The following is a 72,089-nucleotide window of genomic DNA, read 5'->3' on the forward strand; positions in this document are numbered from 1 at the left end:
ATACCGTAATGTATATATAGTACATATATAAATCCTAATAATGTATAACCTAGCATCATTACAAGTGAGAGTTCTCGAGGTTAGGGTAGGGTACAGGCCCATACACCGTACAATCCCTCCGCCTGGTACTCAAACATGTGACTTTGCCCAGTAAAGCATTTAAATCGTGTATATGCATATTTAGAACACTGTCCAGCTCGAAACTATCATAACTATGCCAGTAAATCCTCGTGGCAAGGGTTGTGCTATAAGAAAGCACTGATCAAGCCCTGTTTGTGCAGGCATTGTCAGGCATCATAACATACTACAGTCCAACTTGGCCATCACCACCCTTATCCCTTTTGACCAATGGCTCTTCTTACCAAGCCTACTACTAGGTAACCACACTGAAAAATAACTACGTGTTGTTGCACTGCACCTCTGTTTTGGCAATGGTACCGAGCCTACATAATATAAGCTTTTTAAGGCTTCATAGATTATTGAGACAAGCTGCGGTCCTAATATTATATATATAATTTACATTAAAACATAATAACTTGTGATATTCTAGTATTTTCACAATCTTATTCATACATACTTTCATTCATACTGTGATAAAAATCGGCTCGTAACCTCTCGGTTTTACCCTTTTCTCATACTTGGCACTGTATCTAATCGGTACCTATTTTTCTGCATTTTCTAATATTCACTTGGAACCTTAGTCCCCATAGTTCATATACATACATTTCAAATCAGTAAAGATTCAATTCATATCATACGTCACACTTATTTCGTAAATTATACATTTCATATAAACTAGTTCGTAAAATATCATTTATGCTACTATTAAGAGTTTCAAGTATCTCCTACTTTAGTTTTAGTGCAAATAAAGTAGTTTAAGAAATTTGGAGATCATATGCCAAAAACCCCATTTTTTCCAAAACCGTAACATTGTGAAAATCATAAGAATCAACATTTATACCTGGTAAAAATTTGCAAATAAGTAGTCAACAAGTACATATAAACATAAGCTACATATCCTATGGTTTTGTTTTTTTAAAAATACTAATGTAAACAAATCCCCTTACGTTTATCCCGAAAATAGAAATATGAGCTTATTGATTAAAAACTACGACACGAAATCCTCAAAACCTAAAAACTGAAGAACAATATTTCAATATACTACAGATCTACCGAAACAAAAATGAATTTGGGTCCTTACCTCGATTTTAGGGAAAATCCTGAAAATCCTCAAAATGACGATCTGATCTACTAAATTGTAGAGTTTCCTCCCCTAATCCACGCAGAAACTTCCGATCGTAGAAACAGATGACGAACGGCGAAGGATCGTAGAGAGTGAAAGAGAACTCAATGGTTCTAGAGAGAGAGAGAGAGAGCTTTGAGGTTTTCTTACCCCTTAAGCAACCAAAAATGATATTTATAAAGCCTTTGATCAAGTCAAATTCGTTGACGAAGCGGCGCCTTTGTCGATGAACCACTTGGACTGTTTGTGGATGAAGCTCTTCCCTCATCAATGAATTCCATTCGGATATTTTCTTGGTTTGTTCGATATTTCTTCGTCGATGACGCTCTGAATTTTGGCAACGAAGAACTGAAGGGACTTCGTTGATGAATATACTGGCTTCGTCTACGAACCCTGCTAGAATTCCCCTTTTTACCTTTTTCTTATTTATTTTCCTTATTTGCGGTCTCGGGTATCTACAAACTCCCCTCCTTATAAGAATTTTGTCCTCGAAATTCGCTAATCAATACTACGTATATTCTACACTTACGGCTAAGTCCTACCGAAGAGTCGGTAGCCACCCACATAGCGGCTCCGACCCAAGTTTATTACATGCCCTCACATATGGCGGAGGAATACCGTGGTTACAACATAATACTTCGGGAGATTACAATATACATACAAACTCCCCCAAAGTCATACATACTTTACTAAAGATACATACATTTACTTACATATCCTTCTGCTTACCTATATAACTCTAACTAACTCTGAATAAGTGTGGGTACTTCTGGAGTATCTCGGACTCTAACTCCCATGAAGCTTCCTCCACTACATGGTTATTCCATAATACCTTCACTGGTGGCATTTCCTTAGTTCGTAACCATTGAACTTTCCGATTGAATATCTGTACTGGTACTTCCTCATACGATAAAGCATCATCGATCTCTAGAGGTTCGTAACTCAGCACGTGTGATGGATCTGACATGTACTTCCTCAGCACTAACACATGGAACACGTCATGAACTCTGGATAGTGTTGGGGGTAAAGCCACTCGATAAGCAATTGAACATATCCTTTCTAGGATCTCAGAAGGCCCAATATACTGAGGAATTAGCTTCTCCTTCTTCCTGAACCTCATTACCCCTTTCATCGGAGTGATCTTCGGAAACACCATATCTCCTACCTCAAACTCTAGCTCTCATCGGCGAGTATTAGTATAACTCTTCTACCGACTCTGAGTTGCCTTAATTCTCTTTCTGATCAACTTGACCTTTGCACAGACCTGCTGAATCAGTTTCGGACCCAGTATCTGCCGCTCACCTACCTAATCCCAGTATAACGAAGATTGACACTGACGACAATACAATGCCTCGTAAAGTGCCATCTCTACGCTAGCCTGGTAGCTGTTGTTATACACAAACTCAACAAGCGGTAGATACCGTATTCAAATATCACCAAAGTCCAGTACGCAAGCCCGTAACATATCCTCTAACGTCTCAATAGTCCTCTTAGTCTGCCCATCTGTCTACGAGTGGAAATACATACTGAATGTGAGCTGCAATCCCAAGGCATCCTGTGGACTCTTCTAGAAATGAGACGTAAAACGTGGATCTCGATCTGAAACAATTGAAACAGGGACACCATGGAGTCATACAATCTCCTGCACATACAAATCTGCCAGTCGATTCAGAGCATAGCTGACCGTGATTGGAATGAAATGTGTAGTCTTTGTCAGTCGATCAACTACAACCTATATAGCATTCTGCTCATGCACCGTCGTAGGTAACCCCGTCATAAAATCCATCAAGATGTGCTCCCACTTACACTTGGGGATGTCAAGTGGCTGAAGTGATCCTGCTGGCCTCTAATGCTTTGCCTTGACCTACTGACACGGCAGGCACTGCTTTACTAATCAAGCAATCTCTCTTTTCATGTTCGACCACTAGAAAGATTCCCTTAGATTCCAGTACATCTTTGTACTGTCAGGATGTACGGTATAGAGCGAACGATGTGCCTCCTATAGAACGACCCGTTTGATCCCGACATCATCTGGTACACATACCCTATTATGGAATCTCAAAATCTCATCACCAAAAATACTGAAATTCGGCTTTAAACCACTATAAAATCCTTCCATAACCTGAACCAGCTCTAGATCCTCCTTCAGTGCTGCTAGGATCCTCTTCTATAAGGTCGGCTGTACCACCAAGCTAGTAAGAACAGCCTGGTGATTTCCTTCCACCACTTCTAAGCACAACCTTTCCAGGTCTATACAAATCTGATGCTGAACTCCCACTATAGAGACTGACGCATCAACTGACTTCCGACTCAAAGCGTCGGCTACTACATTTGCTTGTCTTGGGTGATAGCTGATGGTACAATCGTACGTCGGCTACTACATTTGCTTGTCTCATATTCAGTTCTTTCTGGGTGAAAATGTACTTAAAACTTTTGTAATTAGTAAAAATATCGCACCTTTCACCAAGTAGTGCCTCCAGATTTTCAATGCAAACACTATAGCTGCCAATTCCATATCATGTGTCAGGTAGTTCTTCTCATACTCTTTGAGTTGACGAGAAGTGTATGCAACCACTTTTCCTTGCTGCATAAGAACACTGCCGAGACCTTTCTTAGAGGTGTCACTGTAGATAACAAATCCACCATCTCCAGATGGAATGGTCAGAACTAGAGCAGTAACCAGTCGCTGTTTTAGCTCTTGAAAACTTAGTTCGCACTCATCAGTCCAATCATACCTCACATTCTTCCTCGTGAGTCACGTCAATGGACCTGCTAAACCGGAGAACCCTTTTACAAAATTGCAATAGTAATCTGCAAGACCTAGAAAACTTATGACCTCCTAAACATTATTCGGTCTCACCCAGTCCACTATTGCCTCTATCTTACTCGGATCCACTAATACTCCTTCTTTGGACACTACGTGCCCTAGAAATGCAATCTATTCCAGCCAGAACTCGCACTTCTTCAGTTTAGCAAATAACTTCTTCTCCTTAAGCATTTGCAATACCAGTCTCAGATGAACTTCATGTTCGGCAGCACTCCTAGAATATACTAGGATGTCATCAATGAATATCACGACGAATTGATCTAAGTATTTGTGGAAAACTCGGTTCATCAAATCCATAAATGTTGCAGGTGTATTTATTAGACCTAATGGCATAACCATGAATTTGTAATGGTTGTACCGAGTTCGGAAAGCTGTTTTCAGAACATCCTCTGTTTTCACCTTCAGCTGGTGATACCCAGACCATAGATCGATCTTAAAGAAGATCTGCATGCCCCGAAGCTGGTCAAACAAATCATTGATCTTGGGTAATGAGTATTTGTTCTTTATCATCACCCTATTAAGTTCTCTGTAGTTGATGCACATCTTTATCAACCCGTCTTTCTTCTTTACAAATAGTACCAGCGCTCCCTAGGGCAAAACACTTGGCTGAATGTACCTATTATCTAGCAGCTCCTGAAGCTGTTCTTTTAACTCTCTCAATTCAGATGGAGCCACACAATACAAAGCTTTTGATATTGGTGTCGTACCAGGAACCAAATCTATACCAAACTCCACCTCACTATCCAGAGGTAATCCTAGCAAGTCCTCTGGGAACACATCTAGTAACTCGCACACAACAGGATTCTTCTCTAGTTCACGTTCACCTACCGGCATATATTTGACAAATGTAAGGTACCCTTGGCATCCCTCCAAAAGTAATCTCCTAACCTGCAAGGCTGAGAGGATCCGTGGTGCGAAACGCACACACGACCCTAAGAATTTGAATTCCTGCTTCCCCGGAGGTCTAAACACCGCTTCTCTCCCATAGCAATCAATACTGGCATAACTGGCAGACAACCAATCCATACCTAGAATAATATCGAAGCCATGCATATCAAACACAATAAGACTAACTGGTAGCACTCTCTCTTGAATTTCTACTGGAAAGTCACGAATTACCTTACTACATACGACTATCAACCCTGAAGGCGTAGCCACCACCAGTTCATAATCCTACTATTGAGCTCAAAGCCACATAGTTTAACAAATCCTCGGGAGATAAAGGAACGTGTTGTCCCCGAGTTGAATAGTATAACATCTTTATTAGGAAGCATGTAAATGGTACCTGTGGCAACATTTCTAATATTCTCTGCATCACCAGGAGTTAGGGAGTACACCCTAGCCTGGGCTGAACCCCCTGGTTGACCACCCCATTGTGCCTGAGAACCTCCTCCATACAGCTGTAGTGGAGCTCCGCTCTTCATCAGCATATGACAATCCTTCTTCTGATGTCCCATCCTACCACAACGAAAACAAGCTCCAGAACCCAACAAACATTTCTCTGAGTGAGGTCTCCCACACTTGGAACAAGTCGAAGTAGTTGCGGTACTTTGAGAAGCACCGCCACTGTTCTTCTTCCAGTTGCCCTGTAAGAACTGGAAGGCGCAGGTGTCTTCTTCGGAACCTAAACCTCAGGTGTCTTGCATCTGCCAGATCGCAGTCTGCTTCCTGATCTCCTTCTTCAGCCCCCTCTGAAACTTCCAAGCCTTCTTTGCCTCGTTCGTAATCATGAATGGAGCAAAACGGGATGGCTCCTGGAATCTGGCAGCATACTTCCGAACTGACAGCTGCCCTTGCTCCAAACTTATGAATTCCTCCATCTTGACATTTCTGACCATGGCTAGAAAATACCGTTCCAAGAATAAATTTTTGAATCAAGCCCACGTTACAACTACAGGAATAAGTCAATGTTCTTCAAGCATCTTAACTAACTTCCACCACCTTTCTACTTCGCCTGTCAGCTTAAACGTTGCAAAGGCTACCTTCTGCTTCTCAGTATAGTTAAGGACATCCAAGATTTTCTTGATCTCCCCAATCCAATTCTCAGCTCAAATCGAATATGCACTCCCTACGAAGACAAGAGGTTTCAATAGTGTGAATTGGTCATGGAGCATCCCAACTTAGCAAGAGGATGATCCTTACCCTTATTTGTCCAGACAACCTCTGCCATAAGCTGTTGAGCGAAATCCTACAGAACACTTGTGGAGTCGTTGCCAGCCTTATGGCCAACTCCTTCACTACTACTACCTCCAACGTTGGCAATAATATCCTTGATTCCATCCTGAAGAAGCAATTGAGGAAATCAATTAGAAGCTTAACTAACTAAAACTGCAATACTATAAACTCACTTCCCATAATAACATTCCTAGTACTGTCGTACTTTAATGACTCACATTCTCATTCCTACTCAAGTTCCGCCCTTCCACTTAGAAACAACACCATTAATAGATTGTCGTGATTTTCTAAACCCTTCGAATGATCCAGAAAAGCACAAAAGTCTATCAATAGATTTATGTCCTCATGTATACTAAGCTAAACTCGAAAATCATAATCACATCCTAAACTCTGGTATAGTCTAATCTACAGAACCTAGCAACCTAAGCTCTGAGCATATCCATACCAGGCAGTGCAATTCACATCACACTTCCGACAGGCTATGGGCTCTGATACCAAATTGTAATGCCCCGACCCTTAATACAATCCTAGAGTGCTACTATACATACATATTGTAACAACCCGACCCTTTACACGGACCCAAGTGTCACTCACTTATACAAAATACCTGTACATGTTCAAGATACATAGACAACCCGCCCTAAGTAGGGACATACGGGTGTAACTCATACATAACAGGAATGTAAATGTTGTGAAAAAACATAAACATTCATCGAGATTTCTAATAGACATATACTAGAGTTTACTGTTGTATCCTCAAATACATTTATACAGATTTAGAACATATCCTATTAATACAACCCCAAAAGGATATTCCAACTAAGTTCAATATACACATAAACTACTTACGTATGCTACAACCAAAAACAATTCTCCCAGTCCCTTAAGCAACTAGGACCGACATCCTGATAAACTTGAAAGCAAAGGTTATACGATAGGGTGAGACACTTCTTAGTAAGGAAGAAGGTGTTACAACAATGTGCGACCACATATGCATATTTGAATAAAAACCTATATATATGTACGTAAAACATTTCTTTACAATACTGTAATATACATAAGATTTATTTGCACATTCTAGTATTTAAATCATGCATATGAATATTAGAACAACTACCAGCTTATTATAACATGTTTTGCCTATTTACCCCATGGCACGGGTTATGCACTAATATCTCTAACAATGCCCTGTTCGTGCAGACATTTGTCAAGCATCAAATATATAGTCCAACCACCCCCATCTGGTCTATTATTTCACCAATGGTTTCATTACTCCTGCAAGCTGACTATCTATGTACCCACACTGATTTACATGTGTGGTTGCACTATACCCTTCTAGCTGAAGAATTCCATGCCATTGGGAGTATCTTTCAACTCCATTACTGAAGCTTTTTCAACTTCTCATATTGGAGTATCTTTCAACCCCTTTTACTAGAGTATCTTTCAACTCCTTTGGTGGCAAGCTGTGGTTCCATTTATCATATATATAATTTATGATGAAAACATAATAATCTGTGCAATTTCAGTATTTTCACAACTCATTCAATAACATCGGGTATAAATCGGCATACACCCTCTCGGTTTACCCTTTTTAGGTATAAAGCTCGGTATATAATCGGCACTTGTTTTCCACATTTCAGTATAGTAAGTTGGAACTCCAATTCCCATATCTCATATATATAGTATAGAATGTTCATACATTTTCATTTCAATATATATCACACAAGTTTAATATAAAACCCGCTAAATGATAAAAATCCAGTAAACATTATTTAAATGAAAAAGAAAAGGATTCGAGCATCTCCTAATACAGTATAAAAGCAAATAGGTGATTTTCGTAAAATTTGGAAATCGTACGCCAAAATCCTCGTTTTTACCAAAAATTGTAAAATCATAAACCAGCATTTCTACTCGGTAGAATTTAGCAAATAAGTAGTTAAATCATACATATAAGTATAAACTAACTTTTTAGCGGTTTAGTTTTCCAAAAAAAAAAAAATGATGTTGTAATCAAATTCCCCTTACCTTAAACTCGAAACGAAACTATGTACGAAAATGCTCCAAACCAACAACCCGGGATCCTCGAAACCTAAAACCACAGAACATAACCTTACTATAATTTCAACTACTATCCAAATATCAAATCAAAATTGAAATCAGATCCTTACCTCGATTTTTGGGAAAACCCAAAAATCCTCAAAACAACGATCCGATCCGCTAAAGTTGTAGAACTTCCTCCTCTAATCACCACAAGAACCTCCATTTTTAGAAATGGACGTCGAACGGTGAAGAATCTTAGAGAGAGAGAGAGAAAAAATCGCAGGTTAGAGAGAGAGCTTTTGGGAGCATACTTAGCCCTTAAGCAACCAAAATGGATATTTATAGGACTTTTGACTGAGTCAAACTCGTCGACGAGGTGGTACCTTCGTCGATGAATCCACCACACAGCTCATCGACGAGGCCATACCTTCGTCGCCGAGCCCAGTCTGAATATTTTTTACTGACCCGCTCGGTATTTCCTCATCGACGAGGCTCTGAATTTCGTCGACGAGGCTTTGAAGGACTTCGTCGACGAACATGACTCCTTCGTCGAAGAATCCATCTTATTACGGGTTTGGGTCTCTACACATATCTTGTACAAATCCTGAATCATACATAACTACCCACCCTAAACAGGGACATATGGGTATTTCATAATTCATAATGATATGTACTCACATATATTGCGGAAAACATAAACATTCATATGGATTCTAATAGACATACCAGAGTATCTAACGATTCCTTCTCTACATTCATCCGTACATAAACATAAATTGTATTACATTCCCAAAAACAAAACCCATCTTGGCTAAACAACCCATAACTCATACAAAACTTATGTCAGCTAACTAGACACTACGCTCCAAAGTCTTTCTAGAAGACTAGGACCGATTTCCTGTAACTCCTGAAACAAAGCTTGTAAGATTGGGGTGAGACACTTCTCAGTAAGGAGGAAGATATTACATCAGTGTGTGACTGTACAGTTATATTCTTAGTTGAAAACGGTTACATAGATCGCACATTCTCAATACCGTAATGTATATATAGTACATATGTAAATCTTGATAATGTATAACCTAGCATCATTACAAGTGAGAGTTCCCGAGATTAGGGTAGGGTATAGGCCCATACACTGTACAATCCCTCTGCTCGGTACTCAAATCTGTGACTCTGCCCAATAAAGCTTTTAAATAATGTATATGCATATTTAGAACACCGTCCAGCTCGAAACTATAATAACTATGTCAATAACTCCCCGTGGCAAGGGTTGTGCGATAAGAAAGCACTGATCAAGCGTTGTTCGTGCAGGCATTGTCAGGCATCATAACATACTACAGTCCAACTTGGCTATCACCACCCTAATCCCTTCTAACTAGTGGCTCTTCTTACCAAGCCTATTAGTAGGTACCCACACTAAAACATAACTACGTGTGGTTGCACTGTACCTTTGTTTTGGCAACGGTACCGAGCCTACATAACATAAGCTTTTTAAGGCTTCATATACTATTGAAATAAGCTGCGGTCCTAATATCATATATATAATTTACATTAAAACATAATAACCTATGCAATTCTAGTATTTTCACAATCTCATTCATGCATACTTTCATTCATACTGTGGTTAAAACCAGCTCTTAACCTCTCGATTTTATCCTTTTCTCATACTTGGCATGGTATCTAATCGGCACATATTTTCCTGCATTTTTTGATAATCACTTGGAACCTTAGTCCCCCTAGTTCATATACATACATCTCAAATCAATATAGATTCAATTCATATCATATGTCAAACTTATTTGGTAAATTATACATTTCATATAAACTGGTTCGTAAAATATCATTTCTGATGCTATTAAGAGTTTCAAGCATCTCCTACTTTAGTTTTAGTGCAAATAAAGTAGTTTAAGAAATTTGGAGATCATATGCCAAAAACCTCATTTTTGCCAAAACCATAACATTGTGGAAATCATAAGAATTGACATTTATACCCAGTAAAACTTTGCAAATAAGCAGTCAATAAGTACATATAAACATAAGCTACATATCTTGTGGTTTCATTTTTCTAAAAATATTGATGTAAACAAATCCTCTTGCCTTTATCCCGAAAACTGAAACACAAGCTTATTGATTTAAAACTACGACATAAAATCCTCAAAACCTAAAAACCGAAGAACAATATTTCAATACTATTCAATCTACTACAGATCTACCAAAATGAAAATGAATTAAGGTGCTTACCTCGATTTTGGGAAAAATCTCGAAAATCCTCAAAACGACGATTTGATTCACTATAACTGTAGAGTTTCCTCCCCTAATCCACGCAGAAACTTCCGATCGTAGAAACATATGACGAATAATGAAGGATCGTAGAGAGAGAGAGAACTCGCTGGTTCTAAAGAGAGAGAGAGAGAGAGAACTCGCTGGTTCTAAAGAGAGAGAGAGAGAGAGAGAGAGAGAGAGAGAGAGAAGAGAGAGAGAGAGAGAGAGAGAGAGAGAGAGAGAGAGAGGGAGAGAGAGAGGAGAGAGCTTTTGGGTTTTATTACCCTTTAAGCAACCAAAAATTATATTTATAGAGCCTTTGACTGAGTCAAATTTGTTGACGCAGCGGCACCTTCATCAACGAACTCCATCCGGATATTTTCTTGGTTTGCTCGGTATTTCTTCGTTGATGATGCTCTGAATTTTGGTGATGAAAAACTGAAAGGACTTCATCAACGAATATACTAGCTTCGTCCCTGCTGTAATTCCCCTTTTTACCATTTTCTTATTTATTTTCCTTATTTACGGGTTCGGGTCTCTACAACGGTAATTTATTTATTAAAATAAAAATAAAATATTGCTTACTATATATCTTAAAATATTACATCATTATTTTCATCTTGATTCACAAGGAAATCAGCAACATCAAAATAAATAGAGTTGGATGGTCCAATACTAAGATCTGTTGGAACAACATTATTAGCAAAATTTGTTTCTACTTCTTTAGTCTTTTCCTTTTCTTTTATAGATGCTTGGTGTAGATATACCAAGTGTCTGGGCATACGATAGGTGCGCAACCAATGACATTTTCCTCCGCATCTATAATATTCAGTTTCATGCTATCTGGGTCGCTAATTTTGATTATTAACCCGCTTATGGGGGTCATCCCTCTTCTGGGGGTTATCCCTCTTATGGGGGATTGTAGTCTCATGTTGATGTCAGTGATTATTTTGACCACAACCAAAACCATGCCTACGACCTCGTCCTCGACCACGAGATGTATTCATATTCACTTCAGGGAATGGGGTCGAACTAGTTGGACGAGTTTGGTGATTTTTCATTAAAAACTCGTTATTTTACTCAACGATAAAAAGACATGATATAAGTTCAGAAAATTTAGTAAATTTCCTCTCTCTATGTTGCTGCTGCAAGAGCACATTAGTGGGATGGAAAGTAGTAAAAGTTTTTTCTAGCATGTCTTCATCAGTAATATTTTCACCATATAATTTTAGTATCGAGCTAACTTATGCAGAACTGAGTCATATTCACCGACTGTTTTAAAGTCTTGCAATCTGAGATAATAATATAATATTATTTTCACCCTTCTGGGGTACTTAAATATGTTTATTCAAGAACATTATTTTATTTTTCTCAATTTGTACTCTTCAGGAGTATGATTCCAATTTACAATATTAAATTGGGTAATAATTTACCGCCTCTTCTAGAGGTTAAATATACTACCTCATTTGAAAAATAAACGTTTCACCTTTTTAGGAGGTTAATTTTAACATTTTTTCGGTAGGTTAAAAATATACCCTCTTCAGGAGGTTTATCTCTTTGAGAGATTAAATATGTAGACGAAAAATTTAAATATATTGCCCTTCAAGAGGACTATCTTACCATCTCTTATGGATATTAGTAGTTTTTAAACTTTAAAAGACATATTCTCTTGTGAAGAATATTATATTCTTGTAGAGTAAGACTTACGAAAAGTAAATAAATTAAATAAAAATTTTAAAAAATAACTCAATTGGTTAAAGTCTCGTGCTAACAACGTGTTATAAAAGATGCATAAAAATAAGTAGGAAAATAAATAAATAGAGACGAGACAGAAATCTACGTGTTTTGACTATGCCTGCTTCATGAACAGATGGGATCAAAATTTCACTATTTCGGGAGGAATTACAATATGACATGGAATCGACCATGTACAAAATATCGGAACCGACCTTGTACATGATATCTCTATCTTCTCTTTATCTCTCCTCTTCTTTATATATTACCTACTTACTTCAAGCATGCAAGTGAGTATTCCAGCATGCAAAGATATGTGTCCCAAATGAGAGGGGTAGGATGCCATTTTATAGGGCAAGATGGATAACATGATATTTATTGGGGTGGAAATACCGAAGCCGTGGAAGATGAGGTGGTGGAAGATGGAGTGACATTCACATTTTCCATAAACTATTTTTCATAACAATATTATATTTATATATAATTTTAACTAAATTTTCTAGACTACTGAAAAAACTAACTTTGATTCTTGTGGAAGAAGCGTAAAGTATATTTCCACATGAATAACAAGATTATTCCACTCTCCATGCTTCGAAAACAAAATAATTATTTTTTAAATTTCCTCTATACAAAATATTGAGTGTAAAAGCTCAAATGACATGAAATTACTGTTTGGTTCAATTTATTTAAGGGTTTAGGATAATTAAATGATGACATTAGAGAATATGAGATGAGAGATGATTATGGAAAAGTTGTGAAAAATAAGTTAATTAATTAGAAAAAGGGTTAGGTATGTTGCCACAAGATAGTTATGTTATTTAGGTATGTTGCGACAAGATAGTTATGTTATGTATGACTTAAAGTCGCAATTTTTTAAAGATCTCTTGAAAAATGATGATTTTAGTTCAATTCTATTCTATATTACCTTCTTAATAATTGTAATTATTGATCTTTTAAAATAGATTTGCAAATTGGTTTAGGCATTAATTTGTTGACAATTTTTGTTTATTATTATTGTATGAACTAATAATTTGTATATCTATCTTTAAAATGAAATCTCACATTTTAATATAGTAATGATGTCTCATGGACTTTACTTAATTCTTCAACTTGGTTACACAAAAAAAAAAAAAAACTTTGGCATTGTTTAATGTAAAATAATTTGTCTTTTATTAATTGTTGTTTGTTATTTTCTAAAAATTATATTAAAAAATTTAACTGCAACAAACAATGAGAGAAGAAGATAAAAAGAGTGGCAAAAATAAAATAAAAAATACTATGCTAGAAAAATAAATTAGGAGAAGGCTTGTGATTTATTTGGGGAAATAGTTCTTTAAAATGTATTTTCCAAAATTTTGGTATACAGATATTTAAATTTTGAAAAATAATATGATATTTTTGCAATTTATAAAAAAAATAAAAAGTAGAAACGCGAAAACCGCTTTCCAAAAGAAACTCGCCCTTACTATTTTGCCGACGGTCTGTGTAAAACTGGGAGAGAGAGAGAGAGAGAGAGAGAGAGAGAGATGGAGCCAGAGGGTGTGGCAGGTCCGAAGGTCGCCCGTCTGCTCTACTTCGTTGGCGCCGGATGTAACGCTTTTCTTCTTTTTCATTTCTTATTACTAACTTTCATCCTTCATTATCATCTGTTTACTAAATTTCTGCCGTTTCATTCAATTTTTGGCTGATAATCTATTAATCTCTGCGCAATTTTTTCAGTCATATGCACGGTTGCAATCAACAAGTGGAGAGATCTCCAACGCAAGCGGTTGATTCAGCATCAGACGGATCAGTTGTCCCCAAATATTGCAAGTCCGACAAACAAAGCTTCTGTCGAATAGTCTCCAGCTTCCAGAAAAAAAGTGATGATTATCTCAATATTCATAATCCAGCGCCTCTGAGTGGTATGCCTTTTTTCATTTCGAGAGAAAATATGTCGCAAACCTTTTTTATTGACGGGAAGTAAACAGTGTACTTACTGGTTATAGACATTTTGTTCATCTCTGTAGATTTTTAATGAGTTCTCGAGTATTGCTTTGTAATTTGAAATCACAGGGTCGTAGCACAACATATGGGAAGATTAACTAATAATTGGCGGATCTTTCCTCTTTGGAATGATGGGATATTAGTTGGATGTGATATGTTCAATTGAGGAAAATGAGAACTATGAAACCATACGAGTTATATTCATATTTGTTTTTATTTGGTCCTTATTTTTTTTTCTATTTCTTGTGATCGTCATAAATGAATCAATAAGAAACCATTGGGCTTATGTGTTTTTGAGATCTTTATAACTCTAGCATGCTTTAAAAAAGGTGTAGACATGTTTTATGAAATTGAAATTAAGTGAAGTGAGATAAATTTTAGGAAAGTACGACAATAGAAAGGATTGTATGATTTTGGTGGCATTGCCTTGGTTTTGGTAAGTGTTTCTGTGGATGGTAGTAATATGTTATTGTTGTTGGTACTTTAGTTGGCGAACTTGTTCTATAATATTGTTGAAAAACTAGATATATGCCCAATGTAGGGTGCTTTGAGGTGTAGAGTTCAACAGTGATGGTGATATCAAATTTATGGAAAATCAAGTGCTTTCATGAAATTAGTTTAGTTTTTGTTGGTGGATCATGGATGCTCCATTATATTTTTCAGTGATTGATGTAAAGTTTGAGAGAGGAATATAACCTTCATCCTGTGTTTATTGGGCATGGACTTGGACAAAAGATGTGATAAGAGCCATGGAGATAGAACAATAGGCTATGAAAAAGATGTATTTAGTTTGCTGGAAATGAGTTTTCATCTAAATAAAGTAGAAGTTCATTAAGAGACTTGTGGTAGTTATCAAGTTAAAATGAATATTTTCACTATGACTATATGGCTGGTGTTACTTATGGTGCATATCAGTTGACAGCACTCTAAAAACAGCATGTTCAAACCATGACCATAATTGTAATAAGGAGGTTGAGAGGGATTAATGGTAGTGGTAGATACCAGAGAATGAGAATGAATGTACTTTGGAGAACATGTAGGACCATTTAAGGACAAATATTAGGGTAGTTCATTTGAGATGGTTTAATTATGTGTGGTGAAGATATGTGAATTTACATTAGAACAAAGAAGTAATTTTGTTCAAGTTAAGTTGCTGCCAGACTAGAATTAAAGAGCATTATTCAAGGTGCTTAATGTTGCTTAAAAATATGACACCATAATGTAACTGAGAATGTAATCCTTGACAGAATTGAGTGAGCATAACAAGTTTTACTGCTCACCCTATGTAAATGGGACTTATATTAATTGGGGGATTTATTAATTCCAGGGCTAATATAGAGAAAATCAAATTCTAATTATTGAACTTAATATTAACTATCCTACGCAATTTTCCTTGTGGAGACTTATAAATGGGCCACTTGCATCTCATATATGCCAGGCTAGCTTGTAGTTGGTTATTATTTAGAAGGGCGTGCTGCCAGCTTTATCTCCCCACCCCATCCCCATGAAAGGGCTAGCATCTTTTCCAGAGTATTCAGATAGATGGAATTAGAGCTACTTTCTTGAGGAACTTAGTGCTAGCTCTTTCTTACGAGAGGGAAGCGACTCTCTCTCTTCATAGCCCTGTTCCCGCAGTCTCATAAAGGCATAGGGGATGGGGCATAGTAAGAGAGAAAGGTGCTTGCCTCCCCAAGAAGTGTTTTCTCTTCTTAACTTGAAGAAAAGGTTTTGTGAATTTATTTATATCTTAAAATATTTCCCGATAATTTCCTTGCGAAAGTTGTAGATTTAGTGATTGTTATGTATATATGTTCATAGTTTTAAATTATTTGGGAGAGTTTATATGAATCTATAACTGTTACTGTTTTGAATTTTGGCTTAGATATGTTGTGATTCTTTGGCAGTTAGACTTTTTTATTCAACCAAGATCTTTTTAGGGGTGTGTATAAAGCAATCTGATCAAAGTTGGCTAGCTTTGGATTCTCCAGTTTGTTTCAAGTGACCTTTATGTGGTTTACCCTCTTGTGATTAGTGTTTGACACACTAAAGCCTCTTAAAACAATTTATTTTTGTGGGAACCATCTTGATTCATGTTCTATAATTAATTTTCTCCAAATTTACTAACTGAGAATATGCTTTGGCAAAAGGTTCAGTTTGAAAATAGATCTCACAAAATTTATTTTAGAAGCATATCTATATGTCATTTTGTATTATTGTGTCAGTATGAAATGTGTTCTTCAAAAAAAGAAAAATAAAAAGGCACACTCATGACACCCATATATATATATATATATATATATGTTTGTGTCTGCGTGTGTTCATATACTCAATGAGTGCTGATGTGCATGTATTAATAATTTTTTGAACATAGTAACATTATAAAATGATGTAGTTCCACCTTAACTATTGATGGCTGTAGGACAATCCTTGGTGGGTTACATATCAATGTTGACGATGCTTTCTCAGGAAGCATAAACCTTCACTTCATTAACTTGGATAAAATTTCAGTTTTAAGATGCAAACTTCTTGCTTTTTACCAGTGCCCTCAAAGCACATTCCTCGAGTAAGCACGTGTGCCACTAAATATCCTTAGGACAAAATCCTCCACAGAGTGGCACATACATGGCCCTAGAAAGGCATCTGAAGATCCAAGTGGCTTATGATAGCCCAATTGGTACAAGGCAGTACCCAACAGTGATAATCCAAGGGATGTAGCGGGTGCATGAGTTATCCTCTCACTTGGGAATGATGTGCAAGATACCTTGAAACAACTCACAGTATTAGAAAGAATAGCCTGAGAACTGATTTAAGGCATATCTGCTCACTAGCTTTTGATATGAGGTTCTCCTTCTAGCCTTGTAACCACCCCGAAATACCTTTGTCTTTGATATTCCCATGAAAGAGGTGGAACCTAGATGTTTTCCCCTCATCGAAGACCATGGTATTTCAAGAATGGAAGTGATGACCACTTATAGGTTCTCCTGCATATACCTGCTTAAGTCATGCCCAACTTGACGACTCTACACATTTGACTTAAGCTTTCTCATAGTCCTGAACCACCCCTGCCAGTGGTTAGTAGTTGCTGAGGCAAGCAAGAGACGCATCCGCACGAGAAATTGCATCTCTGGAGCAATTCTGCAAATCTTGTTTCCATTGATACTACCTATAACTTTCTTTCAATGGAATAGGTAGGAAAATTCCCCCTCCCCATAAGATAAAGAGGTAGTAGGGTTTCTATTTTCAAAGTAGTGTCTTTGATCACCATTTAACATGACCCGAATACGAGACTGTAGAAACACGCATCATAATAAGATTGCAGTTTTTAGCCTTATTCGTATAGAATTTTAGTATCATAGCCCCATTCTAACCCTGCCTTTTAGGATCGAGGAAGTTCGTAGTCTTGTAGGCAGCAAGCACATATTGGTATGGGCTTACTAAGAACAAAGGGATTTTGATTATTTGAGGTGATACTGGGAAACACCCAATTCAGCCTATTGTCTAGTACTTTTGCAGTGATTTTATGCAGAAATAGGTCAAAACTAAATCATATTAGTTATCGGCTGTAAGACATGTCTATTTTTTTTTTTGGTAAAAAGTTAGCGGGCATACCATCCTGGCTTGTGGATTTAGTTGGGAACATTTGGAAGAGGGCTTTGTTTTACCTCCTCCAAAAGAAATGTATATTGAGAGTTAAGGTCATTTTCGGTTTGTGGATAAAATGGGAGTAAGAAAAGAATGAAACGAAATTTGAACAGAATACGTGACAAAATTAAATAATAAATTCAATTATATTCCTCTCGACTTCATACCATTCTTACATATCAAATGTGCAATAAGTTCCTTTTTATCGAAGTGGTTGTAAAAGTTATTTAATAAAAAGCTTTTTAAAAGAATTAACTTGAGATAACAATTGGAAAGGTACTCTTAAACATAAGTGTTTGGTAAATAATTGTAAATTGTAACATGTTAAAAAAATAATATTTAAAATGATAAAAATAAAAATATTAATTGAAAAAACCTATTTATAAATGCTTAGATAGATGAGTAATATAACACTGAAACGGACGTGTGATATCAAAAAAAAATCAATCACTTCCACGCTGACGGTCGTAATGCAGTCCCCACTCGTGGACCCCAATCTGCAACTCAGCCGCTGCAATCAAGAACTCCGCAGCCTGTTGTGGGGTCAACAGCTCCACCACTCCTCGGATCGTTCTCAGCCGTAGATCCTCCGCCTTCTCCACCACGCTCGCCAGCCGTTGGATCCTCCCCTCCAGCTCCTCCTCCTCCCTCATCATCGAACGCCCCACCTCGCTCGCGCTCTCCTGCCACTCCGACAGCTCGTCCGTGATCGCGTTCTCCTCCCGCACAGTCTCGCACTGCAGCTCGCTCACGCGGCTGAGTTGACTCGGCGACAGGTCCCCGAGGTCCCCCGCCGCGCGGCGGCCGCTGAGGATGTCCACGATGTGGGACTCGGACAGGATGCTGGACTCGGAGTAGATAAGGTGGAAGACAGTGGTGGGGTGCCACCCCCCGATCCAGTGGAGGCTCCGCTCCAGGGCGGAGGTCCAGCGGGCAGTGAACACAGCGAGGACGTCGCTCTCTGCGGCGACTGACTTGACTCGGCAGTACTCGGAGTGGTGAGTGACGACGTTGTGGACGAGTTGGAGGAGGCGGCGGTTCTCGTCTTGGGTGGCCGGGGGTTTGGGCGCCCGGCGGAGCTGCTGTATCAGGTGGCGGAGCTGCTCCAACCACGTCTCATAGAATCGCTGGAAACACATGGTGCAAGAAGAGAGAGAGAGAGAGTCACCATGTGTGTTCAGGAGACCATGTATTCATTATATGGTGAGGTGAAACGGTGAGCAAGGGCGGGGGAGCCACTGGATGGGTGGCGCGTGCACACCTACGTGGTCGAAGGTGATGGGTGTTCAGGCTGCTTACGGTTATTTTTTTATAAATATATATATATATATATATATATATATATATATATATATATATAAATGCCTGTAGATTTATCAATATTGAAATAAAGAAATATAAGGATATAATCATTTTGAAAAAATAAAAATATAAATCATGGGCAAAGTCTGTTTTCACATGGAGGCTAAGATAGGCGTGATGATGGATGCTGGATGCCTAGCAAGTTCATTGCTTTTGGGTATTATGCTATTTATTATGTTATTTATTTATTTATTCTGCATGATATCATTATTATTTTATATTATTGCATTGTTTTATTTATATATAATTGCTAATTCGTCAATAAAATGACTGTTTGGATTATTATTCATGGAGTTAGTGTTTGAAAAATAATGAATAAGCTAAATAATATTGTTTAATAAATTAATATTTAAATAATTTAATCATCATGAATAGTGATATTTAGTAATGAGTTTATTCAACCCCTTGTGAGATCTTTGAATATCCTTAGTTAATTCTTATAGAACTTTAGTCTCATCAATATCTCTGAGGTACTTTGCACCTCTTCTACTTCATAGTCTTTAACAGTATATTTTCCTGATATACTACTTTGGGCGTGAGATGGACTTCTCCTTCTTGGTTAAGTTTTGTTATTCTATCATCATAACTTTGTGTTATTTCTTTTGTTTTTTCTATAATAGATCTTTTATCACCTCACATAATTATCTATTGAAAGAAATAAGATCTTGACCGGCAAGTTTTTTACCTAAAGTTTTGTGGAATTGTTCTAACAGCTATTAGATGTTGGATCAAAATTTAATTATGGGCATATAAGTGAAATAATTATGTGTTATGGACGGTCTAATAAGGAAAGATCTTATTTAAAAGTGATCGGTTATTTTGTATTATAATGGGCTTTAATATATCCGAAACGGTTGTGAACCTTTAATGTGTAGATATTTTAATGATTATTTTTGTTTATTATGATGGGCAAAAATGAAAATACACATATATGGCCAACGATTATATATATACTGGTTACGGTCCTCGGATCACATGGATGGTTTTATAATTTCTCTTTTGTCATCCCTTCGCCAAAAGAGAATACAAAGAATACAGAAGGAATTCTCTGGATATTACGTGTTGATCTAGAAGGTCATCTGCATGACTCGACACATCTTAGAACGCTATGGATTCAGGTACGCTTCCTCATTCAGTTTAATGTTCTTGATGATTTGACATGACTGATTCTGGTATGATGATGGTTCTCGTCAATTAAAGAAATATTTTTTAAGTTTTTACAAGTGGTATCATAGCGGCTTCATGTTGAATCATTGAGAAATAATTTCTCAATTTTGTGTTGATTTGAATAAATCTTTTTTTTTATATGAAAATTCGGATAAATAATAATAATAATAATAATAATAATAATAATAATAATAACTATTTTGGAAATTTTGTTCTTTGCGAGGATCGTTAAATTTAGTTATTATATTTTTGAGATGAAGATTTGGTTTGAATTTTTATTTTATCTTTTAATAAATTCGAATCAAATTAAAATTATGCCCAACAGCTTTTAAAGGGAGGATGGTCAAAGGATGGAAGTTATAAAATAAATTCAAATATGAGTATTTTTAAGGACAATATATATATATATATGTTTTGAAACGAAGTTGATTAAAACAGTAAGTCGTCAAAGTGACAACTCCTGTGGCAATCAATTTTGTTTTAAAATATAAACAACTTGTGTGCGTGTAACGTATGTAAAAATTGATCGGCCCAAATGAAGATAAATTTTTTGATAGAATTGCACGTGCACCTATGGCAATAAATGCGTGATAATTTTTCGGTTTATTTAACACGTGAATAATAATTCAGCCCAAAGGAAGATTTATTATTCGACATATTCTTATTATCAACATTTGATTACTGCACCAAGATATCGCTTACAAATTAATATATTTTTCCAAAGATAAAATATTAACGGAATACACGATATCTTGATATGAGAATTACCTGTTTTTGAATTTAATTTTAGTTCAAGATTTATGTGAACTTGTTTTAATTTTTATGATTGTTTGTTATTCTCTGTTCAGCAGCTATGACTCCTACTAATATTACATCCAACATCAAATTTATTCCTATGCTAATGGCTCGAACTTTAAGTCATGGAAAGAGAACCTTTTAATTGCTCTCGGAGTCATGGATCTCAACCTTGCGTTAAGGGTTGATTCTTCCCCACCTATTACGTACAAAACTACATCTGATGAGAAAAGGGACTTTGAAAGGTGGGAGAAATCAAATCGCATGTGTATGATGATCATGAAGAGAGTCATTTCAGAAGCATTTAGGGGCACTATGTTAGATAAAATAATTATAGTAAAGGATTTCCTTGCTGATATTGAAAGGAGGTTTGTCAAGAATGAAAAGTTTGAAATTAGTACATTCTTGATAAGCCTAATTTCAATGTGGTATAAGGGTAAGGGTAACATTAGGGAGTACATTTTAGAATTGTCTCATCTTGCTTCTAAGTTGAAAGCACTTAAGCTTGAACTCTCTGAGGACTTGTTAGTGCATTTGGTATTATTATCCCTTTCGGCACAGTTTAGCCAGTTTAAGATGAGCTATAACTGTTAGAAAGAGACCTGGTCTCTAAATAAGCTCATCTTACACTGTGTACAGGAAGAAGAAAAACTTAAGCAAGATAAGGCAGAGTGTGCTCACCTAGCCTAGACCTTCAAAGAAAAAGGGAAGAAGAGGAAGAAGGATGAGACTGCTGCAGATACAACACCTCAAAAGAAATAACAAAAAAATGTACGGAACAAGAAGGTACAAATTATTTCTTCTGTGAAGCTGACGGGCATAGGAAGAAGCAATGCATCAACTATCTCGCCTGGCGTGCTAAGAAAGGTATGCTTCTTAATTTGGTTTGTTCTAAGGTTAATTTAATTTTGGTACCTAAACACACTTGGTGGATAGATTCTAGTGCATGCACTTACATCAGTGTGTCTATGCGGGGTTGCCTGAATTGCTGAAAGCCAAATGATGCTGAAAGATACATCTATGTGGGCGATGGCAAAACAGTGCAAGTTGAGGCAATAGGACTATTTAGATTATTGTTAAAAACTAGATTTTATTTGGATCTTGTTGAAACATTTATTGTACCATCTTTTAGACGAAACTTGATTTCTATTTCTACTTTGGACAAGTCTGGTTATTGTTGTTCATTTGGGAATGGAAAATTTAGTTTGTTTCATGATTCAAAATTGGTTGGTTCTGGTTCTTTATCAGGTTATGATAATCTTTATATGATATGTTAACACGCAACAATTTTAATCTTCCGATCAACACAATAAATCACACAAAGAACATTCACAGAAAAATGGAGACGAGAGATTTTACGTGGTTCGGCAAGGTTGCCTACGTCCATGGAGCGTGCACTTGGAGAAAAATCAACTATGAAACGATGGCAGTACAAGATCTGATCAGTCTCTCCTCGATTCGAGATCCCCTGTACACCCCTTCACTACTAAACCCATTGAAGAAAAGTTCTTCCTAGAGAGAACTCCTTCTAGCTCTCCTCGCACAAAATGACAAGCAATCCCCATATTTTCCCATGACTTACAAACATATATATAACACCACACAACCGTTGGATTTAAAGATGATCCAACGGTTGTGATAAAAACCACAATAAATAAATAAAAATAAACTTATTTTTTAACAATCTCCACGTTGGCTTTTAATCACAGCCAAGCACAACATTCCATCCCCATGCTCTGGGATGCTCTATCAACAATAAACAAGAGATTACATTAACTAAGTCCAGACAACACTTGAACTTAGCTAATGTAACAGGTTTCGTGAGCATATCTGCGGCATTTCCATCTGTGTGGATCTTCAATAACTGAAACTTACAACTTTCAACCTAGTCTCTAACTGCTTGGTATTGCACGTCAATATGCTTCGTGCGAGGGTGGTATACCTGATTCCTTGCCAAGTGGATTGCACTCTAACTATCACAGAATACGTGTAACCTATCCTGCATAACACCAAGTTCTTGAATCAGTCCAGTTAACCACAAAGCCTCCTTACTTGCCTCTACTAAAGTTATGTATTCAACTTTTGTAGTAGACAAAGTTGTACTAGGTTGCAACATAGCCTTCCAACTAATGGAACCACCAGTCATGGTAAAAATAAAGCCAAAAGTATACCTCCTTTTATCCAAATCACCTGCATAATTGGAGTCCACATAACCCTGAACATTACCATCATCAGTACTTTCAAACAAGATACCATAATCAGAAGTGCCACACAAATATATGGAAATCCATTTCACCGCATTCCAATGCATTCTACCTGGATTAGCCATATATTTGCTTACCAAACTAACTACATATGACAAGTCTAGTCTACTACATATCATAGCATACATCATACTCTATACTGCACTGGCATAAGGCACACTAGCCATATCCAACTTATCCTCATCAGTAGAAGGACACAGTTTAGCAGACAACTGAAAATGAGCAACTAGAGGTGTACTTACCAGTTTAGCCTTATTCATGTTAAACCTTTCCAACACCTTCTCAATATACTTACCCTGTGACAACCACAGCTTCTTCTGTTGTCTGTCCCTCCTGATTTCCATGCCAAGGATCTTTTTAGTTGCACCAAGATCTTTCATCTCAAACTCATCCTGTAACCTGGCTTTTAACACATTCAATGCATCAGTACTATTAGAGGCAATCAACATATCATCCACATATAGCATAAGGATCACATATACACCACTGTTAAGCAATCTAAAGTAAACACAACTGTCATAACTGCTTCTAACATACCCAAACCTCAACATATAAGAATCAAACCTCTTATACCATTGCCTAGGGGATTGCTTTAAACCATAAAGATACATATTCAACTTACATACCAGGTGCTCTTTACCTTGTTCCACAAACCCCTCTAGTTGCTCCATAATGTTATCTTCCTCTAACTCACCATGAAGGAAAGTTGTCTTTACATCCATCTATTCCAAATCTAAATCATGCATGACAACCAATGCTAACAATGATCTAATAGAAGCATGCTTAACAATGGGAGAAAAGATTTCATTATAATCTATACCTTCTTCCTGTTTGTATCCTTTTGCTACTAACCTGACCTTATATTTTATCCCTTCTAATTCTGAAGTAAGTTTTTTCTTTCTGAAAACTCACTTACAACCAATCAGCTTCCTGTCCTTGGGCTTCTGAACCAACACCCAAGTGTCATTCTTATGAAGAGACTCCATCTTCTCAACCATGGCTCCAACCCAACTATCTCGTTCAAAACTTTGATCTGCTTCCTAAAAATCAGAAGGATCTCCACTACTAGTAATCAAAGCAAATGCAACTAAGTCCTCAAACCCATACCTGACCGGAGGCTTAACATTCCTCTTTTCTCTGCCGGTGGTTAGCCCTGTAGGCTTATGTCTATCACCTGTCTGAGGAATTTCCTGAGGAATTGTAGTCTGTCTCACTGTATCCTATACAACAGAATCAACAATAGTAGTCTGAGTATTATCCATACCTGAATTCTGAATACTATCTAGCACTACCTAAATAGGTACTCTCACTGAATCAGATTCCACCTTCTTACCAGCGTTCTCCTTCAACATGGCTTCCTTATCGAAGACCACATCCCTGCTAAAGACCACCTTCCGTGTTATAGGGTCCCACAACCGTTATCCCTTCACTCCTTCTTGGAAACCAAGAAATACGCACGGTTTGGACTTAAAGTCCAACTTTGATATGTCATGTTCCTGCACATGCACATACGATGGACAACCAAATATTCTCAACATAGAGTAATCTACTGGCTTACCCGTTCATACCTCCTCAAGAACCTTTGCGTTAATAGCTGCAGAAGGAGACCTATTAACCATGTAGCATGCCATACTCACTGCTCATGCCCAGAATGACTTAGGCAAATTATCCTGAATCCTTATACACCTTGCCCTCTCTAGTAATGTTTTGTTCATCCTTTCAGTCACCCCATTCTGTTGTGGGCCATGTGGAATTGTATAGTGCCTAGTGATCCCCTCTTCCTTATAGAAGTCAATGAACTGACTGTTTTTGTACTCCAGTCTATTGTCAAATCTTAGAAATTTCACCTGTTTCCTTGTTTTATTCTCTACCTGAGCTTTCCATTCCCTGAACTTACTGAATACCTCACTCCTGTGCTTTAGATTATACACTCAGACTTTCTTGGAAAAGTCATCAATAAATGAGATAAAATAAATAGCACCACTGTGAGACTATACCTGTACTGGACCCCATACATCTGAATGAATATACTTCAGCAGATCCTTGCTCGTATGCTTTCCTGTTTTGAAACTCACTATGCGTTGTTTACCAAACAAATAGTATTTACATAACTTAAGCTTACAACAAGAATTACCTCCCAATAAGTTCCGCCCATGCAACTCATACAAACTACGCTCACTCATGTGACCCAGCCTCATATGCCACAGAGTAGTATCATCTGTATCTGTATCTAAAGAGGTACTAGCTGCAGCTCCACTTGTCATTGTGCTACCCACCAGAGTGTACAAATTGTTCCTCAGATGACCCTTCATTACTGCTAGTGAACCTCTAGCCACTTTCAGCACACCATCCCTAATTGAAAAAGAGAAACCATTACTATCTAAAGAGCCCAAGGAAATCAAATTTATTTTTCAGATCTGGAACATGCCTCACATCCCTGATGGTTCTAACCACACCATCAAACATTCTGATTTTGACTGTTCCAATACCAAGAATACCACAGGAAGCATCATTACCCATCAACACCGTCCCTTTAGAGATTGGTTCATAGGAGTCAAATCAGTCCTTGTATGGGACACATAAGATATGAGCACGCCGAATCCAAAGTCCAAGTATCAGCTAAGTAACTAGAACCTGTAGTAACAGCCAAAAGATCCCCATCAAAAATTGATGAACTGCTCTCCATTACAGTAGCCTGCTTAGTCTTCTTCCTGTTCTTTTCCTCTAAATCTCTTTTCGTTTTTAGACAGTCCTTCTTCATATGCCCTTCTTTCCCACAATAAAAACAACCACTCCTCCAACTCCCACTCCTACCCATGGACTTGGATCGAGATTTTCCTCAATTCCAATTATCCTTGCTAGAACTCTTGCCCACTGTTGGTTAGACTTACCCTTAGCCAACAACCCTTCTTAATGTCCTGGATGATCTGGTTTGTAAAAATTCTCACTCTCTAGAATGGCAGTAGTCACCTCATCAACTGTAAGAGTCTCCTTACCTAGCAATAGTGTGGTTTTCAAAGTATCAAGTGAATTGTGAAACGAATACAACAAAATTAGTGTTTTATCTTCCTCCTCAATTTTTACTTCAATACTTAGGAACTGCGTGATTATCTTATTGAAATAATTGAGGTGGTCTCTGACTTTTGTGCCCTTAGTCATCCTCAACTGATACAACTGTTTCTTCAAATACAGTCTATTAACTAGGGATTTTGACATATAAATATTCTCTAATTTTTTTCAAAACTCAACTGGCGATGTTTCATTCAACAAACTGTATTTAATTTTTGGAGTTAAATTTAAGCGAATGGTACTTATCGCTTTCATTTCCAGCTCCTCCCACTGATCATCTAACATGGTCTCTAGCTTATTGTCTTTCCCATACAGTGCCTTAATCAGTCCCTGTTGGATCAACACATCCTTCACAGTGCTCTACCACAGACTAAAATTATTTTTTCCATTAAAGGGCTCCACCTCGAACTTGGTCGTTGAAGTACTCGCCATTAAGTTTTTTTTTCTTTTTTTTTTCTTCTCCTCTGACGTTAGCACCTATCAGGATGACGTCAGCAACGACGCATACGTCAGTTTCTGCGTCAACATGACGTCAGCGCTCCACGGGGAGGATCCGTGCCTCAACCTGTGCTCCAACCTGATTCTGAATCCGGGTCTGTCACCCGATTTTGGCACCATTCATTATGTTCTTCATTTGTAAAAAAAATTTTTTCTTTCCGAATTTTTTTTCACATCTTCAATCGAAAAATGATCCTCCTTCAATTGAAAAATTCTAGAATAATTTTTCGGCACTTGATCTGAATCTTCGCGTACCTCAGTCTGATTTGAACGAACCACTCTGATCTTGAGCACTCCCGCAGAATAACTTCAGATCCAAAAAATTTCTTTTGATCTAATCTAATTTATCAAATCTGCATCCAATCGAAACCGTGCTCTAATACCACTTGTTGACGCGCAGTGATTTTAATTTTTCGATCAACAAAATAAATCACACAAAGAACGTTCACAAAAAAATGGAGACGAGATTTTACGTGGTTCGGCAAGGTTGCCTACGTCCATGGAGCGTGCACCGAGAGAAAAATCCACTATGAAATGATGGCAGTATACGATCTGATCAGTCTCTCCCCGATCCTAGATCCCCTGTACACCCTTTCACCACTAAACCCGTTGAAGAAAAGTTCTTCCTAGAGAGAACCCCTTTTAGCTCTCCTCGCACAAAATGACAAGCAATCCCCATATTTTTCCATGACTTACAAACATATATATGACACCACACAAGCGTTGGATTTAGAGACAATACAACGGTTGTGATAAAAGTCACAATAAATAAATAAAAATAAACATATTTTTTAACATGATAGATACAATTGCTTCATTTAATGAATCCCTGCATTTAAGTACACGTGGCACCAAGAGAAAATTAACCGGTGAGAATTTAGCTACGTTATGGCACAAGAGATTATGTCATATCTCCAAACGGAGAATAGAGAGACTTATGTTAGACGAAATCCTAGACCCCTTAGATTTCACAGATTTTAATGTTTGTGTTAATTGTATTAAAGAAAAACAAACCAATAAAAGGAGATTTGAAGTTGTTGACCCCATGGGTCATTTCAAGTTTTGATAATGACAAATACTTTTGTATTTAATGGTTGCTAAGTTTGTGTGCATGTTCTTATTGGTAAGTTCATATAATGGCATGCGGCAACCTGAAAAGAAGTGAAGACCCATCATATTTATTGTTGTATTTTTTATCATTGGGTCTGTAATAATTTCATTTCAAAAATGTATGTAATAATCTGCATATCATGCATGTAAGACTATAAGCTCAAGACCTTAGAGAGACCTTAGAGATCACCCTTTGGTCGATCGACGTTAGGTTTTTTGGCATACTTAAAAAGGCCTTAGAAAAGACTTTAGGTCCCTAAACAAATGCACAAATAGTCCCCATATCACTTACATAATCAAGGGAGTTAAATGAAGCAAAAATTCAAACCGTGGACAAGTCAACATGTTGACTTGGATTCAAGTGGCTGGACATTTTTGACCGCATTGTCCACGGGCGACCGAATCCCTGACCTGACACCTCTTCACCAATATGGGCGCCCGAACCTTTGCGTTCAAAATACCCTCGGGCGACCGAATTGGCAAGTTCGGGCTAACGAACTTATCTCCAGGCACCCGAACCACCTGCAAAATGTTTCTGACTTTAGTTTAGCCACCCGGCCCCAAACTCGAGCACTCGAACCATTTTTTCTAAATTTCTCTGATGAGTTTGTTCGGGCGACCGAACTAAAGTTCAGCCACCCGAATCCTCTCGAGTTGATTAATATTTTTACCAACGTTAAAGGGTTAAATAAGGTTAATTTTGCTAAACTTTTTTTTAACAAATTTAAGAATGCCCTTTGTGTCCCCCAACGGTTATAATTTTGTCATTCTCTATTTATAGAGGCTCATTTGCAAAATTAAAGTGAGATTAACAATATAATTAGTGAAAAATCCTCTCAATCTCAAAAAAACCTATTTTTTCCTATTCCACTCCAAATACTCTCATATATTCATTCCCTTGATACATCTTAGCATTGTGAGAGTTTAGAAATTGTGCTAGTGCTTATTAGGTATTGCTAATACTCCCATTGTCTTGCTTGAATATTTGATATTGATTTTGGGGAGTTTAGCATAGTTTATCCCACAGATTTTTATTGATAAAATCTTGTGTTGGGAAAAACTCATAAGTTTAAGGATCTTTGCATTGTCATTGCAAGATTCCTATGGCTTTATTTTTGTGTGCAAAATATTTTACAAAACTAGATTTCAAACAACTCTTGTGCTAGATACATTGGAGAAAATATTTTTTGAGTTCGGTTTGAATATCATTGCTAGTATCTTTGAAACATTAATCTGATATTGAGATTTAATATACTTTGATTTCAAGATTAGCTCATTAGAACACTCTGCGCATATTTGAGATTATGCATCCTTGAGTATTGATTGCACACGTAGAGCACCGTGCTCACAGTTCTTACATCATTGAGATACATTGATTATATTGTGCGTAGTGGTACATATTTGCTTGTATAAGAAGTGTTTATTTGTACGAAAATTTTATATTGATTGTATTCCAGGCGTGGACCTGAATAGGGAGACTAGCTCTGTTGAATAGTTCTAGACTGACTTAGACCCGGTTAAGAAAGTTAGGTGCGCCATCCTGATAAGGCGTGTTGGTTGAGGTCAGCTCCGTTAATTGACCTGATTGTAACCAGTGCCACTCCACCCGTTAAGTAAGCATTAGTGGAATCATTAGGCTTGCGAATTAGAGGCGGGGATGTAGGCAGTATTGGCCAAACCCCGATAACATATCATGTGTCTATTTATATTTCCACACTTTATATTTACCGTATGTGTATATTATATTATGAATGCTGCGCATGATTTAATTTGCGCATATCATTATCTGCGCAATTGGTGTATGATTAGAAAGACCCCAGGCTGTGTTATACGACTATCTCGTTTAACTTAGGAGATAAATTTTAAAATTCCAATTCACTCCCCTTCTTGGGAATATACCAAAGCCAACAGAAGCCAATAGGACCTTGGGCGTCTTAGAACTTATACATATGGATATTTGTGGGCCATTCCCTACGGTTGCTTGGAATGGTCAACAATATTTTATAACGTAGATGATTTTTTCAGATTTGGTTATATATATCTCATTTATGAAAAGTCACAGTCACTGGAAGTGTTTAAAAATTTTAAAGCTGAAGTTGAAAATGAACTCAATAAAAGGATTAAAACCATCAGATTTGATCGTGGTGGTGAATACTATGGTAGATATGATGGTTCAAGTGAACAACATCCAAAGTCGTTTGCTAAATTCCTAGAGGAATGTGGTATTGTCCCTCAGTACACTATGTCGGGTTCACCCACTATGATTGGTGTTGCTAAGAGACGAAATAGGACGGTCAAGGATATGGTGAGGAGTATGATTAGTCATTCCACCTTGCCAGAAACATTCTAGGGAGAAGCACCTAAGACTGCAACATATATACTTAACAGAGTCCCAACTAAAGCAACTGCCAAAACCCCTTATGAACTTTGGACAAGTAAAAAACCTAGTCTAAACCACTTTCATATTTGGGGATGTCTAGTTGAGGCAAGACCTTATAGGCCTAATGAAAAGAAATTGGATTCAAGGAAGGTGAGTTGTTATTTTATTGGGTACTTTGAAAGATCCAGGGGGTACAAATTTTATGATCTCAGAACTAAGTTGTTTCTTTAGTCAGGAAATGCCCGATTCTTTGAGGATGTCGAGTTTGCGGGGGGAGATAAAATTAGGGACTTTGTTTTTGAAGAGGAATATGTAGATATTCCCACGAGTGTTGTTGGCATTGATCATGATTTTATTCTTGACCCTATTTAAGACACATTAATTCAAGACAATGTTGTAGAACCTCCCACCCAAGAAATTATTCCAGGAGAACAAACTCTTACACCTCAAGAACCTATGCTATTAAAAAGATCCACTGGAGAGAGAAGAAGTGTAGTGCCAGATGATTACATTGTATTTCTTTAAGAACATGAGGTAGACATTGGAGTGATGGTAGATGATCCTATTGACTTCTATCAAGCCATGGAAAGTTCTAATTCTCAGAATTGGATTGATGCCATGAATGAGGAAATTAAGTCCACGAAGGACAATTACGTGTGGGACCTTGTCCCATTGCTAGAAGGTACGAAACCCATTGGTTGTAAATGGATATTTAAGACCAAGAGAGATTCAAAAGGCAATGTGGAAAGGTACAAGGCTCGTCTTGTTGCGAAGGGCTTTACACAAAAAGAAGGCATTAATTATAAAGAGACTTTCTCTTCGGTTTCTTCAAAAGACTCTTAGGATTATAATGGCATTAGTGGCACATTTCAATCTTGAGTTGCATCAGATGGATGTAAAGACAACATTTCTCAATGGTAACATTAATGAGACAATCTATATGGTGCAGCTAGAAAACTTTGTGTTAGGAGACTCAAAGAATATGGTTTGCAAACTAAAGAAATCCATCCATGGACTCAAACAGGCATCTCGACAATGGTATATTAAGTTTCATCAGGTAATTATCTCGTTTGCTTGTGAGATGAATTCAGTTGATGATTGTGTATATCATAAGTTCAGTGGGAGCAAGTATATTTTTCTGGTTTTGTACATTGATGACATCTTGCTTGCCAGCAATGATATAGGCTTATTGCACGAAACCAAGAGATTTCTAGTTAAGAATTTTGAGATGAAAGATCTTAGTGAAGCCTCTTTTGTGTTAGGGATACAAATACACCAGGATCGTTCTCGGGGTACTTTAGGACTATCTCAAAAGAGCTATATTGAAGGTTCTTAAAAAATATGACATGCAAGATTGTAAACTAGGTGATACCCCTGTGGCTAAGGGAGACAAATTTAGTCTCAATCAGTGCCCTAAGAATGATTTTGAGGTAAAGGAAATACAGAAGATTCCTTATGCTTCGACTATAGATAGTCTAATGTATGCTCAGGTTTGTACACGTCTGGATATTGCGCACGTTACTGGGATGTTGGGCAGGTATTTAAGTAATCTAGAAGCAGACCATTGGAAAGCAGCTAAATGGGTCTTGCAGTACTTACAGAGAACAAAAGAATGCATGCTCACGTATTGGAAGTCTAATCAGCTTGAGATCATCGAGTATACTGACTCTGATTTTGCGGGATGCCGAGATAGTATGAATATTTTTCTGCTTGCTGAACGTGCCATCTCTTGGAAGAGTGCTAAACAATATCTTATAGCCTCTTCCACCATGGCAGCAGAGTATATAGCATGTTATGAGGCGTCTAATCATGGAGTATGGCTGTGGGATTTTGTCACAGGGCTGCACATAGTGGATAGTATTGATAGACCACTTAAATTATTTTGTGACAATAAATCTGCAGTTTTATATTCCAACAACAACAAGAGCTCGACGAAGTCGAAGAATATAGACATCAAGTTCCTAGTTGTTAAAGAAAGAGTTCAGAGTGGTCAGTTGTCTATAGAGCACATTGGTACAAACTCCTTGGTTGTGGATCCACTTACTAAGAGATTGCCACCCAGACAATTTCATGAGCACACTACTCAGATGGGTGTCATATTTGTAATTTATGAATGTTTTTTTTTTTTCAATATAGACATATTTTTTAGTTATTTCAGTTTATGGATTATTTTGAAGTTATTTTCTATAGAAATAAAGTTTGGTTTTCACACTTTGATTTATGTTATGGTTTGATCTCACTAAAATTTAAGGTGGACCAATTGGAAATAGGCATGTTAAGATCACATTGCATGAAATTTCTATGCTACACATCCGCATCATAATCCATGTCATTCAGTTGTATTGACATATGTGACTATTGGTGGGTCGAGTTATGAATATTGTAACAAAGGCCACTTTGATCCTATGTTAGTATAATTGATGGACTGAATTGGTTATAGATACATTTCGGTATGGCGGCAAAGTTGAACTCATTTGGTTATTTTTGCAATACATAATTATGAGGTTACACATATAGCCCAAGTGGGAGATTGTTGGATCAAAATTCAATTATGGGCATATATGTGAAACAATTATGTGTTGTGGACTGTCTAATAAGGAAATACCCTATTTAAAAGTGATCGGTTATTTTGGATTATAATGAGCTTTAATGAATCCGAAACGGTTGTAAACCTTTAATGTGTAGATACTTTAATGGTTATTTTTCTTTTTTGCTTATGATAAGCAAAAACGAAAATACACATATATGGCCAACGGTTATATGTATAGTGGTTATAGTCCTCGGATCACATAGACGGTTTTGAATTTCTTTTTTGTCATCCCATCACCAAAAGATAATACAGAGAACGCAAAAGGAATTTTCTGGACATTAGATGTTGATTTGGAAGGCCATCCGCACGACTCGACACATCTTAGAACGCTATGGATTCAGGTACACTTCCACAATTAGTTTAATATTTTTGATGATTTGACATAACTGATTCTGGCATGATGATGGTTCTCATCAATTAAAGAAATACTCTTTAAGTTCTTAAACTAGATTCTTTACCTAGTTATCTATTTTGTTTGTATTGTTTAGAAAGGAATGTCGTGCTATTATTATATTTGCACTATTATTATATTTGCATTGTTAAAGGAAGATTTTAGGTCTACTCACTTGGTTGGTAGTACCAAATTCTACTTTTTGTATAACGAACGTTCATATTACTTTTCTTGAGATTCATTTATTAGGATTCCACCCTCTATATTCAAACATTTTTTCTGGTGTTTCTTAATAATTTTGAGAAACTTAACCTACATGTAAAGTCAAACAAACCAAAGTAATATGAACTTGGTAGTGCATCAATGAACTTCACCAAATTTAGCCATAAATTATAATTGAAAGTTTATAAGAATTAGTTTAAATTAAAAAAAAAAAAAGGCAAAATACATCTGATTTTTCTAAAGTTATCAAGAAAAATGTGAACCCATTTTGACATTTGAAGAATTATCCTGGCCACCCTCTTATGTTTTATTTTTGCCATATTTACCCTTATGTTTTATTTGTGGTACTAACCTCTTTTCTTCTCTTAAAATTTTAAAAATCTCATAAAACTCTACATTTTAGGGAAAAAAACATGGGGTGTCAAAAATTGCACAATCTTTTTTTGATATTTCATTTTTGAGACATTTATATTCTATCTTTTGTACTTAATTATAAGAAGAGATCTGCATCTTTATTTATTTATATATTTATTTATTTATCAAATTTCAAGTAAGGTCTATAAAATTTTTGAAATTTTGAGGGAAATTTTTGACATTTCGAGGGAGGTTTGTCTGTCTCTCAAGTATAACTAGAGGTTCAAATCTTTTTGACAAATTTCAAACAAGGTTTATAAAATTTTTGAAATTTTATTTATGCTGGTATTGAGTATACGAAAAGGCTCTAATCTTTTTTGTCAAATTTTAATGAAGGTTTATAAAATTTTTAAAATTTTAAGAGAAATTTGTGAAATTTTAAATATTTCAAAGGAGATTCGTATCCTTCCCCCATGCCTCATGGGAGGAGTGTCTTTTATCCAAATTAAGATGAAAAAGATTTGTTAATCTTAAAAATTTTGCTTCTTCAACACATATGTGTTAATGTGTTCAAGGGAAGCCTATGTATGTTTGCTAACCTAACATATTTTACTTTAAAAAGGGAACAACTTTTTTTTTTGAATCTTAAGGAAGACCAATGAATTATAATTGTTTGGAGATCGATCTTCTTCTAATTGCAAAAGCAAATTGGGTTTAGTATAAACCTATCTTTTTAAGTGTTAGCTTATTATGTAAAACATAAGTTCAAAAAGAATTAAAAGAAGCACATTAAACTGTAATAATTAAGAAAATGCGAAAAATTAAATTCATGAGAAAAAAAAAATCATTGCTGACAAGTAGTAGAACATTTTTAATCGTGTAATTGCTGATAGATCTACATACATCCAATTGAGGGTTACGTAAAATTTACTTAATACATCTTTATACACACACACACACACACACACACACACACACACACACACACATATATATATATATATATATATATAATTTTTCTATATTTAGAGATGACTTGGATTTGAATGAGATGTAATATAAAAATATATTGATCTATGTCCAAATTTATTTAAATTCAAATTCAAAATTCATACTTTCAAACACATAATGTTTGTGTAAGTAAATATTGATAAATGAAGTAGAATTGCCTAACATGATTCTCTAACACAATGCCTTGGTAGGTGAGAAATGGGATGGTCAAGATTGTACTCCTTCAAACAAGGAAATAAAAGTTTATTCAATGGTATTGAAAATTTTGAGTTGACCAAATCACAACTCCAAAGAATGAAATCCATCAAATACATTTGCAAAATGTTTCTATTAGTTTTAAAATTTTGTAGTGAAAATATTTCATTCAATAATTTTGATTTAAAATATATATAGTCTATAGATATCATTTTTATTTTACTTACTCTATTATTGTAGCTAACTTAGATAGAAAATCTATAATAACAAATGCTTTTGAAAATTCAATCTTATAAAAATTATTGATTTGAAAAAGTTACCAAAATTTAAAACATAAAATTTACAAAGAAAAAAATTGACTCTTAATTTGCTAGGTTAAATATGGACAAGACCCAAAAAATGAAACTAAATGGGTGGAATGTCTACATTATGTAAGTTGAAAAACTAAATTGAGGTATAAAAATAAAATGGTTTGATTTTGAAAAAAAAAAGTATTATGTTATGAAAAATTATACTATAAGGGTGACTCTTAAGACTTAGTATTCAATAGGTATAATTAATTTGATATTTTAACTAAATTAAATAAAATTGTACTTAGCACGAAGTCAAACATTTAATCAATAGTCAATTAATTTGATTATCTTAATTTAATCAAAGTTCTTGTAGAATAAATTGAAAATGGGACAATTGGGGCTTTATAAAATTGTAATTGCTTTTTTTGTAATCTCGTATTTGTCAGGATCGGAGGAGCCCATAGGTGAGCTTGATACACATGGATAAACCCTAATTTGACCCAAAAGCTTAAGCCTATTAGGTCTTGGGTCTAACCATGTATATAAGCACCCATCATTCACTATAATTTTTCAATGTGGGATAAGCTCATAAGTGGAATTCTCAACAATCTTCCCCTCCCTTGTGAGTTCCAACAGCTCTCCCTTGAACGAAAATCGTCTTCCTTTTGGGAGTAAGCCCAATTTTCCAACAGCTACTCAAGTGAGCCTTATCACTCGCGCCTTATGTGCTTCAAATTGCATTCCACTTACCTCCAAACCAATCCTACCTCTCACGTCTTGATCCTATTCGGATCCATTCGCAGCCTAGATAATCCTTATTAGCCTCAGCCACACACTTGGTCCTCCAACTGTTAGCACGTCAGGAAAATTAGTTTCACGTCTTGACTTTTACAATGTCGCTCACCCAGAGTTACGAACCGTCAGCTTTGATACCACTTGTTAGTACTGGAGAAGTCCATAGGTGTGTTTGATACACATGAGTGAGCACCAACTTGACCCGAAAGCTTAAGCCTATTGGGTCTTGGACCCAACCATGTATATAAGCACTCATCATCCACTCTAATTTTTCAATGTGAGACAAGCTCACCAGTAAAATTCTCAACAGTGCTATGTTTGGACTAATTGAATCACTAAAGAAAGTCTCGACCCTCAAATTCATTATAGTCTAAAGTCCAGCAACATCTCCTCACGTTTTAGAAAATGACAATCCACTCCCTGAGTTTTTGAAATTACTACAAAACCTTTTAAATTTAATTAACATAAGCCTTCCAGTTGATTGTTAGTTAGCCGTTAATTTTAATAAAAAAATTAAACTTAATAAATGACAATGTTACCCTTTTGCTCAATTATGATAAGATAAATTTTAAAAAATGACATTTATTTAATAAGTTAAGTTGGAAAAGTTGATAAATTAATTACAATATATTCTAAAAATTAAACTTGTAAGTAACTTGAACACCTAACAATTAAATCGGCGCAATCAATTGACATAAGCATGACAACGTAACTAAATTATTATTTTAAAAAATTAAAATTGTGAAAAATAAATAAATAATACAAATAATTTTGAAACAAATATTTAAATAATTATATTCTTAAAAAATATTTGCTACATATGAAAATTAAATGACTAAATATATCTTTGACAAATAAATATAGTTTTAAAAAATAGATCTGGGTAGACGCCTGGTTGAATTGTGACTTGCTTTTTGAGTTTGATTGAATATCATATTTAATAACATAACAAGCTGAATAAAATCAAGAAAAGTCAGGTGAATTATCTCAAACATTAGTTAACCAATTAATATAAAATTAAGATTTTTTTTTATCCATTTAGCATTAATATTTTACACACATAAAACAACATCCCATTTTATAATTTTAATTTATAAATAATAAATATTGAAATTTTATTTTATTTTTTCCTTTTTTTAACATATGTTTGATAAGTTCTTGAGTTTAAAGATATTGAACTATGTTTTATTTGTTTCATGATGTGTTTAGTCATTAAATTTTAATGGAAATTATATCTAATAAACATTTTGTAGGACTATAATTACTAGGTATTTTTATGATTTATTATTAATTTTTATTTTTTATATACATATTTTAAAATAATTTAAATAATAATGTTTTTTTTCATTATGATGATATCAATTGGTTGATCTAAAGTGATTGGATTGGATAAATTAATTAATGTAAGAATCAATTAGATTTTCGAGTCATTTAGTTAGTTTGCAAAATATTATGTTGATTAATTTTTTAAATTTAATTTATTAAATAGGTATCATTTTAAAAATATTATTTTATTATGACAAAAATTAAAATTTTTTTTCTCACATATACATAACCATTGGCTAACGGTCAACTGATGAAAGATTTATTTTGTCAATAATATTAAATCTCGGGAGGTTTTTTGATAGTTTATGAAAATACAGAGAGTGAAATGTCATTTTTAAGAAACACAAAGAGGTATTATTGAATTTTACCTAATTTAAAAAAATTATATTAATTTATAAATTACAATATAGGTAAATTGAATCACACTTTTACTTAGAAATGACATCTTCTAAAGTGTCACCAAACAAAAATAAGCCAATAGTAGATCAAAAACCTAAGTCAAGTTTATATTTTGTTTTATCTTCTATAAAAATATTTTTCAGGGGACAATGACTAAAAATATTAATGTTTTTCTTAAAAAAAAATCAATCCCTAATTATTTAAATTTTAATTTCGAATAATGTTGAAATCTAAGTTGTTTTTTAAAATTATAACGTTTTGAATGAGAAAAAAAAATCATTTTTTTTTTTACAAAACTTCAATAACAAAATAAAATGCAAAAGTTCTAACATGAGGGAGGGCAAAAAAGTAAATAAAAATCTAGTCAACGTTCAACACCAAAATTTTTTAGTTGTCTTAATTGCTCGGACCCAGTCACCCCAACCTGAGAGCAGAAGCAACTAGAGTTACAGCGCTGTCAAACTGAAAAAATAACTGCTCGCCACCTCTGCCTGCCATTATCAGCTATAGCACAATCTGAACTTCTCATTGGTCCGTCTCCAAATCGATAACAGCTCCGTCACCCAATCAGTCCTTCCTTCAATCTCACTCGTCTCCTGTAATCCTCCCTACTCTCTCTCTCTCTCTCTCGCGTTCCTATCTCTTCACTTTCTCTCTCTCTCTCTCTCTCTCTCTCTCCATGAGAGCAGAGAGCGGACGATGTCGCTGAGAAGATCGCTGTTTCGGAGCCGAACCAGCCGGTCCTTCTTCCTCTCGAAGTCGTTGAAGGAATTCAAGGCCCTTGAAGTTGCGGACGCCGGATCCGTGCCGAGAATTGGTGTCGGGAGCGACGACGAAGACGTTGACGGCGATGGCGACGCCGCGCGCGGTGGCTCTTGGTCCACTATGCTCCCGGAGCTTCTGGGAGAGATCATACAGCGAGTGGAGTCGAGTGAGGATCGGTGGCCGCTTCGCAGAAACGTCGTGGCTTGCGCCTGCGTGTGCAAGCGGTGGAGAGACATCACTAGGGAGATCGTTAGGTCCCCTCTGCACAGTGGCAAAATCACTTTCTCATCTTGCCTCAAACAGGTGTTTTAAATTTTAATATTCGTGATTCTTTTATTGGATTTTGTTAAATTGGGTTTTAAAATCTGGACCGGTAGTTAATTGGTCGCCCCAGATGGGTTTATTCTTGATTTTTTCTTTTGCGAAGTTTGTTAGAGGCTTTTTTTTTGGATCTTGTGAAATTAGGGGTTTGATTGATGTTCTTGGTTTTTGGATCTTTATTGTACTGTTTACATGATTTTGTAATTTTCCATGTCTTGGTTCAAAATGCGTCACTTAGTATAGGTGTTGGCAATATCAGCTTTAATTCTCACGTTATTCATTTTATCACATTATGGAAAATTTATCATCCTTCGGATGCCAAGACTACTGACGAGGGACGCTGAAATGAATGAAATTTTGAAACTGGGGAGAAGGTGCTAAGGTTTTCAATTTTGTGTTCCTTTAAGCAGACGAAGAAATTGAATGGAGACTTTGATTGCTCGGAGATATGTAATAAAAATTTTACGAACTATGATTCTAGTTCCTCTTTACTCCTGCATTCCCTTCACAATGACTTTTTTGAGGAAAGGAATACCAAGGAATTTTTTCCCTATATCAAATACTATTAAGAATGAAAATTTGTTTAATGTGATTAATTTTTTATTTAAAAAATCAAATGTTGATGATTTGTGAAGTCAATTTTTCATTGATTTGCTATTTATTTTATTCTAACTTTTCCATTGATTTGCTATTTATTTTATTTTTTTTCTTACTTCCCTTGATACTCTAAAACAAATGTGGATTCCTTAACATTTTCTTTCCTTTTCCTAATATTTTTCACAAAGTTAAGGTCAAATTTTCTAAAGCTAGAAACAACAACTCCTCCCTTTGCCTCAAATTTGGAATACAATTCAATGCAGTTAGTTTTAAGGGCAACAGAAGAAATTTCCTACGATACAACTTCTAGCTTTGGAAACATGGTACATAGAAACAGCCCAAGGTATCGTGCATATGGCAGCATGTGGGTTATTCCTCAAGGAAGAAAGCCAGTGCAACTCTACTTACCAGTCAGAAAAGCACAAGGAATAATTGAAGGCAATGGTGACCTTTTGATAAGGCTCTTTTGTGACCTCACATTCAAAGAAGAAGTTATTTCTGTCGTCCAAGGGATGATGGCAGAAAAGGCATAGAGTATAATTAATTCTTCCCTGCTGTGCAGCCTATCAAGAGTCTAAAGCCTATTTCAAATAGCAGGCTGGAAGACAAAAGCATGACTAGGAATGTTAGGCATAAACCAAAATGCATGGGACCAAGTAACTACAGGATGTTTATCGCTTTAAGTTCCCAAGAAGAATATTTAAAGTGAAGAACCCCGTAGGAGAAGGTTTCCAAACAACTGAATCCTAGTTGTAGGGACCTGCATTTTCCTTGTTAATTCAACAATTTTGGTAGATTTTTTGGAATTATTATTACTTTCAGTATATGAAAAATGAAGTTTTTAACTTTTTTTTGATGCTGTTGTTGGTTTGATGTTAAATGCAGCCAGGACCACGTGACTTTCCGCTTCAATGTCTTATAAAACGGGACAAGAAGAATGCAACATTTTACCTATATCTCGCTCTAAATACATGTAAGTAAAATGTTAGTAAAATGTGTTTTTCATGTTCTCCACATGGTTCATTTGCTATGCTAAAATTGTTTGAAATGAATCATATTTCAACATTTATGAAGTGAAATGATGTATTTGAGTGCTCTCTCTCCCTCCTCCTCCTCCTCTATCTCACTCACGGTTCTTAAAATTGCGATCCAGATTGTAGGATCATACGATTGTATGATTCTATTTTACTGTATAATCCTACTTTAGTAAAGTGATCCTGATCCTACATAGAATGATAAAATCTCAAATTAGTAAGATTGCAGTAGGATCATAGTAGCATAGTAGGATTCTTGTGGGATCGCAAGATCCAACTTTCTTTCATATTTTTAAAATCTTTACTAAAATATTTTTCACATAGGCTTGGTTTTTGTCCTGCACAACTTATACATGAAATGGACAACTTAGTAAGTGATTTGGTTTATTTTATGTTAACAATATTATGACTCGGAAATATGTATTTTTGTTCATTGGTGATTATTAAGTGGTGCAAACTTTAGACATTAAGAGTGAAGATAGATAAATAATTGATGCAGGACAGCATCGAGAGTCTGCTGCCAAGAGAGAATTTAAAAGAAATTGAGGAGAGTGGTGAAAGGGGGAGAGGGGGTGTGGGAAGAAGAAAAAGGAAGAAGAGAGGGGGAAGAAGGAGATACACTTTGGGGGAAAGAGCACACCTTGATCTCAATATAAATTCAACAATAACAGCCTCCTACATGTCTTTCACACACTATTTATAAGAAATCCTGGACATGAAATTACGCGTGTACCCTTAAAACTACATGAAATTACACCCCTCCCCCCCCTAAAATACACAAACATTACAATCTAGCCCTGAAATATACATCCCCTATGCTAATTAACTAAACAAAATAATCTATTAACTCAACCCAACAATTCCTTTATCCAATTCTTCTAAATTAGTCTCCAATGAGGGTTTCCTACGACCTGGCATCTTGTTTGACATCAAATCTCCTCTAGTTAGAAAAAATTCAGCCCTCAAATTCTGAAATGTTAAGAGGATCAGAATTAAAAAGTGAAAACTTGGACTCCTTGAAAGCTAGTGCTTGAGTGATGAAAGAATCCATGTTCCTCTGGCAGCACAACTGAATTGAATCAAGGATTGGCATAAATGAACACGTCGGGAATGACAAACTCAACAATAGGAGTGTTTGAAAGATTTTGGATGTCTTCAAACATATGCATTTCCTTGCTTGTTGTGTCTTGAAGTTGAATAACTTTGACATGATCCATAAAGTCAGATTCTTTGTCTTGGTTGGTTGGTAGAGTGGTGATGTAGGACAACATCAAGGATCTGCAACCAAGGGAGAATTTAGAAGAAATTGAAGAGAGAGGGGAGAGAGGGAGATACACTTTGTGGGGAAAAGAACACAGAATAATCTCAATCCAAATTCATCAATAACCTACTCCTACGTGGCTTTCACACATTATTTATAAGAAAGTCAATAACACAAGAAAATGCACATATACCCCTAAAACTACATGAAATTACAAACACATTCCTAAAATACACAAATATTACTAGCCCCTTAATACACAAAATCCTATACTAATTAAACGAAATGCTCAACAAACTATCAACTAAACCCAACAATCTTTGACCCAATTTTTCTGAATTATTCTCCAACAAGGGTTTACCCGTGGCTTGGCTTCTTATCCTACGTCAAGCGGGCTTCAAAATAATCTTCTTATCATTGTAGTGAAAGAGATGCATTTTTATGTCCTTGAGTTACACCCAAATCGTCCAACCAAGGAGTAGATGACCAATATTCTTGGTACGATATTACACTGAACATTATCAAAATAGTCACTTGATAGGAACCAAACATCTTTCACAAACTTGTAAAGTAGTTTTATCAATCCAAGGTATCTCATAGGCTTTGAGTGAGCTTGTAGATGGAGTTGCTTACAAGTGATCCCATTTTTATAGAAACCACATTCATGGGGCATCTTCTATCAATATGACTAAGTGAGGTTCCGGATGGAGTTGCTTATGAGTGACCCCATTTATAGAAACCACATTCATGGGCATCTTCCATCAATATAATTTTGTGAACATTTTCTCCACATGTTAAAAAGCTTGAAATTGTACCCAACGTTTGACAAATGGAAATCCTTTTTCCAATGAATTGTCACCATGTTGCTGGATCTATCTATGCATATATATACTGCAACTATATATCATCAGAAGTCCTTAACACAATTTGTCCACAATTCTGAATCTACTCATGTAAAATCATAGATATGACTCCTAGTTTTCAAGAAATGATAACTTTAATCTCAAGTAGCATGCAGAAATGAAATAAATTCACTTAGAAAATTCACAAAATGCAGCAATAACCTGATTCTTGATGCTGGCAGTGACAATTTCTAGCTTTTTGTTTCAAATTGTTACGCTTGTTTGCAGTATATCATGTCCGCATTCAAAATATGATGCTGCATATCAAAATATTATTGAAAAAAATCCAAACTCTCGCAGCTGGAGCAATTCCTTGTAAAGCTGGAGAATACAGGAGAGACTGGTTTGTGCATTGCTGGTGTGTGAGGCGCGTGCACTGCTGGCGAGGTCCTCCATTGTTGAAACTTATATTGTGCTACTAGATTGAGGGTGGTGAGTCCAGTAGTGGTGGTGATGTAAAGAGAAAATGCCAGGAAGTAAGTGATTTTGAAGGGTCAGCTGGGATATTTTCAGGTGGCACCTGGCGTGTGGGGCCACACTGCTTATCAGATGGAGGACAAAGTTTAGGGGCGGGGCTTTTTGGAAGTGTCTGTTTCGAATGATTGTGGTGGTGTTGCAAAACAACTCTTGGAAAGTAGTGCTCAAAGTTTGAGGGCATGATTTTAATTTGGTTTGAAGTAATAGGTTTTTTTTTAGGGCTGGTAATGGATGTAGGGCAGGGATAGAAAGTCAGAGAGAGAGAGAGAGAGAGAGATAGAGAGAGAGGTAAATAATGGAGGAGAAGATGGAAGAAGGGAGAAAAGAACAAAACAGCAAAAGATTTATAGACAGAACAGAGGGAAAAGAAAGAGAATAAAGGGAGAAAATTAGAAATCAGAGAGAGAGAGAGAGAGAGGGTTTTGGGAGAGAAATTAGAAATAAGCAGAGAAGGGAAGAGAAGGGGAAGGGGAACAAAGAAGAAGAAGAGGAAAGGATGCTACAGGGCGGCCGAGAACAGAACAATACTGAAGAGAAGGGGAGAAGGAGAAGAATGGAGAAAGGAGGAAGAAGAAGAATGATTGGAAGGAAAATGAGGGTCTGAAAATTGAAGAATGGAGATTGTGGTTGGGCTCTGTTACCAAATGAAATTGGAGATCAAGGATCTGCTCCCAAGGAAGAATTTGGAAGAGTTTGGGGAGAGGGGGGAAGGGGACAAGGAAGAAAGAAAAAGAGAGGGTGAAGATACACTTGGGGGGAAAGAGCGCATGTTAATCTCAATTCAAAATCAATAATAACCAACTCCCACATAGCTTTCACACACTTTATAAGAAAGCCTCTAACACAAGAAAATAACCCCAAAAACTACCTGAAATTACAGACACACCCCTAAAATACACAAATATTACAAACAAGCCCCCAAATACACATAATCCTGTACTAATTAAACTAAACACACAATTAACTATTAACTAAACCCAACAATTCCTTGACCCAATTCTTCTGAATTAGTCATCAACAAGGGTTTTCCCATGGTCTGGCTTTTTGTCCTACATCAATAATACATTGATGCATTAAACAATATATTGATAATGATAGTGATAATTTTAATGATGGCCTTGATTAAGTCAATGATAATAGTTTTAGTGATACTAATGAGATCACTGGTGGCTCAGATGCTAACATTTAAGACAGAAGCTGGCCTGTGCTTTTGTTTGCTAAGACTTTTTTTTTAAGAAGAAAAGTGGATGTTCATGTTGTATAGTTGTTTGTTGACTTATTCATGTTAAAAATTATGCTCTTGGTTCTTTATTTGTTAGTATGCCATTTTCGTTATAAGTTGGTTTGATTAAGTTAGGAATGCAACAATTTAAACATTTTTTTTTTTTTAGAAAAAAAAAAGGTAATAAGAGGGCACTGCCGTGCATATACCAAATGTGCGGTCTTGGGCCTAATTCCAGTGAGGTATTGTCCGCTTTGGACTGCTTGCCTCACATTTTTGTCCTGTAAAAGGCGCCTCACATAGTTGGAGCCTGGACCATCCTTATAAGCACAAGATTTCCCTAGTACTTATCCAATGTGGGACTGTGGCATGATAGTTTTTGAGTCTTCATCACTTATTAGCCATTTTTGTTGTTTTATTTCATAAAAAATTATGAAAAACAACTTATGGATGCATTTTTTCATATTTATTTACATATTTAGTAGAATCTTACTATCTTTTATCCAATTCTACGATCTGATCCTGCAAATCATCCAAATGATCCTCTGTATGATCCCGATTTTAACAGCCTTGATCTCACTAAATGGCATAATGAGAAAAACCTCTATTCTCTTCCCTTTCACATTGTAAATCTGGTACAATTCTCAAAAATCTCTACTATATATAAGAAGGATGAGTGTTGGGAAAAAAATTGACACCATTCCGTCTGTTTTTTTTTTCGTAACCAGCATAGTCCTCCTCTGTTTCACCTTTTGCCTTCATTGTCGCATGGGTTCTCCTAATTTACTTCAATTGTTGTGTCATCATCTCCCAACTATCAATGGACTTGTTGGTGATGGGCCGATGGCTTGTTAACTTTGTCATTTAATTTTTATAACTACCTATCATTCTTAAAGCAGTATAATTCTATTAGCATTCATATATACTGTGGTTGATTTGTCATTTGTTCCATATATTGTTTTCTGATTGTTTCTCCAATAGCGAGAGCTGCCCCACCTTATGTGTGCCCAATATCTATATATAACTTTTATTTCAGTTTTAATTTTTTTTTTTGTAACCTTAATAATTGTTTTCTTTGTTGTCATACTTCATATATGATTTTATGCTCCTTCAGGTTTGTCAAGAGGTTTCTTGTTTTCTTGAGGCTGTATCTTTCTTCCCTTTCTTGTATGGCTCACATTTTCCAATGCAGCTTGTCCTTTTACTATAAAAGAAAAAAATGATTGTTTTGCTTCATAATCAAGAGATTCAAATTTGGTCCTTTGATTGCTGGTTTAGTTATGGAGTAGCCGGAGGATATTAAAAAAAAAAAATGGAGAAGACTAAAACATTTGAAATTTTGTTCTCTTGGCTTTTTCTTCTGAAGAAAAAAAATGTATATTGAATTAAGTTTTTTGGGCTCTTGATTCCCTAATTATTGGTACAATATTTGGGCTGCTGCTGCTACAAAAGCCCCATTGTCTGGGTCAAATGAAAATTTTATTTTTGGTGGTCAGTGGAATGGTCAATTGAAATTACGATTGATATTAGTACGACTAAACGAAGAAAAAAATTGTAGTTCCATAAAACAATGCTACTCATTTGAGTTAGTATTGAAATTCATTACAGATGATCTCAGAATGCTGCCACATAGAATCAGCATCACTAATAATTGAATCCCGTAAAACAATTCTGAATGTTGTTGAGGTTTTCATTCTCATAAGCAAGGGTTTGAACCCGTCCATACTTAAACTTGTGCCAGAATTTCAATTGAAAATAATGCAGTTAGTAATTACTGATACAGAATTTTGGAGTTTTAGAAGTTCTTATATATAAAAAGGTGTTCTTTCGGGTACAAAGTTAAGGGAATTAATCACTTATATCAAAATTTTTTGACAATTGTCAAATTACTTGAGAATCAATATTTAGATGCCACCCATTTACAAAAAAGACAACAAAAAATACAAGTAACAATCCTCGCTTTAGGGTGTCACGGAAATCAAGGATTACATTAATATCCCTCCAAACCAGCCCAATATGCCAATTAGAAATCATAGTTATCCAATGATCCTTGACAACATGAAGGGGGGAAATCGATCCTTCAAAAGCCTTCTTGTTCCTTTCCCTCCACACTGCCCAAAAAATGGCAAAGGGGATGAGGGAAAAAGCCTTCCTTTTATCCTTGCTGTAGTGGATCCCTTTCCAAGCTCATAACTAGCCCTCCACCATTCCTTCTATCTTTACATTTTCTTCCTCGATTGTGGTGCTTCCTTCGCACCACCAATAAGGAGCGATACCTTCTGGAAATCGTCAAACATCTTGATATACTTAAACATGTCAGTGCCCTATATTGCTGGCCAGTAAATCACAGGAGCAGAGTGTGCTTGTTGGCGAGGTTCCACTTGAAAAGACCCTTTTAGGTGCCTGTTGATGAGCAGAATGTCACCGGTGGGATGAGCGAGCATGTGCCCTCCCTCTCCCTCATGGTGTCTTGGTTGGTGACCGCATTCTGCCGCAGCTCTGAAGCGCTCACAAGAAGATGCCACCCCCCTTGCCCCCAACACACACACGCACACACACACACACAATGTTCTCGAATTGTTATATTATTGTTATTATTAATAATAAAAAAATCAAAAAAGAAAATAAAAAAGAGAGGCATCAATGGGTCCCAGAGCTGCCATGTAAGCAATTCTAGAAAGGCATTTTCCTTAGATGGGATGATGGACATTGAAGTTCACTGACCTAATTGAAACAATTGAAAGTTGAGTGACCTTAAGTGACCATTGATGGTATTTGTCCACATAAAAATGCAACCATTAGTTTTCAATTTGTGTGCAAAGGAAAATTATTATTATTTTTTCTATTACTCAGCTAAGCCTAAAAATCACAATTAAAATTTTTTTTTTCCAAACATGGAAAGTCAGAAACTGTAGGGTAGAGCAAAATGATTCGGATCCTCTTTTTAATTTTCTGCAGCTGTGATATTCCAATTTCTATAAATTCCCTTGAGTGTTTGACATGGATAGAGATAGGGAAATAATGTGATTAATTAATTGTTAAAATTTTTACTATTCAGAAATAATATATGAAATCAGGTTAAGTCATTGGAACAAAATTTGTAACGGCAATTAATTAAAATGGGTCTAAGATGCTCAATTATTTTGATCCTTCTTTCTAATCTACTTTATCCAGCTTACAGGATATGCAATTCATTAAATTGTGTAACTTATATTTATAAGATAATAAATCAAGCATGGCTGGAAATATGAATAATTACCTCAGCAGTGGTGCAAGTGGCATTGTGTACTTGTATTTAACCTCAATTTTATAAAATGATTGAAGAATGAATACCATGAAAAAATTAAACAAAGGTTCGAAATCAGCTTGTGTTTCCACCTACTATGAATGAACAATAACATTATGAAGCACCTTCACAATTCTTGTTGTTCTGGTCCTTTTTTGGGATGTGACAGCTTGAGAAAGGAGGCTAACATTCTGCAGCTGAGGTTGGATTTTCTCTCAAAATTATTTAGCTATTGTTGGTACTTTTACAGTCCATTTGTTGGAGAGAAGTGAAAAAGAAACTTATAAGGGAGAAGAAAAGAGAAGATTAACTTGACATTGTTTGGTTTAATATGAGAGAAAGTGCAGACTCACACGAGGAAAGAAAACAAAAGTTAATTGTCATTTATGAGAATACCTACCACAGGACTTATTTTAGAAATATCTAAAGGTGTTTTAGCCGTTTTGAGTAGTTTCCCTCCATTTCTATCCAATTTGGAGGAGAGGAAAAAGTCTCATTTTCATATATATATTTTTTCTTTCAACTTCTCTTGACATTTTTCTCTTTTCACCATTTTATGTGAACCAATCAAGAGAAGTGGGAGAAATTCTTTTCTTTTCTCCTCTTCTCTCCACTTCTCTTCATTCAAACAGATTGATAGTGGTTCTATGTGTTTTTGTACCTTGTATTTCTTGTACACCTGTCTTTTGTGTATCTATAAATTGGGTTTTCTTCATTATAACATGTCATAATTAATGTTTATTTTTATTTATCTGGTGATGACAATGATGTCATGTTGTTTAGTGTCATTTACTTTATTAAATTATTTAATAATAAAGGAGGATACATGCCCGCACACACAAAAGAAAACACCATGGGACTGTTATTCTGTTTTCTTTTAGTAATAAATTAAGGAGTAACATATTCTACAGATGTTGGGCCAAATTTTAACACCTATGCTTGTATATATATTTATTTATTTATTTTCCTTTTCCTTGTTTTATTTTATTTTATTTTTTTGGGGGGCCCGGGGGGGGGGGGGGTGGGGGGTTGTAGGGAGGGGGAGGGGGAATATGCTTTGTCAATGTCAAGGCCTGATACACATTATTGACCCACAACCTAACAGCTTAAGCTTTTAGGTAAACTGGTTGTCTAACATGGTACCAAAGCTGGTTATTAGGAGATCCTGGTTATAGTCTCGTTACCTGCATTTATTGTGTGGTGTTTAAAAAGTTAATAGTATTCCCTGTAATAGGTGTTGTTTATTGTGTGTTTATCTCCCCACATGCTGTCAGGGTGCACATGCAGGGGAGTGTTAAGGCTTGATATACATTATTGGCCCACAACCTAACAACTTAAGCTTTTAGGGAAAGTGGTTGTCTAACAGTCAACTTGCTTGAAGTTTCTTTTAGTTGGACTTCAATGCATAGCAATAGGTCCTCAGTAGATCCATTATTTTCCAAAATTAGGAATTTTTTTTCTGTAATGTCAGAGAATCTGATTGTGCCATCCCCTAAAATATATCAAATCTTTATAAGAGAATCTCATGTTTGTCAAGGATTTTTTCTTTTCTTTTCTTTTTATTTTCTCTCTTTTTTTGCTAGAAAAGACTCTGGATGGAGACATTAGGAGATCACATATCTGCCTAGCTGAATAGAGGTGCTGAAGGAGGATATAAGATTCATAGGCACCCTGCCCTCGAAAAGCCTAGGTGGACGTGCCTTTGATCTCATACTATAGTGGAAAATATATTTACTAAAAAGGACTAAAGGAGGTACTTGGATTCATCTTGAAGGGTTCTTATCTACGTAAAGCACAGAACTGATAGAAAGTTGTTCATTTCATTCCCGTTAGTCACCGAATCTGGTCAGATTAATTCAGTGTCCCATTAACATCTTAACAACTTCACTATCTTTTAAATTAGATACTTCGCGAACACTTCTTTGATGCTTTAATCCGATGCATTTTGGACACATGAATGACAAAACAAGTCGAGTGACAACCTGGTCCTGTCCTTATCTTGTTCACAGCTATACAGTTATTATCTTGTTCACAGCTATATGGTTAAGTGCTGTACCCTTTTTTATAAAATTGTCAGTAAGATTTGAATCCTGGATCTCTTTTACTGTATTTTGTGATTTGGGGATTTTTGGTCTGACAATTTTAGTCATTTTTAATAATTCTAAGTTGGAAACTTGCTTGATCTGCTGATGTTGGATGGTATTTGGTGATCCACCATCCATTCTTCAATTTTGAAATATATTGATAGATTTCAATAGGAAATAATGCGGAAGTTGTTTGCTCCCAATATTTGGTGATCCACTTTGCTTGTGTTGGTCATAGTTGGGATTGCTTAAATGACTTGAATGGTAGTTTTTACCAAGTACAATTCCATCTGAACAGAATTCCCCCTCCTTATTCCTTTTGCATGCACATAGTTGTCTCAATGTCACCTCTCTTTCCCCTGCCTGTTTCTGTGAGCACATGATGAGTGCACTTGTGATTTGATCTTTTACAGTGAAGCTATTGGAAGAACAATATACAGGCCTTCCAAGTTTTTACCTGGTCTCTCTTAAGTTGAATAGCTGGAGGTGTAGTTAGCAGTTGTGAAAAAGATTTATTGAACAAAGTATTTTTTTTTAGGGGATAGATAAAATATTTATCTATTAATAAGAAAGCAAGAAATACGGGTCAAATTTTAAAGTTATACTTTTTGCTTTTGTGCTGAGAATATGCTCCATTAAATCTGATATGAATTTGCACTCCATATACAGAATCCAACCCCCCGCCCCATCCCCAAAATAAATAAATAAATAGACATGTGAATTGCAGCTACCATTATTTGGGGTTGGCATGGCTTGAATTATCTTAACAGGTTAACCTTTGGCATGGTTGCAGCTTCATTTTCTGACACGGGAAAGTTTCTATTGGCTGCACGAAGATATAGGCATGGTGCACACATAGAGTATGTAATTTCCCTCGATGCAGATGATCTGTCTCAAGGAAGTAATGCTTATGTTGGAAAGTTAAGGTAAGTCATTTATTTGCAATAATTAAATTGAGATGGCTTCAGAATCTGATGCTTCTTGTCATATTCTCACATCCCTTATTAATTTAAAGAATTTCCATTTGTGAAACCTTTCGTTTGTTATTTGTATGCATTTTTATGCAAGCACATATTTAGGCTTTTGGGGCACAAATCTATTAGTTTTACTTATAGTTGTTGAATCACATATCATATATACATTTTTCAAGTTTTTGTTTTGTGTATCATGTTTTTTGAAAATTTTTTTGGTAAGATTTTTGTTTTTTTCCAAGTGTACTTACACTTGGAAAAATAATCTAATGTAGCAGCATTATCATGGAGTACAGTGTAACAAAATAAGCCATTTCATGGTTACTATAAAGCTTAAAGAGTTAAATGGGAGACAAAAGGACTATAGAAGTGTTTGACCGAAACATGGTTTTGTATTTCATTGCAGAATCATATACTAGTGTTGTCTAGTTTATCCAAATATTAAAAGAAACAAGCTATTGCCAACCAATTATCCACTTTAAAATGTTGATTTGCAATGTGGGTCGGTCACTTTCTAAGCTCTCCTTTTGCTACATAATTATATAATTAAGAAAAGAGATATAAATAAAGGTGATAGAATTCTTGAACTTACTTTTATTTGCCTAAATGACAATTTTCGCAAGCTCCTTAAATTCTACAAAGTTGTTTATGATAGACTCCCACTTTCAAGAACATGTATAAATTAAATGCATTAGTTATTTAGAAATGAACCTAATCTATGTGGTACTCAAAAAAGTTGCCACAAACACAACTATGGCCTCAACATCCAATATCATACATCTTTAAGCTCCCAGAATTAGCCTTTTGAAGTTCATTCCTGGGAAAAAAAGGGACAAAGCATTAGTAGCCATACAAATCAATTTGCTCCAAAATGAAGTTTTAACATAGTATTTCATTAGTTTTTTGACAACCGACAACAACAACTATTGGCTTAGGGTTCATTTCTTCTGAAATGACCTCTACTTCATGTGCCTTGTGTATGGCATGGTTCTATTTTGCTGCCATATGTTGTAGTCTCTGTTGCATGAATGTCTTTTAAATTGCTGTATGCATGTTTCTTAGTGAAAATGCTGCTACATCCTGATAATCTTTAATCTTATTTTGCATCTCACATGTGAAGATATAGATGCGACAAAAAGCCCAATTGATGAGGTACTTAAGAAAGCCTACAGTGCACTGGAGTTGGGAGTTTTCCTCTCTTCAATGGGCATGCCTATCTTTTACTTGCCCAATGAAAATCGTATTAGACATCTATGTCACGCTTCTAACACAGTGTTTCACATATTATGAAGTGTCTGTGTAGCAATCTCTTTTATGCAAGATAGTTATAGGATATGAAAGGAGAAATCAAGAAACAAGATACATATTTCCTCCATAATTCTGTTTTTGTTCTCATGTAATCCCCTCATTTGCAGCTCTGATTTCCTTGGCACCAACTTCACAATCTATGACAGCCAGCCACCACATAGTGGTGCAAAGCCTTCTAGCAGTAGAGCTAGCCGCCGCTTTGCAAGCAAGCAGATAAGCCCTCAAGTTTCAGCTGGCAACTTTGAGGTTGGACAGGTCTCTTACAAGTTCAACCTCTTGAAATCCAGAGGTCCGAGGAGAATGATTTGCTCACTGAAGTGCTCACCTCCAAGAGAATCAACCAGTGCCAAAATATTGGACTGCAAGAAGCAGAAATCAGAAACTGATACTTCTGCATGCACAGTTTTGAGGAACAAAGCTCCGAGGTGGCACGAGCAATTGCAGTGCTGGTGCTTAAATTTCCATGGTCGGGTCACTGTAGCATCAGTAAAGAACTTTCAACTGGTTGCAACATTGGACCAAAGCCAGCCAGGAGGAAAAGGAGACGAGGAAACAGTGCTCCTACAGTTTGGCAAGGTTGGAGATGATACCTTCACCATGGATTATAGGCAGCCCTTGTCGGCCTTCCAGGCATTTGCAATCTGTCTCACTAGCTTCGGCACAAAACTGGCCTGTGAGTAAAATATATTCTGCTGCTATCTGCCTGTCTGTGTATCCAAGAGACAGAAGCTCCTGGATAATGTTTTAAGATAAGGTCTTCATTTGTCTTTTCCAGTTAATATATTTTCTGAACAGGTTTGATTTGATCAGGAAAGCATATGATGTACATGTTTCTATGTATGAATATGACTCGACTTTAGGTGAAATTATTCCTAGCATTGCTGGTCCCTGATTCCATTCCAAAGTAAAACATGTTGTATATGTATTTGGATACTTGTTCAAGTCAAATTACTAGTAGAAGAGAGTTCTAGGTGTTTGTATTGGACTATGACTCACCACTTAGGTCCTTGGAAACCTTGATGGCAGATCTTAGGGTATGGTTTTGGTTCATAGAATACATATTCTTAAGAATAAATTAATTATAATTGATTAGTTGCAATTACTTATACAAGTATTATGTCGTTATTATAAAACAAGTAATAATTTGAAACGTCCATAGCAAAAAATAGACAAGAAAATTTCATGAGAATGTCTATTTCCTTAATATTAAATGATGAATGATATAATGAGGAATATATAGGAAATTGTTATTTCGTAAATTAAAGATAATATTACTCATTTGATTTTGATAACATTTATCTCGGAAGTCTTATTTCAGGATTGAATTCCCTAGAATGTGTCAAATTAAAACAAAACTGATTATTCTTTAGCTGCACATCTCCCTCTCTCTCTCTCTCTCTCTCTCTCTCTCTCTCTCTCTCTCTCTCTCAATTTTTAAGAGTGTCTAATTTATATGAAAATGGGTGGATTTTATAATTGAATTGAATTTGTAGGTGGAGAGTAACAAGGAAAGAAAAACAAAAAAATGGAAAAGAGAGAATGGGTGAGTTTGCTGTCTTCAGTCCTCTTCAAGAAATTGGTTTAGAAAAAAGGTAATTGGCCAAATGAGCGCAGCAGCTTGCGCATTTCTAACATGGCGCAGCAGCTGAGGTCGTCAGAGAGTGAAAGAGCTAGAGGTAATTTCCAATATGATCAGAGAGTGACAGAGCTCAAGGTAAAGTGGGTTAAGTTATCATGAAAAAGACCTAAAAAATTGATACTCCCAACTCCCACGCTATGGCCTACGAGTGAGTTACCCCTCTTCACGCCAGTCCAATAAACATGTTATGCACAGATATTCTTGTTCCTTGTCTGATGTCTCCAAAGCACACGCTTGAGTTAATTGACTACTAGGATTAAATTAAATATACCATCGAAATCAATTCTAGATTTTTAACAAGAGATTCTTAGCTTGGTCCGATGCAAATTCAAAGGAATTCATTTCGTAAATATCAGTTATTAACAAACATTACGTACACTATAGGACTCTCTGCCCGTAATGACCCCAACTCGCCACATGGGTTCGGGATGCTACTTTAGTGATATCTATGTACCTGATGCCTTATTCGTCATTTATGAAACACATATATGCAACGGAAATAAAATACAATTGTATTATCTGAGTTTTTTATTTATCCATACTAATAAGAATATAATATATCTGTTGTTCTTTTGTAAATCTATATAAATAACTGAGAAATATTCCTGAAAATCTGTATGTCATGATTTAACTCTTCATGACAAGGTTGTGCGGTCCATAGGTTGGACTTAACTCTGGTTGGCCTACCAGGATAGGTCACTTGAATACTCTACCAATCCTCAGTCCGACGTTTACTGCAATCTTTCTAGAGGCATGGTACTGGTATCTACCTTGTCAAACTGGCCTCGTCAACCCAAAATACTGGAGAGACTGCAATCCCTCAATAGGCACGGTTGATCGAATCCACATACTATCTGAGATATGTGATTATACTCTGATATGAAAATAGCAACGGTACTGTATTCTACTGATTGAATCTATCTGAAATAATTCATCAGGGATCTGATACTGTATAATACTAGTATATATAATTATCTTATTGTTTCATCATGATTTCAAAATAACCATAATACTATAAATCTGATTTGAAATGCTAAAATATCTAACTGAAATAATTGTAATATCTAACTGAATAATTTGTAATATCTAACTGAATAATCTGTAATGTATGAGTGTTATGGTTTTGGAAATCATGGAATTCTGTAAATGTTGTAAAAATCTGTCTGTAAAATATTTGTAAAACATCTGTTTGTAAAATATTTGTCTATATATATATACTGTAATTTATAATTCTGTAAAATCCGTTACAACATATTTCTGTGTAAAAAATACTATAAATCATAGTATTCTGAAAGACTGCATAAATTCTGAATTGTCCTGATATTAACTCATGTCACACAACTAAATAAAAACTCTCTGTACTGAAATCTGTATTTTCTAATAATAAAGATAATTTGTACCCCATAAAGTATATCCCAAAAACACACATACATTACTGATAATATTTCTGAAATTTCTAGCATAGCATATTTCTCTTATCTTGTTTCCTGAACTACACCCGCAGGGATTCTGAAATTATACCCGTGACGCTCACCTGAACCTTGAATTCAATAATCTTAATTCAATCAATTTAATCTCAAATAAAATACTATTTTAAAATTTCCTAACTCCCTAGACAATTAAACTTTAAAAAATAACTAATTTGCTTAATTCCCTAAATCTCACTTTCACTTTGAAGTGGTGCTTAGGACTCCCAAATTAAAAATTTGTTTTACCCAAAATGACGACGATCGAGACTAGGACCCCGCGGTGGTGCCCGATCGTCGATTTAACTAAAGATTTAAGGAAAAATTAAGAAAATAGAGGGAATATACCTTTCCCTAGGAGTGGTGCAAGTACTCATTTGGATTAAGAATTTCATTTATAATAATTAATTCTAAAAATATGATAAAAAAATTATAAAAATTAAATGTTAATGATGTTGAGATTGAATTTTTATTTGTTGATTTTGTATTTTTTTGTACTTTTTTTTTTTTTACTTTTCTTAATAACCAAACATGAAAATGGGATTTTTGATATTTTTCTTATCTTTTCTTACCCTATGCTTGGATAGGTCTTGGATTTGAAGTTGTATTGAATTTGAATAATAAGTAATATAAAAGTATCAAAATTTGCCCACATCCATTTAAATCCAAATTCAAATTTCAAAATCTATACTCCTAAATATAGCAGTTTAATATTTTTCAAATTCTAAACATGGGTTAAATTTATAAGAATAATTCAAAAAATTATGAAAATAATTTTTTATTATTTGTGAAATTTTAGATAATTTTATAAGAAATGCTAATTCATCAAAATACCGATTGATTTAAGAGTTTTATTTTAAGTTTATATATATAAGACATTTTAACAACAATAAAGGGAAAATATGTAGTTTAAAATTTTAAGTTATAATGTGGGCATGTATACATCCGCACATTTTTAAATATATCATGTGCATTGCCTTGTATGTGAACAATTAATCTTGTGTAAAATATTTTTATAATTCTTAAAATAAAATTAAAAAAATATTTTTAAAATAAATCAAATAAAATATTTGTTAGCCCTAGTGGTTAAGGTTTTTCATTCAAACTTGTTTTGATAATGACAACCCATTAGTGATTCTTGAGCCAGCTAATATTTTCCTCAACTTCAGTTCAGATAAACAGGTGGATGCTAAAGCAAGCATAAAGTAATGAGCAAAAGCATACACAAGAAATACTCAGGCACAACCAACCAAAGACCTTATGATGTTCTATATGCATAATGGATTGTGTGTGAGGTAGGATATTCCTGTAACTCTTGTGGCATGATATTGGTAAGAATACTTAACAAGAGTTGAGCAAGTGCATTTGCATGTCAGTTCATAGGATATCTTTAACAAACTTAATAAGCCTTTAAATAGATTTTTACAAGATATCTCATACTTAAACAAACTTTTATAAGGATTAGTTTTTAACACATTTAGGGTTTCAATATCTCACAAACTTAATCCCCATTTTGTTTAAATAATGGTTAAGCACCCAAAAAAAAAAATGGAACAAATTAGGTGCTTAGTGGTTTTCTAAAAGAGGGCTTGGCTTACAGAAAACCGTCGATGGTTTGGGAAGAGCCCAGATGTAGAGACCTTAACTCGTAAATAAGGAAAATAAACAAGAAAAGGATAAAAAGGGAATTACAACAGAGTTCATCGACGAAGGTAGTATGTTCATCGACGAAGTCCCTTCAGTTCTTTGTCGCCGAAATTTAGAGCATCGTTGACGAAGAAATACCGAAAGAACCAAAGAAAATATCCAAATGGTGTTCGTCGACAAAGGTAGTGTAATAATCCGAATAATTATTGGAATTAAATAATAAAAAAAAGAGGGAAAAAGAATTCTAAAGGGGGATGCTCATTCGTTGACGAAAAACCTTCTTGGGCTCGTCGACGGGGACGTGCATCTCATCGACGATAATTTACCGAGAGACCTGTTCTAGGGCGTGAAACTCATCGATGAGGAGACGGTGTTTGTTGACGAGATCCCTTCATTGCCTCGTCGACGAGGTGATGTGTCTCTTCGATGAGTCCACGTGGACCAACTTTCTATATAAAGCTGAAAATTATTTTTCTTGCAGGAATTTTAGATCCAATTCACTCTCTCTCTCTAGAAAACGCATCCTCTAACTTCTCTCTAGGTCTTTGGCTCCGTCTCTCCCTGGCTCGATGATTAGAAGCTACCACAGTGATCTTGAGGAGATTTTCTACAACATAGCCGAAGCGAAATGTTGATTTGAGAAGTTTGGGAACCATCCCAAAACTAAGGTAAGTGGATTCTTTGAGTATTTTCAGTATTATTCAGTTCATTTGAGGTCAGATTCAATATTATATGCGAATATAATGGAGTTTTGTGAAGTAAAATTAGGATATTATATTTTCAGGAATAGGGTGTTTTTGGACCCTATAGGCATGGGGTGAGGACCTTAGAAAATAGTTCCAGGAGCGCAGGTAAATTATAGTTCAGTAAGTTAAGAGTATGTAGATTCGAGAAAATATAATGATTTATTGGAAATATGAATTATTTCAAGATTTTGGGAATAGTACGCCGTGAGCATGAGGATAAGTTGAAGGCGAGCCTTCCAGCTAGTTAGGTAAGGGAAATATGCTATGTTAGGAAATTCAAAAATATTATCAGTAAAATTATAGTTTTTGTTTATTAAAGTATAGGGTATAAATTATACAACTTTACCGATTTTAGAACATTAGTTTATTAATTGTGTGGCGTGAGTAGATATTTGAGTAGTACATAATTTATATAGTTTTTTAGAATATCATGATTTACTGTACATAGATAGACAGATATATTTACAAACAGATATTTACCAGACAAATATTTTACAAATATCATATAGACAGGTATTTTATAGTATTTACAAAATGTCATGCTTTCCAAAACCATAACGCTTAAACAATATAGATTATTCAGTAAGATAAGATAGCTAGATATTACAGTCAGATATTACAGATATTACAGTAAGATATTATGATTATTTTTGTCAGATATTATAGAATTATTAGATTAGATTTATTGTGTTATGGTTATTTTGGAAACATGATGAAAATAGTAGGATATCTATAGAAATAGTATATACAGTATCAGACCCTGATGAATCAAGTTATGATCAGTTAGCAGAGTACGCTACTGTAGTTAGTATAGATCAGAGTACAATCACACATCTTAGATAGTGTGTAGATGGGTTCCGTCAACTGTGCCTGGAGTGTTTGCAAACTCTGCAAAATACCAGGTTGAGTTGGCCGGTTTGACGAGGTAATTACCAGTTATGAGCCTAGGAGAGGTTGCAGTTTGGCCGGACTGAGGATTGGTATAGTACAGTTGACTAACCTAGTAGACAAACTAGGATTAAGTCCCGCCTACGGGCCGCACAACCCTGTCATGAAGGGTTAAATCATGAAGTACAGTTTTCTAAGGTAAAATTTCAGTTAGGTATATGCATACATATTTACAGAATTTCAGCGATATAATATGGTACTAGAAGTATGAAAGAGTAGAAAACTCAGATATTATAGTTATACTTTAAACTATGATAAATGTGAATTATACCGTATATTGATTTACCAACTTATACAGTTTCAGATATTGTCATTATAATATTTATGCAACTCAGTCGCCACACACTAGTAATAACATATTTCCACTTACTGAGCATTGTCTTATCCCAGCGATTTAACATTTTTCAAGTGATCTAGTTAGGCGAGCAGATCAGGCTCGCAGATAGAGAGATCTTTTGTACTGCCCTATTATAGGGAAAGTGTATTTAGGGGACTGTATTTTTTAGTAGCTGATACTGGGATGATGTGTAAACATGTATCTATGGATTGGAAATACTGAATTCTGGTCTTGTAAATATGGATGTATGACTTTATGTTTCCCGCTGCATTGGTGTGTCGGTTTATGTATATGGATACCTCAGTGCCATCCAGGCCCTAAGATGATTATAGTAGGTATCATAGGGGTATCAGAGTAAATTATATTTTAAATGAAAAAAAATGGTGTAATTTTTGGGTCGTTACAGGTAGAGCTTCATCCACGAACTGAGTGGCTAGTTCATCGACGAAGGTGCCGCCTCGTTGATGAATTTGACTCGGTCAAAGGTTCTATAAATATCATTTTTGGTTGCTTAAGGGGTAAGAAAACCCAAAAGCTCCTTCTCTCTCTCTCTAGAACCAGCGAGTTCTCTCTCTCTCTATGATCCTTCGCTGTTTATTGTCGGTTTTGACGATCGGAAGTTTTTACGTGGATCAGGGGAGGAAACTTTGCAGTTTTAGCGGATCAGATTATCATTTTGAAGATTTTCGAGGTTTTCCCTAAAATCGAGGTAAGGATCTGAATTCATTTTCGTTTCGGTAGATCCATAGTAGATTAAATAATTTGAAGTATTGTTCTTTAGTTTTTAGGTTTTGAGGATTTCATGTTGTTGTTTTGGATCAATAAGCTCGTATTTCAGTTTTCACGATTAAGGTAAAGGGATTTGTTTACATCAGTATTTTTAGAAAATGAACTTGCAGGATATGTAGCTTATGTTTATATGTACTTATTGACTACTTATTTGCAAATTTTTACTGGGTATAAATGCCAAATTTTTACGGTTTTCACAATTTTACGGTTTTGGCAAAAATGGGATTTTTGGTATATCATCTCCAAATTTCTTAAACTACTTTATTTGCATTAAAACTAAAGTAGGAGATGCTTGAAACTCTTAAATAGCAGCAGAAATGATATTTTATGAAGTAGCTTATATGAAATGTATATTTAATCAAATAAGTGTGACATATGATATGAATTGAATCTATACTGATGTGAGATGTTTGTATATGAACTATGGGGACTAAAGTCCCAAGTGATTATCAGAAAATATAGAAAACAGGTGCTGATTAGATACCATGCCAAGTATGAGAAAAGGGTGAAACCAAGAGGTTACGAGCTGATTTTTACCACAGTATGAATGAAAGTATGCATGAATGAGATTGTGAAAATACTGGAATTGCACAGGTTATTATGTTTTAATGTAAATTGTATATATGATATTGGGACCGTAGCTTGTTTCAATAGTATATGAGGCCTTAAAAATCTTATATTATGTAGGCTCGGTACCATTGCCAAAATAGAGGTACAGTGCAACCACACACAGTTATTTTTTAGTGTAGGTACCTAGTAGTAGGTTTGGTAAGAAAGGCCACTGGTCAAAAGGGATCAGGGTGGTGATGGCCAAGTTGGACTGTAGTATGTTATGATGCCTGACGATGCTTGTACGTATAGGGCTCGATTAGTGTTTTCTTATCGCACAACCTTTGCCATGGGGAGTTACTGACATAGTTATGATAGTTTCGAGCTGGATGGTGTTCTAAATATGCATATACATGATTTAAAGGCTTTACTGGGTAGAGTCACAGGTCTGAGTACTGGGTGGAGGGATCGTACAGTGTATGAGCCTGTACCCTACCCTAACCTCGGGAACTCTCACTTGTAACGATGCTGGGTTTTATATTATCAGGGAGTTATTTATGTACTATATATACATTACAGTATTAAGAATGTGCAATATATGTAACCGTTTTCAAATAAGAATATAACTGTACAGTCACACACTGATGTAATATCTTCCTCCTTACTGAGAAGTGTCTTACCCAAATCTTACAACCTTTGTTTTAGGAGTTACATGAAATTGGTCCTAGTCTTCTAGAAAGACTTTGGAGCATAGCGTCTGGTTAGCTGACGTAAGTTTTGTAGGAGTTCTGGATTGTTTAGCTAGGATGGGTTTCTTTTTGGGAATGTAATATAGTTTATGTTTTGCGTACTGATGAATGTATATATGGAACAATTAAATGCTCTGGTATGTCTATTAGAATCCATATTAATGTTTATATTTTCTGCAATATATGTGAGTACAGATCTTTATGAAATACCTGTACGTCCTTGTTTAGGGCAGGTATTTATGTATGTTATTAGGATATGTACAGGATATGTATGTATAGTAGCACTCTGGGGCCATATTAAGGGTTGGAGCGATACAGTTTGGTATCAGAACCATAGCCAGCCAAAAGTGTGATATGAATTGTACTGCCTGGTTATGGATATGCTCAAAGCTTAGGTTGCTAGGTTCCGTAGATTAGACTATACCAGACTTTAAGAATATGATTATCGAGTGTAGCTTTATATACCCAGAGATGAAAATTCATTAATAGACTTATGTGCTTTTCTGGATCATTTGAAAGGTTCAGAAAATCACGGCAATCTATTGGCGGTTTTTTTTGTAAGTGGAAGAGCGAAACTTAAGTAGGATTGAGAATGTGAGTCATTAGAGTACGTCGATACTAGGAATGTTATTATGGGGAGTGAGTTTATAGTATTGCAGTATTAGTGGTTAAGCATATAATTGATTTCCTCAATTGCTTTTCAGGATAGAATCCAGGGATATTACTGCCAACGTTGGAGGCAGTAGTAGTGAGGGTGCTGGCCATGAGGTTGGCAGTGACTTTACTAGTGTGCCACGAGACTTTGCTCAGCAGCTTATGGCTGAGGTTGTCCAGACAAATAAGGGTTAGGACCGTCCCCTCGCTGAGTTGGGATGCTCCATCAACCAGTTTACACGACTGAAACCTCTAGTCTTCGTGGGGAGTGCGAATTCGATTCAAGATGAGAATTGGATCGGGGAAATTGAGAAGATTCTAAATGTCCTGAACTGCACTGAGAAGCAAAAGATAGCCTTTGCAACGTTCAAGCTGATGGGTAAAGTAGAGAGGTGGTGGAAGTTAGTTAAGATGCTTTAAGAGCATTGACCTACTCCTATGGTTCTAACATGGGCTCGGTTAAAAGATTTATTCTTTGAACGGTATTTTCCAGCAACGGTCAAAAATGCCAAGATGGAGGAATTCATGAGTCTAGAACAGGGGCAGCTATCAGTTCAGTAGTATGTTGCCAGATTTTAGGAGCTATCTCGATTTGCTCCATTTATGATTCCGAACAAGTCAAACAAGGCTTGGAAGTTTTAGAGGGGCATGAAGAAGGAGATCAAGAAGCAGACTGCGATTTGGAAAATGCAGGACTTTGTCACTCTGGTTGAAAAATCCATCGTACTGGAGGAAAGTTTGCAGGAGGACCTTGAGGTTCAGGTTCCGAAGAAGAGACCTATACCTTCCAGTTCTTATGGAGGGACAAAGCAAGGCAATTGGAAAAAGAACAGTGGTGGTGCTTCTCAAAGTACCACCACTACTCCGGCTTGTTCCAAGTGTGGGAGACCTTACTCAGGGAAGTGTTTGTTAGGTTCTGGAGCTTGTTTTCATTGTGGTAGGATGTGACATTAGAAGAAAGATTGTTGCATGTTGATGAATAGTGGAGCTCCACAACAATCATATGGAGGAGGTGTGCAGGCATAACGGGGTGGTCAGTAAGGGGGGATAGCCCAGGCTAGGGTGTACTCCCTAACTCCTAGTGACATAGAGAATGCAAGAGATGTTGTCACAGGTACCATTTACATGCTTTTCAATAAAGCGGTTATATTATTTGACTCAGGAGCAACGCATTCCTTTATCTTTCGGGGATTTGTTAAACTGTGTGGACTAGAGATGCAACAGTTGAGTTATGAACTGGTAGTGGGTACGCCTTCATGGTCGGAAGTCATATGTAGTAGGGTAATCCATGACCTTCTTGTAGAAATTTAGGAGAGAGTACTACCAGTTAGACTTATTGTGTTTGATATGCATGATTTCGATATTATTCTACGTATGGACTGGTTGTTTGCCAGTTATGCTAGTATCGATTGCCACAGGAAAAAAAGTGGTGTTTAGACCTCCAAGTAAGTAGGAATTCAGATTCTTAGGGTCGTGTGTGTGCTCTGTGCCATGGATCCTTTCAGCTTTGTAGGCTGGTAGATTGCATCAAGAGGTATGCCAAGGGTATTAGGCATTTGTGAAAGACACGCCGGCAGGGGGACGTGAACTGGAGGAGATTCCTGTTATGTGTGAGTTCCTAGATGTGTTCCTAGAAGACTTGCCGGGATTACCTCCAGATCGTGAGGTGGAGTTTGGTATAGAGTTAGCTCCAAGTACGGTGCCAATATCAAAAGCTTCGTTTCGTATGGCTCCAGCTGAACTAAGAGAGTTGAAAGAACAACTTTAGGAGCTACTAGATAAAGGGTACATTCAACCAAGTGTTTCTCCTTGGGGAGCACTAGTGTTATTTGTAAAGAAGAAAGACGGGTCGATGAGGATGTGCATTAACTACAGAGAACTTAATAAGGTAACGATAAAGAACAAATACCCGTTACCCAAGATCGATGATCTGTTTGACCAGCTACAAAGCACATAAATCTTTTTTAAGATCGATCTACGATATGGGTATCACCAGCTGAAGGTGAAAACGAAGGATGTTCTAAAAACAGCTTTTCGAACTCGGTACGGCCATTACGAATTTATGGTTATGCCATTCGACTTGACCAATGTACCTGTAGCATTTATGGATTTGATGAACCGAGTTTTTCACGAATACTTAGATCAGTTCGTCATGGTATTCATTGATGACATCCTAGTATATTCTAGGAGTGCTGCAGAGCATGAAGTTCATCTAAGACTGGTATTACAAGTGCTCAGGGATAAGAGGTTATACGCTAAATTGAAGAAGTGTCAGTTCTGGTTGGAACAGATTGCATTTCTAGGACATATAGTGTCCAAAGAAGGAGTATCAGTGGACCCGAGTAAGATAGAGGCAGTAGTGGATTGGGCGAGATCGAAGAATGTTCAGGAGGTCGAAGTTTTATGGGTCTTGCAGGTTACTACCATCGTTTTGTAGAAGGGTTCTCTAGTTTAGCAGGTCCCTTAACGAGACTCACGAGGAAGGGCGTGAGGTATAATTGGACTGATGAGTGCGAGCTGAGTTTCCAGGAGCTGAGTGTAAAATAAGAATGTTTTCATAAATGTGATTATCTGCGTAGTGAACTGGTTATTTTCTGTACACTAAATGCATGTTGGCCACACACTGACATTAACTTAGTCTTTCCCTTACTAAGTTGTGCCTTTCCCCTACTTTACAAACTGTCTTTTCAGGGAATCCTAGAGATTGAATCTAGCAGGCTTGAGGAGTCGGGCTAGTGGTGTAAATTTTATATAGGTAGTGTGTAGATAAAGACTTTATTTTTGTTTAGTTTTATAGGATTTAATTATGTGAAAATGGATTTATTTTTGTATAAATATAGTTAGAACTTTGGTAATGTAATTTGAGGATTTTATATTTTATTTCTGTTACGTATGTGTGTTTTATATTTGATGAATAAGGTATCAGGTACATTGACGTCACTAAAGTAGCACTCCGGGCCCACATGGCGAGTCAAGGTTGTTACATTGTTTATATGGATATGTTAAAATGTGACAAAATCGTGTGGCAGATGATTTAATTTATATGGATTATTTGTATATCTGGATTTGGGATTTTGAAATACTGAACGGTATGTGAAATACTGAATTGTTTGAGAAATACTAGGAATGCTTGTGAAAATACTGGAACTGTTCATGAAATGCAGGAGTTTGAACTAATGGCTAATGGTCGGGTATTGTTTGATTGGCTAAGGGTTAGGATTATTATTTGATGGCCGAGGGCTGAGATTTTATTTACCCGACTGTGAGCCAGATTGTATTTGTGGCCGGGGGCTAGGTTTTTGGAATAACAGGAAATATATGTAAATTGATGTTTTAAATGGTGATTTCTACTATCTAAATTACATGATATGCTTTAGGAATCCTGGGGACCAGTGTATTGTGAGCACGGTACCATTGCTAGTTAGACCATGTGCACCCACACTGTCTAGATAGAAGTGTAGGGGGTCTAGCCGACTGCCTGCATGAGGTTGAAGTAAGGGCTTCGGACCTGCAGCTTTGCTGTGGATGCCTGCAGATGTGTTTGTAGAGGATGTTATATTTGACTTTGTTTGGACTAATCACCTAGGCTTAGTCCAGCTTTCGGGCTGCACAACCCGTGCCATGGGAAAGTAAATGGCGTGTTTGTCACGGGGAGTGTCTTATATGCATATATATTAATTTATGTGAATACGGTTAATTAATAAGTTAATTTCGAGAGCTTGCTGAGAAAGGCGAGTCCCCTAGTAGCAGTAATGGTATTAGAGCAGAGGGAAGCTACTTGTATGGACGAGTAATCTTCCCTATCCTCGACTAACTATGTGTGTGAGTGTAAATAAAGAATGTTTTCATAAATGTGATTATCTGTTTAGTGAACTGGTCATTTTCTGTACACTAAATGCATACTGGCCACACACTGACATTAACTTAATCTTTTCCTTACTGAGTTGTGCCTCACCCCTACTTTACAAACTATCTTTTCAGGAAATCCTAGAGATCGGGTCTAGCGGGCTAGAGGAGCCAGACTAGAGATGTAAATTTATGTAGGTAGTGTGTAGATAAAGATTTTATTTTTGTTTAGTTTTATGAGATGCAATTATGTGATAATGGATATATTTGTGTATAAAGATAGTTAGAACTCTGATAATATAATTGGAAGATTTTATATTTTATTTCTACTGCTTATGTGTGCTTTATATTCGATGAATAAGGTATCAGGTACACTGACATCACTAAAGTAGCACTTCAGGCCCACGTGGCGGGTCGGGGGCGTTATAGGTGGTATCAGAGCCTAGGTTTGGTAGGTTCTGCAGACTTCAAGGATTGATAATTACCAGAATATAGGTTGAGATAGGATAGGGATAGGGGTGGGTAGGTTAAGATGGGTTTTGGTCTGGAAGCTTGGAAGCAAAAATCTATGATTTTCTAAATCAGTCGCAAGTTTTAGAAAACCATGGTAAATCCATCGATGGTTTCATTTTTAGGTTGAGGGACTTAAACTCAGGAAATTTAGGTTGAAATGTTAGTATGAGTGGGTATGTGTGTGAAGTTAATATTAGGATGGAGATTTTTACCTCAATGGTTTGATGATAGAATTGGAATATGAATTATTAAATTAGAACCTATATATATATATATCAATTCCATTATTACATATTTACATTAATTATGTTAAAGGTGAATTTCTAAGTCGGGTTATATCCTATTTACATACTGTCAGATAGTGCCATTGTATTATTTGATTCAGGTGCAACCCACTCTTTGTGTCTCGATTTTTTTAACTATGCGGGTTAGGGGCTCAACTGTTAGAGACAAAGTTAGTAGTGGGCACACCAATAGGGTCAGTGCTAGTATGTAGTAAGGTGATCAGGGATTATCCAGTAGAGATTCAGGGGATAGTGTTGCTTGCTAGTTTGATAGTCCTTGATATGCATGGTTTTGACATTATTCTGGGCATGGACCAGTTGGTATCCAGCTATGCAAGCATTGACTGTCGCAGGAACGAGGTGGTATTCAGACCTCCTAGGGAGCAGGAGTTTGTATTTGTTGGGTCGTGTGTGCGTTCAACACCATGGATCCTTTCGGCTATCTAGGCAAAGAGGTTACTTTTGGGGGGTTGCCAAGGTTACCTTGCAGTGGTGAAGGAAGCGCCGAAGGAGAAACTCAAGTTGGAAAATATCCCAGTGATAAGGGAGTTCTCTGATGTTTTTTTTTAGAAGATTTACCGGGGTTGCCTCCTGATCAGGAGGTGGAATTTACAATAAAGTTGATTCCAGGGAAAGCACCAATCTCTAAAGGCCCATATAGAATGGTTCCAGCTGAACTAAAGAAGCTAAAGGAGCAACTATAGGAGCTTCTGGACAAGGGGTTTATCAGATTGAGTGTATCGCCCTAGGCTGCACCGGTATTGCTTGTGAAGAAGAAGGACGGGTTAATGAGGATGTGCATCGACTATCGGGAGATTAATAAAGTAATAGTGAAGAACAAGTATCCATTACCCCGAATTGATGACCTGTTTGATAAGCTTTAGGGTACGCATATTTCTCTAAAATCGATCTACGATCTGGATATCATCAGGTGAAGGTTAGATCAGATGACGTACCGAAAATTGCTTTTCGAACTTGGTACGACCACTACAAGTTATTGGTTATGCCATTCAGGTTAACGAATGATCCAGTGGCATTTATGGATCTGATGAATGGGGTATTCCACGAGTACTTAGACCAGTTTGTTATTGTGTTCATAGATGATATTTTGGTCTATTCGAGGAGCCCTGAGGAACATGAAGCTCATATGAGATTAGTACTTTAGGTACTCAGGAAAAAGAAGTTATTTGCTAAACTTAAGAAATGTGAATTCTAGTTAGAGCAGGTTGCATTTCTGGGTCATGTGGTATCCAAGGAAGGGATTTTAGTGGATCCGAGCAAAGTAGAGGCTGTGGTTGATTGGGCAAGGCCGAAGAACGTGCAGGAAGTCAGAAGTTTTCTAGGTTTTTCTGGATACTACCGCCGATTTTTCGAGGGGTTCTCCAAATTATCAAGGTCTTTGACATGACTCACGAGGAAGAATGTGAAGTTTGATTGGAATGACGAATGTGAGCAGAGTTTCCAGGAGTTGAAGAAGCGTCCAGTCACTGTCCCAGTGTTGACCCTTCCATCAGGTGAGGGTGGATTTGTAATTTATAGTGACGCATCGCAGAAGGGACTTGGTTGTGTTCTAATGTAGCAAGGGAAAGTCATTGCGTATGCATCTCGCCAGTTGAAAGAGTACGAAAAGAACTATCCTACACAAGACTTGGAACTGGCAACAGTTGTGTTTGCGTTAAAGATCTGGCGACACAACCATTATGGTGTAAGGTGCAAGATCTTTACTGACCATAAGAGTCTCAAGTATTTCTTCACCCAGAAGGAGTTGAATATGAGGTAGCGCAGATAGCTCGAGTTGATAAAGGATTACGACTGCACCATTAGCTATCACCCAGGAAAGGCGAATGTGGTAGCCGATGCATTGAGCCAAAAATCTGGGGGTACGACAGCCTTAGCAGTTATGGCTTCCCACCATATCGTGATGGACCTGGAGAGGTTGGGTGTAGAATTGGTAGAAGGGAATTATCAGGCGCTCATTTCTAGTTTGGTGGTTCAACCGACTTTATGGGAGAGAATCAGAACAGCCCAATTGAAAAATGCTGAGTTGATGGAGATTGTAGAGAAGATATAGGATGAGTAGCACACAGACTTTAATGTTGCTGAGGATGGAGTTCTCAGATTTCACACTCGATTGTGTGCCAGATGATGCAGAGATAAAGAGGAGGATTCTAGGGGAAGCTCACCGCTCTCTCTATACTGTTCACCTAGGTAGTACAAAGATGTATAAAGACTTGCGTGAAACATTCTGGTGGAGTAACATGAAGAGGGAAATCGCTAAATTTGTGGGTCAGTGTTTGACATGTCAGCAGGTGAAGGTAGAACACCAGAGGCTAGTGGGACCACTTCAACCACTAGACATCCCTATGTGGAAGTGGGAGCATATCTCGATGGACTTTGTATCAGGATTGTCTTCAGCGTTGCATGGATAGAATGTCATATGGGTAGTGGTTGACAGATTGACGAAGACTGCCCATTTCATTCCAGTTAGAACCAGTTATTCCATGGATAAGCTAGCAGAACTCTATGTTTAGGAGATAGTTTGAATACATGGCGTGCCTGTGTCCATCGTTTCAGATGGGATATGCGGTTTACTTCCCGTTTCTGAAAGAGTTTGCAAGGGGCGTTGGTTTCTCAACTCACTTTCAGTACTGCATTTCACCCTCAAACGGATGGACAGTCTGAACGAACCATTCAGATTCTCAAGGATATGCTACGGGCATGTGTGTTAGACTTTGGGGATAGTTGGATCCGATATCTACCGTTGGTTGAGTTTACATACAATAACAGTCACCAAGCCAGCATTGGAATGACACCATATAAGGCTTTGTATGGTCGCCGGTGCTGATCTCCTTCGCACTGGGATGAAGTAGGCGAGCGGCAGATTTTGGGACCAGAACTTGTTCAGCAGGCCTCTACAAAGGTTGAACTTATCAGGGAAAGGATCAAGGTAGCCCAGAGTCGGCAGAAGAGTTATGCGGATACTTGGCGACGGGAGCTAAAATTCGAAGTAAGTGATATGATATTCTTGAAGATTGCTCCGATGAAGGAGGTGATGAGATATGGAAAGAAGGGCAAGCTGAGCCCTAGATACGATGGGCCGTTCGATATTCTTGAGAGGATTGGTTCGGTAGTGTACATAATAGCACTACCCCTAGCGTTGTCCAGGATACACGACGTGTTGCACGTGTCCATGTTGAGGAGGTACGTTCCAAACCCTTTACATGTGATCAGATATGAATCGTTGGAGATCGGGGATACTCTGGCATATGAGGAGGTACTAGTTCAGATTTTGGATCGGAAAATACAGGAATTGCGTACTAAGGATATACCGTTAGTGAAAGTGCTGTGGCAAAATCATGTTGTTGAGGAGGCTTCTTGGGAGTTAGAAACGGAAATACGCTAGAAGTGCCCGCAGCTGTTCAGCGAGGGCTAGTGCCAGACAGGTAAGGGTATGGTTGCATATATAGGGATTAGAGTAAGTTGTGTGGTTAGTTGTGTATAGTTTTAATTGTGGATAGTTTTTGGGAAAATTTGTATGGATATTGTAATTTCCCAAAGGCAGCATTGTAACTACGGTATTCCTCCGCCATAAGTGAGGGTAGTTAATAAACGTGGGACGGGGCCGCTATGTGGGTGGCTACCAACTCTTTTGTAGATAGGGGTAGTGAGTTAAGAATGTGATTGATAATAGTTAACAAATTTCGAGAACGAAATTTTTGTAAGGAGGGGAGAACGTAGTAATCCTAAAAAAAATATATATTATTATTATTATTTAAAAAATAAATTAAAATTAAAATTAATTTTTTATAAAAAAATATTGATTAATTAATTAATTAGTATTAATTAAATAATATAATATAATAGTATAATATTATGATGATATATATATATATGATATACGTCCTGAAGGATTTAAGAATCCTTAAGGCGGAGTAACTACAGAGAGCCCCTTCTTCTCCTTGTCTCCTCTCTCCCACTCTCCTCCATCTTGTCTCTGTTATTTGGCCGATCAAAAATCCAAAAATACCGTTGGGCTTTGCTCGCCGCCACCGACATTTCTACTGGAGCAGATCTGTCGTGGGAGTGGCGTAGGCATATCTTTAGGGGTAGTGCCAAATCTCAAACTTACCTCAATTTCTCTTAAACTATAAGCCTCATTAACGAACGAAAATTTCCAGGAGACTCGTGGGGAGATTCTCTACAATCTAACCAGAGCGGGTTTTCGAATTGGTGCTTTAGGGTACCAATCCTAAATCGGGGGTAAGTTTAATAATTTATACTTTTATTGGGTTATTTAGGGTATTCGGAACTTAGGAAAATTTTAGAGAAAGTTACTCTAGGAATTGTGAAGAATAATGTAGTGAAATTTGAATTTTAGGGTTTCATGAGATTTTGAACGCCGTGGGGCGTAGGCCGGGGTGTTAGCGGATTTTTTCAGGAATCAGGTAAGGGGATTAAGTTAAGTCATAAATTTTATAAAAACTTGAATCAATTTAATTGTTATGTTTATATAAATATTTATTTATTTATTTATTCATTTGGGAATTTAAATATTATTTTGGAAACCAACCGTTCAAAATGGATTTTACAAACTTAGGATATATAGTATGGTATTTTTGAATAAAATGAATGGTGGAAAACTAGTTTGTTTATATGGATACGTTAAAATGTGAAAAAAATCGTGTGGCAGATGATTTAATTTGTATGGATTATTGTATATCTAGTTTGGGATTTTGAAATACTGAATGGTTTGTGAAATGCTGAATTGTTTAAGAAATAAACGAAAATGCTTGTGAAAATACTGGAACTGTTTATAAAATGCAGGAGTTTGAACTAACAACTAATGGCCAGGTATTGTTTGATTGGCCAAGGGTCAGGATTATTATTTGACGGCCGAGGGCTGAGGTTTTATTTACACGGCTGTGAGCTGGATTGTATTTGTGGTTGGGGGCTAGGTTTTTGGAATAACAGGAAATATGTGTGAATTGGTGTTTTAAATGGTGATTTCTACTATCTAAATTGCATGATATGCTTTAGGAACCCTGGGGACCAGTGCATTGTGAGCACGGTACCGTTGCTAGTTAGACCATGTGCACCCACACTATCTGGATAGAAGTGTAGGGCGTCACACCCCGAACCCAGAAATAGGATCCAGGGGTGAAAATGTAATCTAACTTGTCCCTGTATCCACTAGAACATCCAAAGATACAATACAAAAGATGAGGGTCCGACCCTATGAGGTTCCCAGGCACCCTAAACACATCCAACACAACAGAATGTATGCAGCGGAAAAGGTCATTCTATATATATATAGTACCATACCAGAGTCTATACAAGAGAAGAACATGGCTCTATCAAAAACGTACAAACGGGTGCCCAAATACATCTCAAAATGGAAACCCTACCAAAAATACAGTCCTAGCACTTACCCAATGCTAACCGCAGTACACCTGCCACTACGTTTCCTACACCAAGATGCTAGTTCCGGTTACTCGAAGGACCTATAAAAATGTACGTATAGTAGGGGTGAGACACCTCTCAGTAAAGAAGAACACTGGTTATAT

General features: G+C 36.3%; 2 protein-coding genes and 1 long non-coding RNA gene across 3 annotated transcripts; 2 read left to right on the forward strand and 1 right to left on the reverse strand.

Moving 5' to 3' along the window:
• Positions 1–15,822: 15,822 nt before the first annotated feature.
• On the reverse strand, positions 15,823–19,092 carry LOC131151316 (protein DOG1-like 4). Its single transcript, XM_058102568.1, has one exon. The coding sequence runs from the start codon at positions 19,046–19,048 to the stop codon at positions 18,353–18,355; it is 696 nt and encodes a 231-aa protein (XP_057958551.1). The 5' UTR covers positions 19,049–19,092; the 3' UTR covers positions 15,823–18,352.
• A 1,863-nt stretch (positions 19,093–20,955) lies between these two features.
• On the forward strand, positions 20,956–22,456 carry LOC131151323 (uncharacterized). Its single transcript, XR_009135713.1, has 3 exons — positions 20,956–21,478; positions 21,873–22,100; positions 22,170–22,456. It is a non-coding gene; the product is annotated as an uncharacterized LOC131151323 (long non-coding RNA).
• A 16,207-nt stretch (positions 22,457–38,663) lies between these two features.
• On the forward strand, positions 38,664–53,224 carry LOC131151326 (tubby-like F-box protein 7). The gene is made up of 4 exons (XM_058102574.1): positions 38,664–39,198; positions 40,699–40,786; positions 50,873–51,005; positions 52,466–53,224. Exons 1-4 carry the CDS (start codon positions 38,830–38,832, stop codon positions 53,037–53,039), a joined length of 1,164 nt encoding a protein of 387 aa, XP_057958557.1. The 5' UTR covers positions 38,664–38,829; the 3' UTR covers positions 53,040–53,224.
• Positions 53,225–72,089: the final 18,865 nt, after the last annotated feature.

This window comes from Malania oleifera, chromosome 1 (assembly GCF_029873635.1).
Source record: "Malania oleifera isolate guangnan ecotype guangnan chromosome 1, ASM2987363v1, whole genome shotgun sequence".
Classification (NCBI taxonomy): Eukaryota; Viridiplantae; Streptophyta; class Magnoliopsida; order Santalales; family Ximeniaceae; genus Malania; species Malania oleifera.

Bases quoted from the DNA above. Each gene is read 5' to 3' on its own strand.
- LOC131151326 (XM_058102574.1), top strand. From the start codon at position 38,830: ATGTCGCTGAGAAGATCGCTGTTTCGGAGCCGAACCAGCCGGTCCTTC. The intron at 40,787-50,872 runs GTAAGTAAAATG...GCATGGTTGCAG, and splicing joins ATATCTCGCTCTAAATACAT to CTTCATTTTCTGACACGGGA. The intron at 51,006-52,465 runs GTAAGTCATTTA...CCTCATTTGCAG, and splicing joins GCTTATGTTGGAAAGTTAAG to CTCTGATTTCCTTGGCACCA.
- LOC131151316 (XM_058102568.1), bottom strand. From the start codon at position 19,048: ATGTGTTTCCAGCGATTCTATGAGACGTGGTTGGAGCAGCTCCGCCAC.